Below are 72,089 nucleotides of genomic sequence, written 5' to 3'. Positions count from 1 at the left end.
GTTCATCAAGCACTCACTAAATGCCAGATGCTGTGCTTGGAGCTGGGAATGCAAGGGTGAACAAAAACAAACATGACCCTTCCCCTCCAGTTCTCCCGGAGTGGAACAGAGCACCACAAATCTAATAATCATAAAACAAGTGGAAAACATCAAGTAGAAAGGTGAGGGACATGGTGCTGTAAGAAGGCCAGTTTACCAAAAAAAAAAAAAATCAATTTGCAGAAAACCAATTTGCCAAAAGTCAATTTTCCAAATCACTGATTCACTGAATTTCCTAACAGACAACTCTGAAAGTCAATTTGCCAAAAGCCAGTTTCTAGGAAACCAGTGTGATGAGTAGTCTGCCAGATCATAGTTACACCAAATGATCCATCGCTGAACTGCTGACGACTTTTGAGAAATTCCTTTCATGGTTTTGACGCAACCATGACTGCTCTTTAAACCCAAGTTTGACTGTGTCTGGAATGAATGTCAGTTTCATGTTTCCACACTCTCCTGCTACCCAAGGAGCCAGCATTCCAATGTGAGCATCTCCTTCACTGCAGCTCACCGTCTGGGGTCTGGCTTCTGCCAGTCTCTGACACTGCCAGAAAGGCAGCTTGCCCCAGCCATCCTGGATCAGGAGGATGAACTAATCTGCAGATTGTCTGTGGCCCAATTGTTGCCAGCAGATTGGTTATTTGGGAAACTGACTCTGAACTGTTTCTCAGTGAAAATGCCTGAAGTCTGTGTGCTGGGGGCCCACAACAGACGTCTTCACATACAAGAAGACTTCATTAGTGGAAAAATAATAGCTGAACTCAGGTGTGAAAAACACGTGAGTGTGAACAGTGGTGGCGCATGACTTTAATCGCAGCACTCAGGAGGCAGAGGCAAGTGGATCTCTGAGTTCAAGGCCAGCCTGGAGTGAGTTCCAAGATAGCCAGGGCTACACAGAGAAACCCTGTCTTGAAAATCTAAACAAAACTAAATACAGAGAAACAACCAGAAGAAAGGAACACAGGAGAATGTCCAAACAAAAGCAATAATGTAAGAGACGACCATTTGGTAGGGGAAGCACTGCAGTAAGAGCTGCAGAAGAGACACTGGGTAGAGAAGAATGGGCACTAGGAGCAGGTCCAGCCAGAGGCCATGACAGCTCCTATCTTCTAGGGATTGGAATCCTTGATGTATTTTAAGTAGGAAAATGACACAGTTAGTTTTTTGTTTTGAAAAGATCACCACGATAGATTCTAAGTGTGTGCTTATATAGGCTAATCTCTCACCTATGATTTATTTATTCTGATAGTGGAAGAGAGAGATGTCAGTATTCAGGCAAGATATGGATGAGATGGAGTAGGTTATATTAAATCACCTTCCAGTTCAGAGGAAGCAAAAATCACATTGGTTATGGAGTGCTGCACACGTGGATGAGGAATGGGAGTGGTGGACAGTTCCTGTATTCTGGTTTGCACAATTATATTGAAGTACTGCTGCTAAGAGAACTCTGGAAGAAAACCAGGCTTCAACAGTATTTTAAACAATAAACTGCCACATACGTTCTTATTTTATCTAAATTTTAGAATATCTTCTCTCAAGATATCAAGCCAATGATAATGGCACTGGGATTTGTCTCTACTGCATGTACTGGCTTTTTGGGATCCTATTCTATTTGGATGCACATCTTCCTAAGCTTGGATGTAGCCGGGAGGGCCTTGGACTTCCCATAGAGCAGGGTATCTTGCCCTCTCTCAGACTGGAAAGGGAGGGGAGATGGTGTGTGGGGGAGCAGGAGGGAAGTGGGAGAAGGGGAGGAAGTAGAAATTTTGATTGGTATTATTTATAAAGTAATTTTTAAAAAAGAACCAGAGGACCAGGTAAGATTGTGCCTCCTAGTAATGTCATAAGTCACACCCATAAAGTACCACCAACATGACTTCCTAAGTACAATCTGAATAAGGACAGCAACAATAGAATGACAAAGTTAATGGGTGGAGATCGTGTGGCTTTACCCTATCAAAGAACTATAGGAAACTAAGAAATTCTGAGTGGGAGAAATAGCCTACCACAGGGAAGATCATAGCAGTTGGTTATCCAAAACCAAATGATCAGAAAAATGTACAAACAAGTAACATTATACAGACTGAGCAGGGTATGTTTTACATACATATGCATATGTGAATGTAATGACAATTAATAAAAAAATAAGTCATGCATTTGAAAAAAAGAAAGATTAAATGTGAATTTGGTCAAAGATGGTTGGTACAATGTAGTTCTTCCTCTCTACTTATATTCAATAAACTAATTTTTTTAGGGTTTCTTTTATTTGCCGACAATTTCATACATGGATAAAACGCATCTTGATCGTATCTACCGCAAACTCCCCACCCAGACACTGCCCATCATTCCCTGTCCTTTCTTTTTACCATAGCCCACTAAATACAATTAGTGCTGCTACCTGCCAGAGTGTTGGCTAATCCTGTCGCTGCGCTCTTGTGCTGGTTGTCACAGCTGTCGAGAGTTCGTCAGTGCAACGGCCATGTCCCAACACCTCCCATCTCCCGGCTCTTAGGTTCTTCCCACCCTCTTTCCCATGATGCTCTCTGCTGTGTGGGCGTTGACATAGCTGTCCCGTTTAGCTGCTTGCTCTTAGCACTGCGACTTTGAAGTGCTGTTCGTTATAGAAAGGAGCTTCGCTGACCAGGATTGAGAGCAGCACTAATCTGAGGGTACAAACACGGATGTCTGGAAGGCAGTTTGACAACATGCCCATTTAGCAAAACGACAGTAATAACTTCCCTGGTAGAGAGTCTATGACTTCATGAGTCATAGACTTTTGGCCAGGTTTATAGTTTCAGGCATGAATTCTTTCCTATGGAACAGGCCTCAAATCTGATTTAAAAAAAAAAAAAGTTCCTTGACACATTGGTGATTTAAGTGAGCATTGTTTAATTTCCAGGTGTTTGTGAGCTTTTTGAACTTAGTGCTGCTGTTGAATTCTAATTTTAAGCCATGGTGATCCAATAAGATACATGGGGTTATTCCGATTCTTTTGTATCTGTTGAAGTTTCCTTTGTTACCCAGTATATGGTCAATTTTTTTAGAAGATTCCATGAGGTGCTGAGAAGGTACATTCTTTTATGTTTAGATGGAATGTTTTATAGATGTCTTTTAAGTCCATTTGAGTCAAAACATGTTAGTTCCCTTATTTGTCTATTAAGTTTCTGTCTGGCTGACCTGTCCAGTGTTGAAGTCTTCCACTATTAGTGTGGGGTTTAATGTGTGATTTAAGTTTTAGTAGTGTTTCTTTTGCATATGAGGGGAAGAAATAAAGGAAGAAATTAAAGACTTCCATAAATTCCATGAAAATGACCACATAACATACCCAAATTTAGGGGACACAATAAAAGCAATATTAAGAGGAAAGTTAATACTAAAAAACACTAAATAGCTACATAAAGAAGTTGGGAAAACATCCCACACTAGTGAGCTAACAGAACACCTGAAAACTCTAGAACAAAAAGAAGCAAACTCACCTACGAGGACGAGATGGCAGGAAATAATCAAATTGAGAGCTGAAATTCCATTCAGTTCCATCTTTCCACCTACCTAAGATCTGCCCTATCAACAAGCCAAGGCAGTTTCTTTATTCATTAATGGTAATTACAACACATAGAGGGGACTCCCACATCATCATCTTCAATTTCTTTCCTTCAACATTTAAAGTTCTTGTCATACAAGTCTTCCACTTGTTTGGTGAAACATAATATTTTATGTTATTTGTGGCTATTGTAAAGGGTGATGTTTCTCTGATTTCTTTCTCAGCCCATTTATCATCTGTGTAAATGAGAGCTACTGATTTTTTTTTTTTAGTTAATCTTGTTACATTACTGAAGGTGTTTATGAGTTGTAGAAGTTTCCTGGTAGAATTTTTGGGGGTCACTTATATAAACTATAATATCATCAGCAAATAGTGAGAATTTAACTTCTTCTTTTCTGATTTGTTTCCCCTTGATATCCTTTTGTTGTCTTATTCTAACTAGAACCTCAAGTACTATATCAAATCGATATGGAGAGTGGACAACCTTGTCTTGTTCCTGATTTCAGTGGGAGCACTTTGAGTTTCTCTCCATTTAGTTTGATGCTGGCCATTGGTTTGTTGTATATTGCCTTTATTATGTTTAGGTATGTTCCTTGTATCTCTGCTCTCTCCAAGACCTTTATCATGAAAAGGTGCTGTATTTTATTGAAAGCTTTTTCAGCATCTAATGAGATGATCATGTGGGTTTTTTTCCAATTTGTTTATGTGGTAGATTACAATGTTTTTTTGTATGTTAAACCATCCCAGCATCTCTGGGATGACACCTACTTGGTCATGGTGGATGATTTTTCTGATGTGTTCTTGCATTCAGTTTGCCAGTATTTTATTGAGTATTTTTGCATCAATGTTCATGAGTGAGACTGGTCTGTAATTCACTTTCTTAGTAATGTCTTTATGTGGTTTGGTTATCAGGGTGATTGTAGCCTAGTAAAAAAGAGTTTGGCAATGTTCCTTATGTTTCTATAGTGTGGAACAATTTGAAGAGTGTTGGTATTAGTTCTTCTTTAAAAATCTTATAGAATTATGTACTGAAACCATCTGGTCCTGGACTTCTTTGGTTGGGAGACTTTTGATGACTATTTCTATTTCTTTAGCAGTTATGGGTCTATTTAATTTGCTTATGTGGTCTTAATTTAATTTTGGTAAGTGATATTTATCCAGAAAATTGTCCATTTCCTTTAAGTTTTCCAATTTTATGTAGTACAGGTTTTCGAAGTGTGACCTGATGATTCCCTGGATTTCCTCCATATCTGTTGTTATGTCCCTTTTTGTTTTCAGTTTTGTTAATTTGTATATTCTCTCTCTGTCTTTTGGTTAGCTTGGATAAAGGTTTTTCTATTCTGTTGATTTTCTCAAAGAACCAACTCTTTGTCTTATTGATTCTTTGTATTGTTTTCTTTTCTATTTTGTGGAGAAGATGGAACTGAATGCTGGGAGGAAGAAGGAAGAGTCAGGGAGATGCCATGGATCCACCACCGAAGATAGATGTGCTGGAACTTTGCTGGTAGGCCACAACCTCATGGTGATACACAGATAAATGGGTTAAATTTAGATGTAAAAGTTAGCCAATAAGAAGTTAGAGCTAATGGGCCAAGCAGTGATTTAATTAATACAATTTCTGTGTGGTTATTTTGATTCCAGGCAGCTGTGACAAACAAGCGGACCCTCTTCCAACAAGATGACATCAGAAAATGGAAAGATCTCCCATGCTCTTGAGTAATCTCAGTTAAGTCATTTATCTTTCATTTTCTGCTTCTATTTTCAAGCCATCTAAAGAGGCACCATATAGGGTTTTAGTACCCTGCTTTATGACATTTCCCATCCTTAATATGGAACAGGTTTTTTCTTTTAATATTACTTTACTCCTTAATGAAGTATCTTACTGATAACTTTTCAGTTTGTCCACGGCTGGCATGATTTCTCTGTCTATGTGGTCATGACTCATATTGGGTGCCAAATGTTTTTTGTTTTCTTTTAACTAAACCTCTATCCTTCCATTTTACCAATAAGACTCAGGAGCCAGATGCTGGGGTGAAAACCTGCTAGCTCAGGGAGTAAGAGAAAATACTCAGCTGCCTCTTCTTTTGTTCTCATCCCAGAAAGAGAGTTTTGTCTTACCCCATGTCAAAAAAAAGTTCCTCCAACTGGATGTCCCTCCCTTCTACTTCCTATGTGTCTATACATCCTCCTGACTTCTTTTTACCCACAACTGTTTTTTTTTCTGTCAACTGGCTGTTTGTTCTGCCTTTTGACCTATGGTTGATTTTATTTCCTGCTCCTTCAATAAACAATGAAATCTCAAGGTTCACAGTGTGACCAAATATCCTGCAACAGTTTGACCCAAAATTATATTTGGAAGAGAAATAGGCATGCCATAGCCTTAATTACATAAATGATTACTATACACCACTGATCACTCAATTTATTTTTATCCCATTTTATTCATTAAGGAGATTCATCTAAAAATCTGCAGATTGACCACTGAGTCATATTCCCAAGGATTTCCACAACCCACATGATACTGAGCATAAAATGATTAAGCAAAAATATCCTTGAAGTTATGACAGGAGATATAGCTCAATGGTAAGAACACTTGCTGTATAGCCAGATCACCCGAGTTCAAATTCCCAAAACTAATTCAAAAACCCTGCATGACCACATGTGACTGTAAACCCAGAGGTAGCAATAGGCAAATCCTGAGAACTCACTGACCAGAGAAAATGGTGAGCTTCACATTCAGTGAGAGACGCTGTCTCAAAAATTTAAGATGGAGAGTGGCGGAGGAAGATGCTGATGCCATCCTGTGCTTATATATGGGTACTCACGGTATTATACATCAGTAATGCACACACATGTACTTACACCATACAACCCAACTAAAAATGCACCATGAATCAGAACAGAAGTTCTCAAAAGAGTAGTACAAATGGCTAACAAACCTTTATCACAGTTCAACATCATTGGCCCCTGGGGGAAATGCAAGTTAAAAGCCATTGTGAATTCCATCTACCCCAGCCAGAACATCTACCATTAAGGAAACAAAATGCAGGTTGGGGTACAGGGAAAAAAGGAATGCTAAATAAACTGTTGATGGAGATGTAAATTTGTGTAACCACTACAGAAGTCATGTGGAAGTTCTGAAAAAGTTAAAAATAGTTCCATGTATTTACCTTCAGATTTCATAATGTTATTGTTTTTAAACATCTGAGTTTAAAATTCATTGTTTAAATGTACCACATTTTTTCATCCACTCTTCAGTTGGGGGACATCTAGGTTATTTCAGGTCCCCAGCTATGATGAATAAAGCGGCTGTGAACATAGTTGAGTAAGTGTCCATGCAGCATGGTAGAGAAAATCCTTTGGGTTTGTGCCCAGGAGTGGTGTAACTGGGTCCTGAGATAGATAAAATTACCAATTTTCTGAGAATCAGCCACATCAATTTCCAAAGTGGCTGTACAATTTTGCACTCCCACCAGCGGGGGGGAGGAGGGAGCTGCACCATTCCCACAGGAAGGAGAGGCAAGAAGAAATTCCAGCCCAGAAGATGCATCTCTCCATCAGGTGGGTGGATGGTTGATGAAATAGAACCTGGTTAATCTGTTACCTTTGAAACACAAAAAATCAAATCTTAGACATGACAAATTCTGTTTTAAGTTGCAGTAAAGATCTCAGAGTAGATAGCCTGAGGCAAATGGCACATTATGTATGACAAGTTTTAAATTTTACTAGTTTCAAAGATTTTCATTCAACAAAATGCCTCCAAGAAAGACTCTAAGGTGATCCCTAGGAACGACTCCTATGCCTCCAGAGGTAAGTTAGCATTCCTTTTTTTCCGGGGAATTTAGACAGTGTTTGGTATCGTCTATTTATAAACTATTGTTGGAAACACTGTAAGACCCTTTACAGGCAGACAAATCAGACAGTAATAAGATTGAGTATAAGAATAACGTGTGTCTGTGGAGAGAAAATCAGAAATGAGAGAGACTGATGCCACAAGATATAACTGAGAAAGCATGGAGTTAGAATTAACAAAATTGAGAAAAACAACAGTGAAACCATTTTCCCACTGGAGAAGGGAGAAGTGAAGAGTGTAGCCTTCACTGTAGTAAGAACAAAGGGAACCAGAGGTAGGATACTTGCTTTCTGGGGCATAGAAATATTTAGAAGTGAATGTGAGACTTAGAGCAATAAGGCCACCATTCATGGACATGACTTAAAACCAATGGTGTAACCAGATGGTGTGGCTTGTGATGACTAGTCCTTAACACTATTAGAACATTCTGAAATAAAAAGTGTGTAACTAGCTAAACTGTGGAGCTGAATTCATCATAACTTAACTAAACTCAGTAATGTTTATGTCATCTACGTACAGATTAGCTCAAACACATCTTTCTACAAGGCCTCTTATTCATCTTATCCTATACCATAAACATTAAGGTTACTGTAGTACACATTGTTGATACGAGTCAGAAAAAAATGAATCACTTAAACTAGAATTTTTGATGGCTACAAGTCAAGCTAAAGGTGGTCATTTATTCCTGTGAACTATCACTTTTCAGATAATTTAACTAACTGGCCTACTTGTGCAATATGGTGAAACGTAGAAATTGTTTGGGTTAGATAAACACATCGTGGATTTACACTATTAGAAGAGAACAGACTTTCTTCATCTTCATGACCAAGTGGCCTATAGATTATGCTCAAACTTTAAAATGGTTGCTATTATCTCTTTAGCTCAAACAAACAAAAAACCGAAAAGGTACTCCTACCCTCTTTTCATGAGCTCATTGCAATAGAGAAAGTATAAATTGACTATTGATGTTGTGATAACTAATTACCTTTATTATGATCCTTTAGTGCCATCAAGGGCTCTCACAGAAATATTATCTTCAATAAGCATCATGAATCTCCATATTCTGAACACTTCTAACCTTCTCTCTGTGTGTGTGTGGTGTGTGTGTGTGTGTGTGTGTGTGTGTGTGTGTGTGTGTGTGTGTGATAGCTGAGGGTCTGAGTCCAAGGCTTCTTGCATGCTAGGTGAAGCAGTCTACCACTGAACTGCAGTCCTAAGCCCTCAGAGTTTTCTCACCTCGTCCCAGATTCCAGGTGGGAAGCTTGACATATGCACCCACTTCGTTCTCCTTAACCCTTAATGATCTTCGCATAATTGCAATGTCAATTCAAACTACAACTCTGCTTTCGTAAGGCAGGAAGTAGATGGACAGAATGAAGCAAGGAGAGAGGATATGAGGGAAGAGAGATCTCAGATAAGGACCGGGTCTGCGGTGTTAAAGGATTTGATTCAATAACATTCTATTGATTTTTTTCTCAGCCATACAAAATATTACATCACTCCAACAAAGGACTTGAGCTTCTATTGATTTTAATAACCAGCTTCTCACCAATACAAGGGAAAACTGCACTTCCTATAAACCTAGTAATCACATTTTGCACACGTTTTGCTCCATAAAACATCTCTGAGAATAGAGCAATACTAGAATTCTGCCAATGAATAACATTTTAAGTAATTTACCCCAGGGTTAAAATTATGTGGAGGTAAAGTAAACCAAGCTTTGTCCGTTTTGGAAACAAGGCATATCTTCATGAATCTACCGCTCCAATAGACAAAGCGTACAAAACCAAAAAACGGGAATATGACCTGTTGGTTCCCAACCCTCTTTGCTTGGCACTGCACAGCTGTATCTTCCAACTAAAAAGAATACTTCAAGTGGGCAATAGTGCTGAGCACACAAAAGCACACCATCCTCAAAGCTTTCTCAGGCACTTTCCCATTCTTCCTGTACCTCTCCGACCCAACAGAGATGAGTTTAGGAAAGAAAAGCCTTGCTTTGCTTCACAGTTTCAGGTGACTGCGGTCCATCACTAGGGAAGGGGTGTCGCAGTGTGCAACAGTGGCTCCAAAAACACTGGAGCAAAGGCTCTCTGGGATAAAGAAAGAGCCCAGGCCAAGCGCAGCTTTCATAGACCTGCACCTAGGGACCTATTCCCACCGTCTAGTCCACACCTCCCAATGCAACACGACCAACTGTGAGCAAAGACTCTAAACAAGAGTTTGGGTGGACACTTTAAATTCAAATATGACAAACACCCGTATCCCAAAGGACCAGTATTTTTTTTCTACCTTGGAGTCTGTATCAAACTATCATTTTTTTTTTTTTTTTTTTTGTTTTTTGAGACAGGGTTTCTCTGTAGCTTTGGAGCCTGTCCTGGAACTAGCTCTTGTAGACCAGGCTGGTCTCGAACTCACAGAGATCCGCCTGCCTCTGCCTCCCGAGTGCTGGGATTAAAGGCGTGCGCCACCGCCGCCCGGCCAAACTATCATATTTTGTTTAATCTAAGAAACAAATGTTCCTGATTAAATCCTAAAAAAAAAGTCCTTAGCACATTTCACCAAATATTTAATATCCCAGTGGTGAGCAAGGTCTATTAGCAATTTATTTCTGTAGAAATTCTTATTGCCAGTCCACTTGGGGCATGGCTTCATACTATATATGCCAATGTAAAGCATGCTCTGGACTCTCTTCTGGCTGCAGGATTCAATTGTTATTCCCTGTTAGAGCAGAGGACTGTAATCTGTGAGTCTACCCCTAAATAAATAACCCTCTATTATACTCAATTCTGAGCTAGTGTGGGATTTCTTTTAAGCATCCGTCTTCATCTGGTGCCCACATGGATCCAGACTCCACACCTACCTGGTGGACTGGCTTAAAGGCCTAACCAGTCCACAGCCCATAAAGTCTCCCACCCCTGCCGTAAGTGGTTTTTTGTAAAACCCCCACCACAGTGGAGCTAACTTCATGCAACAACTTGGAAATTTTCCAAGCTCACACACATCCCCTCTCCCACTGCCGCATTCCCTGCCACATGGCGACTTGTGCAGCTTCCAGTTTGTGCTCCCTGCCCGTGAGTTCTGGGTTTCTTGCTCCATGTACGGAATTGATTTAATTGCTTTTAATTTGTCAAGCGAAGCATCTTTCTCAGTATTTAACCAGCACCAAGGCGAAAAAAACTAAAGCAGCTCACGACTGTTCCTGGCACCAGGTTGTGCCGTTAGTCACGACTCTGTAACCATGACATCTACTGGACAATAAAGAATATTACACTTACAACAATTTATCAGACCTCATAACAGGTAATTAATAAATCAATATATAATTATACACAACATTACCTTGGAAAATTTTAGTAACATTTTTGTTAATACTATGGATTGTACTCTAAAAGACTTATATGGCTTTTGTGATACATCCATTTGTTGGATATTGGAGCTCAATCTTTTTCTTCGTATTATATCCTTAAGAAAATGGTTTGATAACAGAGCCAAGAATGAGGCACTTTTAGAAATGATACAGTCTTTACAGATTAATAATGAACAGCCAGGTGACAGGATTATACCATTGAAAATCAAAAGTTACCTGAAAAAAATTAATGCTGTTGAAAAGAATAACATTAATCTGATAGACAAAATTGAATCCATGTCAAAGGGTGTTGAGAAATTATCTGAAATAATTAGTACTGTTGAATTTGACAATTGAAATTTGTTTAAAAGTTATAATAGGTGAACAGAGTATCTTTCCAGGAAAGCAATCTGCATGCTATCCAAATAATGTCCAAGGATGAGATGTTATCTTTAAATGAAAAACTTCAGACCTTGGAATCACATGTGCAGAATGAGGACCAGAGTCTGGGTACCTCAATGAAATCACTAGAGATATATACAGGCCAGGATATTCGGGCCTTACAAAAGACAGTAGTAAAAAGATTTGAAATGATTGAGGAAATTATTGGAGCTGATGAGCAGGGAAAGAAGGTACAAGGATAGGATTCAAAATTGCCAGTAGCTGTCAGAGATGACTTAACCAGGATTTTAGCTTCCTACCCTGTAATCTACTCTGACAAAGCATCAATTTCTAAAAGCTCAAAAGAATCCAAAGAAGGTAGATGGATACCTACAGGAATAAATGATCTAAAAGAAACTAAGCAAGCAACAGTGACTTACAGCTTGCTTTCCACATGTGTTAGGAAGATGGCAAAGACATGAACTTCTAGCATTAAAGATACACCACATGACTGGCTTCAATTAGTTTCAGCAGTCCTGAATAATAGGCCTCAACTGATGTTTAGATGTTATTTCAGAGAAGAGGCTAAAATTTTAGAACAGGGAAAAGCAAAAGGGCTTGAGACTTCACAAGATCAAATTCTTGGTGAGGGCACTTATACTGACCCCACAGGCTCAAGCTCTTTACAATGAACAAATTTTGTCCCTATGCCACAAAGCAGCCTTAAATGCTTGGGACGGAATTCAAGAACTGGGAAAACTATTTGAATTATATACCAGGGTTAAACTAGGGCCAGCGAGAACCCTTTAGTGACTTTTGACAAAGATTAACTAAGGCTGTATAAATAGGAATGACAAACCCAGAATAAGATTCCAATACTTATTGAATCTATGGCTTTTGAAAATGCCAACTTAGAATGCAAAGAGATACTTGGGCCTTTAAAGGCTAGATCAGCACCAATGGATGAATGGATCCTGCATACACTGAACATTGAGACATTTAACTATGATACTGAATCTTAGGTAGGAGAAGCAATTTCCAAAGTAATGAGAAGACACCAAAATGCCAAATGTTTTAATTGTGGTTGAATAGGTCATCTGAGAAGGTATTGTAGACAAGGAATTCCTAAGAAAATATCTCCTCTGGGAATGGCAAAAATAGGAGGACTCAGCATTCAGGTATATGAAGAAGATGTGGCAAAGCCTGACATTGAACCAATGAATGCAGATCAACAACAGACAGACAAGGCAACCTGACACCATTAGGAAACTCCTTGGGGGGCTATCCACAGGCCCCTAAGTCAAAAGTGGTCTAGTCATTCCCAGTGACTCTTGAGGCCATGTCTCACCAGGAAAATTTAAAAAATCCAGAGCCTTCTGAAAAAAAAACCATACTGTTCTAGATGATGGAATAAACAAGAAGAATGAATCAAAAATTCCAATAAGAAATAGGAAATGTATATCCTGGCAGACTTATATAAATAATCAAAGACAAAAACTAAGAATGCATATAAATGGCATTGTAATTGTGGGTTTAATAGACATGGGTACGGACGTGAGTATCATTACTCCAGTATCTTGGCATCCAAAGCGGCTTCTTCAAGGGGCAAACACTCAATTACTAGGAATTGGAATCCTTTCTAAAGTGAAAAAAGATGGGTTAAATGCATAGGGCCAGAAGGACAGAGAGGAAGTCCAAGGCCATATGTAACTAATATTGCAGTGTATTTATGAGGTTGTGACCTGCTACAGCAATGGAATACCAAGATTAACATTCCTACAGTCCCAGAAACTCATAATTTTGGGAAGGATATTATAAGGTACTATACATAAAGGTCACCGGTCATTCAGGCTGTACAAGAACAAAAAGCAACTAGCAAACCTTTAGAGGTACCAACAGCCCTATCTTTAAAATGGTTAACTGAGAAACCAATATGGGTTAAACAGTGGCCATTAACAGAAGATAAACTGCAGGTTTTAGAACAGCTGCTACTGGAGCAACTAGATGCTCATCATATTGAAGAATCTTGGAATTCTCTGGTATTTGTTGTTAGAAAGAAATCTGGTAAATGGAGAATGGTGACAGATCTAAGAGCTGCCAATAAGGTAATTCAACCTATGGGCCCGCTACAATCTGAAATCCCTCTGCCTTCTCTATTACCAAAAGGATGGCCTCTTATAGTTATTGATTTAAAAGATTGTTTCTTCACTATACATTTACAAGAAAAGGATAGAGAAAAATCTGCCTTCACACTGTAAAGAGAATTATCACTTGTGAGAACATGCCATCTGAGGGTAAGAATCTCTGAATACTAAATAAAATAATAATCATGACTCACTTAAAAATCAAAGCTGACTTTGGAGTTGGACACTGGTTTTATCCTCTAAATTCAAGCATGTTGTTAAAATAAAAATTTGGAGTTTCTGTCTCATGTCAGGAGCCATGGTATAGGACAGAAAGAAGAAAGAATTTAGAAAATATTTTACTTTTCTTCATACCTATTTTTGTCTCTATCATACCTTTCATAAAATATATGTCTGTATAAATAATGTTTAAGTTTTCCACAATGAACAATGAATTTTCCTGCATTAATTTTTGAAGTTTCCAGGAAGAAGATGAGGCCCCACAACAACAACTCCACCTTGTGGTTATGACATCCTGATGTTGATAGTGCTATTATAAGACATGTTTTTGTACTAGCTGCTCAAGATGGTCCCAACTTGGTTAGCTGAAATAGAGCACATTTTTACAATGTTCTGGCCAGAACTCCAAAACCCTACCGAATGTTCAAAGACTATTTGCAATTATACCAGATAGTAATCTTAGAACTTAACCATCATTTTACTTTCACAGGATTCCATAGAAAGAACACCGCCCCCATGACAGCTGGAAGTAATTCGAGAAGATGACATCCCCTCTCCCAACAAAGTTTGTCCTCAGGGTTAGAGACATGATTTAGGGGTTGATTATAATTGGTATAGGGTTTGGGGTTGAGGAAAAAATTATATAAACTCAGGGATCTCTTTGAAAAAGGGGGGGGGATAAATTAGGATAATAGATTAGTGTGAGTTAAATCACAGTAATATTAATAGTGAACAATGGAGTGAATACTTCTGAGCTATTATTTACATTGGTATAGTTTCTTGTATATTGATGCAAACTTAAATTATATTGAATATGTTTCTATTTTCTTCTACAATACTTTTATACCTAGGCAAAGTTATTTTGTCATATTGTATGTGTACATGCTTCTACCTTTGCTTAAGACATTCTGTATATATTTATCATAATAAAATATATATTTCTACCTCTGATCAAGATAACTATGCATTGTTTACATTTGAGATCATTGTCCTCATTTGTTGCACAGTTGTTTAAAGATTGTTTAATATTTTAATATGAAGTCTTAGTCTTTAAGCTATATAGGTATTGAGATTCATAGGTCAATAGTCATCCATGTTTGTCATACTTATAGTTAGACTAATCAGGTTCTTTAGATACATAGAGATTGTATTCTGCATAGATAGGTAATCTTCAACCACTTCAAAGAGTTGTAGAATATGGCATTTAAATAACTTAGGATTCTGTTGACATGAGACACGATTGCTCCTGGCAGAACCAATCTATTCCCAAAAGAATATTGAGCACCAAAGACACTTGATTTGGAGCTTGTTTTCTTTTTGGCAAAACTGGTCTTTGATCAAGGAACTTCTCAGGCATAAACCACTGACAAAATGCACAGTGTCCGGACAGGACAAGCAGGATACAAGAAAAAAGACTGTCAAATCTTGCCAAGACAGGGTAAGATGGTTCTGAAAAATTTCCTGCCTCTGAAAATGGTCTGTCAGTTACTCTTGACCTTAGCCAAAATTGGGTGCTCCAACAATGCAAATGAGACTTTGGGTATTGCCCAGGCAGCCACTTTTCTCTGTCATTTGTTGCACATTTTGGAAGTTGCTTGATTGCACTTCCTGCTTACTCAAGTAATATTTCCCTTCTCGGGTCTTCATTGGAGTTGAAGACTAGATAGCTGTAGTTACTTTCCTCTCATGACTTGGTCAAGTTATTTATTATACAAGACTTAAACTCATTAGGATAGGATAATTACTGAAAAATTTATCACATTTCTTGCTTGATATTATTTATGCTGCTATAATTCTAATTTTTATATCTGATAATTGTTCTTATTGTATATATTTTTCTATTAGGCTTAGAACTTTCTTATTTAAACAAAAGTGGGAGGTGCTGTAGGAATTCCTACACCCAGTAGCCTTTAAGTTACCCGCCCACTTGGGAGTGGCCTCTTATACTATATATGCTGATGTAAAGCACACATTTCATCTCTCTTCTGGCTGTGGGATTTGGTTGCTGTTCCCTGTTTGAGTAGAGGACTGTAATCTGTGAGTCTACCCCTAAATAAATAACCCTCTATTACACTCAATTCTGAGCTAATGTGGTTTCTTTTAAGCATCCATCTTCAATTTATGGAAGATGCAGTACAGATAACCCTCCTTACAGGTCATGATGGGTAGCAAGGTGTTGCCCAGCAGAGACATTCATAGAGTCAAGCTACATACTCCATCAACAGGGTGCTCTGATAGAAGAAACAATCCTAAACCCAGGGCCAGAGAAGCTCTATATCAGCATGGATCCCATCTCACTCTTCCAGAATTGCCCAGCATTCTAAGGAAAGCTGATCGCCAGATCTGCTAAGACAATGAGATCCGCCAGACACTGACGATATAACAAAAATATAACATCAAAGCAAAGCCAGGCAGTGGTGGCATGTATCTTTAATCCTAGCACTCAGGAAGCAGAAGCAGAAGGATCTCTCTGAGTTCAAAGCCAGCCTTGTCTACAGAGCAAGTTTCAGGGCAGGCTTCAAATCTACACAAAGAAACCTTGTTTTGAAGAAAAGATAAGAGGAGAAGAGAAAATATAAGCAAAAATTTTTGAGAAAATTCAGAATTTATCTAATGTGGAAGCCCAAATTAATAATTATCATGGCCATTGTATGTCATCACATAAAAGAACTGTCTTTACAATAAATGATATACAAGAGCTAGTTCCAGGACAGGCTCCAAAGCCACAGAGAAACCCTGTCTCGAAAAACCAAAAAAAAAAAAAAAATACAATAAATGATAATAATATATTCAACAACTTTAATAAACATTCTGAAAAAATTTAAACATGGGAAATTTAGGTGCATTTTTGTATCTCACAATTTAATTATTTCACTCAGCTTCTTCACATACTCACCCTACTTGTGTATATACTTTACACATATTAAAGTATAATTTAAGGCCAGTCTAACAATTTGATTACCACGTACCCCACACCATGAACTCTATAATGCATACAGTAACTACTGTAGATTTCCTACAATTTCATCTCTCCTGACATGAAAAGAATTCATCAGGAAAAATTACTGTTTTATAAAAGTGTTTTTTCCTGAAATTATATGGGACTTGATGGAGTAATTTCACCATTACTTGTTCTTTGGTTTCTAACCTTTTTTCCATTCACAAGATTATGAAGTATAACCTGTTTAGTAAGAGTATCCTGCCTTAAAAGACAAAAGTGTAACTAAGACAAGAAATGTGATTGTGGTGTTATTGAAGAAGATAACACAAAAGTTTATTTTTAAGTTGTAATTTGTAACTATAAATTGCAATTTGTAATTGAGAAGAAAAGTATCAGAGTATAAAGATAAAAAATAAATTTATTAGCATAAAAATAAGTTTTTCACTAGAAATTGTAGTTTATTACATTTGGAGGTGATTAAGAAGTTTGATTTTTTTGTTTACTGTTTGTGATCCTGTATACAAACCCCAATAGCCATCAGCTGCTTGAACTTTAGTGTCTAAATGCAATTTTAAAAATCAAACTAAAGTCGGGAAGCAGAGACAGGCAGATCTGTGAGATCGAGGCCAGCCTGGTCTACATGAGCTAGTTCCAGGACAGGCTCCAAAGCTACAGAGAAACCGTGTCTTGAAAAAAACAAAAAAAAAAAACTAAATATTTACATATCATGGCATATATATGTTACAATAAAGAAAATTTATAAGTAAACCTTGGCAAATATCTCTTTGAAAATTGATGTGTGAGCATTTACCAAAAAGGACTTTCTCTTACAACAAAGGTCAATTTTTTGAATAAACTCTGAGTGTCAAGTGCTAGGACAGTGGTTTTCAGCCTGTGTCACTGCCCTTTGAGTGTGAACAACCCTTTCATGACAGTAGCAAAATTACAATTACGAAGTAGCAACAATATAACTTTATGGATGGGGGTCCCCACAGCAGTAGGAAGGTTGAGAACCACAGAATATTTAATATCCCAAAGGTTAGCAAAGATATACTACACTGGGCACTAGGTAATGAACAAGAGAGATGACCCTTGCCTATAAAGAGCTTTACCCTAACACATAAGAAAGACAAATAAGACTCATAGAAATATAATTGTGGTAAACGTAGAAATACAAGATACTATGAGGATATTTTATAAAATAATTGGCTATTGCATTAGTTTGGCAAAGTGTCCTCAGGAGATAGGTGAGATGATCAGTTTTAGCTGCCAACTTGAATGGCTTAAGAAACCCCTAGGAATGCTGGGCATGTTGCATATTTTTAATCCTAGCACTTGGGAGGCAGAAGCAGACAGACTTCTGTGAGCTTGAGGACACCCTGGTCTACACAGTGAATTCCAAGACAGCCAGAGCTATGTAGAGAGACACTCAAAAAACAATTTCAGGAAAGAAACTCCTAAAAATTAGTAAAGTACAACTCGAGCATATCTGTGAGGCATTTCTTTATTGGGGGGGGGGGTTCCCTAAAGATCAGAAAAGCAAAGCAGCCTGTAGAACTCTAAAATAACTCTAAAGCCATTTCTGACAACTCTGAGACCTCTCAGCAGTAGTGCTCCCCCTCCCCTGGGAACCAGGAATCTAACAATTACCCACACGCGTACTGAAATGTTGGAAACTTTCCATTTCCCTGAGTCTTTGTGAATGTTCTCCAGAAATTGGGGCAAGATAACCTTTAAGATGTTGACTAAGTTCCAGACGTACACCAGGTGGGAGGCCTTCCAGAGACTTGATTTGACTCAGCCCCTGGGAAAGGGGTCAAAGTGACCCTCAGATGTTTCCTCTTACCTGCCAACTGCTCTCCAGCCAATTATTGGTAATAGCCCTTTTGAATAAGCCAATCATAAAAAGCCCCCTTGCTTCTGTGGCTTTTTCCTTTAAAAGTAGCCTATACCAGCTGTTTGGGGTCTTTCTGGCCTGTCTAATGCTGGAAGACCCTGTCATGACAGAATTAATAAAATCCTCATGCTTTTACATTCTTCTCCTATTTATTCTTTCTGCCTCCATATCCTTTCTCCTGACTAGCTATTGGCTGTTCAGGTCTTTATTAAACAAATCAGGTATTTTAAACAGGCAAAGGAACAGAGTTTCACAGAGTTAAACAAATGAAACATAAAAGAATGCCACGCATCTTTGCGTCATTAATCAAACATTCCACAGCATAAAAGAATGTAACATACAATTAACCAATATTCTATAGTAGCCTTCCTTGTCTATCCTATACCTTGAAGTGTCTCATTTGTGTTTACTTCTGTTTGCTTCAGGACTTACAGACACTGACCAATTTTGAATTGATTTTTGTGCAGAGTGAGAGATAATAATCTGTTTCACTTTCCACATGTGGAAATCCAGTTTACCATGCACCACTTAATAAAGAGGCTGCCTGGTCCCTTCCCAGCTTGCACCCAGAACCCTCCCCCGCTTCATCCTCCCGTCTTTGGGGCCACAAAATCCCACAGCCCAGCCTGTTTGGGCGCCTGGACCGGGAATTGAGTGCACCCAGGTCAGTGGGAGGTCCCCTGCTCCAATAGCCTGCCTGCAGCAAGGTAGGCCCTTTCTCAGTGAGCTGCTTGGCCTGCAAGGAGACCTGACTGTCTGCCAGAGGATCCATCATTCATTGGGGTGAGTTAGTGCCTGAACCGCCGCAGCTGCCCGGAGAGGGACCACCGACATTCCCCAACCCCCCACAAAATTCCTGCTCTTCCTGCAGGGGTTATTCTCCCCGGATACTGCCTCTCTCTTCCTGTCCCTTCCCAGCTTGCACCCAGAACCCTCCCACCCGCTTCATCCTCCCGTCTTTGAGGACACAAAATCCCACAGATCAGCCTGTTTGGGCGCCGGGGACCTGGAATTGAGTGCACCCAGGACGGTGGGAGGTCCCCTGTTTCAATAGCCTGCCTGCAGCAAGGTAGGCCCTTTGTCAGTGATCCGCTTAGCCAGCAAGGAGACCTGACTGCCTACCAGAAGATCCATCATTCATTGGGGTGAGTGAATTGAATTCATTGGGGTGAATTAAACTTTCAAAAGAAGACCCAAAGGGGATTATTAAGAGGAAGAAATGGGCAAGCGCCAATGCAAGAATTCCTCCAACAATCTGAAAAACAACATGAAAGCACCAGAACCCAGCGAACTTATAACAGAAAGGACTTGAACACACTAATCAAGAAGAAGTAGAAAAAATTGACTTAATGAAAGTAATAGAGTCCTCTTAAACAGGAGGTGAAAAACTCCTTAGGAAATGGACGAGAAGAGAAAACAAAAAGTTTGAAGAATTGAGAAAATCCGTAAATGATATCCTAGGAAACCAAGAAAAAACAATCAAACAGATAATGGAAACAGTGCAAGACTTGAAAACTGAAATGGAGACAAGAAGAAAAACAACAAACCCGAAGGGGCCCAGCTGGATATGGAAAATCTATGTAAATGAACAAGACTACAGAAACAAGCATAACCACAAATACAAGAGATAGAAGAAAGAATCCTAAGATTCTGAAGATACCATAGAGAAAATAAATGCACTGATCAAAGAAACAGCATATCCACAAATTCTCATCACAAAACATTCAGGAAATCTGTGACACAATAAAAACAAGCAAACCTAAGAATAATAGGCATAGAAGAAGGAGAAGAAATACAGCTCAATGGTCCAGAAAATATATTTAATAAAATTCTAGAAGACAAATAACTTCCCAAACCTAAGAAAGATATTCCTATTAAGGTTCAAGAAGCTTACAGAACACCAAATAGACTGGATCAAAAAAAAAAAATCCCCTTGCCATATTATAATCAAAACACAAAACATACAGAATAAAGAAAGAATATTAAAGAGCTGAAAAGGAAAAAGATCAAGTAACATATAAAGGTAAACCTATCAGACTAACACCTCTGACTTCTCTATGGGAACCATGAAAAGCCAGTAAGGTCCTGGATAGATGTGTTGTCAGAACTAAGAGACCATGGATGCAAGCCCAGATTACTATACCCACCAAGCTTTCATTCACCATAAAATGGAGAAAACAAAATATTCCAGTGATAAAAGCAAATTTAAACAATACATAGCCCAAATCCAGCCTCACAGAAAGTATAAGAAGGAAATTCACAAAACAAAGAATCCAGCATTGCCCAAAAGTAACTCAGACATCTAGCGACCCTTCACCAGCACATCCCAAAGAAAGGAAACACACAATCTCTACTACCAAATAAAAATATGACAACCGGAGTTAACATCCACTGGTCATTAATATCACTTAATATCAACTGGACTCAATTCACCTATAAAAAGGCACAGGCTAAGAGATTGGGATACGAAAACAGGATCCAACATTCTGCTGTTTACAAGAAACACACCTCAACCACAAAGACAGACATCTACTCAGAGTAAAGGGTTGGGAAAAGGTTATCAATGCAAATGGACCTAAGAAACAAGCTGGTGTGGCCATACTAATTTCTAACAAAGTTGACTTCAAACTAAAATCAATCAGAAGAGATGGAAAGGGACACTTTATACTCATTACAGGAAAAATCTATCAGAATGAAGTCTCAATCCTGAATATCTATGCCCCTAATACAAAAGCACCCACTTATATAAAAGAAACATTACTAGAACTCAAGGCAGCCACCAAACCAAACCAAACACACTGATAGTGGGGTAGAACTATCAACACTCCTCTTTCACCAATGGACAGGGTCAATTTGACAGAAACCTAACAGAGAATTAAGAGACTTAATAGAGGTAATGAACCAATGGACTTAACAGACATCTATAGAACATTCCCACCCAACAGAAGAATATACCTTCTTCTCTGCGGCTCATGGAACCGTGTGGAAAACTGACCACATACTCAGTAACAAAGCAACTTCCACAGTTACAAAAACATATTAGTAACCACCTGCATCTTATCTGATCACCATGGATTAAATTAGAATTCAACAACAATGCTACCACCAAAGAAAGCCTACATACTCCATGGAAACTGAACATCAACTACTGAAACCACAGTTGGGTCAAGGAAGAAATAAAGAAAATTAAAGTCTTTCTTGAATTTAATGAAAATAAAGACAACATACTCAAACTTATGGGACACTATAAAACAGTGCTAAGAGGAAAATTCATAGCACTAAGTGCCCACGTTAAAAAAAAAATGGAGAAAGCACACATTGAGACTTAACAGCACACCTGAAAGCTTAGAAAAGAAAGAAGCAGACTCACCTAGGAGGAGTAGAAAGACTGGAAATTATCAAACTGAGGGCGAAATCAACAAGATACAAACACAGAAAACAATCCAAAGAATCATGAAACAAAAAGCTGGTTCTTGGAGAAAAAATCAACAAGATTGACAAACCCTTAGCCAAACTAATCAAACAGCAGAGAGGAGAACACACACAATTAATAAGATCAGAAATGAAAAGGGGACATAACCACAGACACAGAGGAAATTCAGAGAATCATTATATCTTACTACAAAAGCCTGTATGCCACAAAATTGGAAAATGTAAAAGAAATGGACACTTTTTTAGATAAGTATCATATACCAAAGGTTAAACCAGGACCAGGTGAAAATCTCTAAATCAGTCCTGTTAGTCGCGAAGAATTAGAAACTGTTATCAGAAACCTCCCTACCAAAAAGAGCCCAGGACCATGATGGGTTTCAACATGCAGAATTCTACCAAGGAATTTCCAAGAAGACCTAATACCTATACTCCTTAAGGTATGTAATATAGAAACAGAACAGTCATTGCCAAATTCCTTTATGAAGCTACAATTACCCTGATACCTAAACCACACAAGGACTTAAACAAGAAAGAGAATTACAGGACAATCTCACTCATGAACATCGATGCAAAAATTCTCAATAAAATACTGGCAAACAGAATCCAAGAAACACATTAGAAAAATTATCTACTATGATCAAGTAGGCTTCATCCCAGAGATGCAGGGCTTGTTCAACATACGAAAATCTATCAATGTAATCAATCATATAAATAAACTGAAGGATAAAAACCATTATGATCATCTCATTAGATGCAGCAAAAAGCATTTGACAAAATTCAACACTCCTTTATGATAAAGGTCTTGGAGAGATTAGGGATACAAGGGGTCATATCTAAATATAAATAAAGGCTATTTACAGCAAGTCGACAGCTACAACATCAAATTAAATGGAGAGAAACTCAAGGCCATCCCACTAGTTCAGGAACATGACAAGGCTGTCCACTCTCTCCTTATCTCTTAATATAGTGCTTGAAGTTCTAGAAATAGCAATAAGACAAAACAAAGGGGATCAAGGGGATTTGAATTGGAAAGGAAGAAGTTAAACTTTCAGTTATTTGCAGATGATATGATAGTGTACATCAGCGACCCGAAAAACTCCCCACCAAGAAACTCCTACAGCTGATAAACATCCTTTAGTATTCGTGGCGGATACAAGATCAACTCCAAAAAAATCAGTCTCCCTCCCTATATACAAAGGATAGGAAGCAGAGAAAGAATCAAAGAAGCGTCACCTTCACGATAGCCACAAATAGCATAAAATATCTTGGGGTAACTCTAACCAAAGGAAGTGAAAGACCCTATTGACAAGAACTTTAAGTCTTGAGAAAGAAGAATTGAAGAGGACTACCAGAAAATAGAAGGATCTCCTTGCTCTTGTATTGGGAGGATCAACAGTAGCTAAAAATGGCAAGTACTACCAAAGGCAATCTATAGATTTAATGCAATCCCCTTAAAGATCCCATCAAATTCTTTACAGATCTTGAGAGGACAATAATCAACTTTATATGGAAGAACAAGAAACCCAGGATAGACAAAACAATCTTCTACAATAAAGGAACTTCTGGAGCATTACCATCCCTGACTTCAAACTCTATTACAGAGCTACAGTATTGAAAACAGCTTGGTATTGGGCATAAAAATAGAGTAAGTCGACCAATGGAATCAAATAGAAGACCCTGGATCTTAACCCACAACCTATGAACACCTGATTTTTGATAAAGGAGCTAAAAGCACACAATGGGAAGAAAGAAAGCATCTTCAACAAATGGTGCTTGGCATAACTGGATGTCAACCTGTAGAAGAATGAAAGTAGATCCGTTGTCTATCACCATGCACAAACCTCAGGTCCAAATGGATTAAAGACCTCAATATCTATCTGAACACACTGAACCTGTTAGAGGAGAAGTGGGAAGTACTCTACAACATTTGGGCACAGGAGACCAGCTTCCTACATATAGAGCCCCAGCCATGCACAGACATTAAGGGCAACATTGAATAAATGGGACCTTCCTGAAGCTTGAGCAGCTTCTAGTAAAGCAAAGGACACTATCACTAAGACAAAAAGGCAGCCTACTGACTGGGGAAAAGATCTTCACCAACCCCTGCAACAGACAAAGGTCCTGATCTCCAAAATATATAAGGAACTCAAGAGACTAGACTTTAAACCTGCTAATTAACCCAATTAAAAAATGGGGCACTGAACTGAACAGAGAATTCTCAACAGAAAGAAGTTCGAAATGGCCAAAAGACACTTAAGGGGCATGCCTCAACATCCTAGCAATCAGGGAAATGCAAATCAAAACCAACAGTTGAGATACCATCTATACCTGTCAGCATTGGCTAAAATAAAAACACTAATGATAGCCTTGCTGGAGAGGATGTGGAGTAAGGGGTACACTCATCCATTGCTTGGTGGGAATGCAAACTTGTGCAACCGCTTTGGAAATGCAGTGTGGAAGTTTCTCAGGAATTTGGGATCAACCTACCCCCAGGACCCAGCAATCCCACTGTTGGGAATTTACCCAAAAGATGCCAATCATATTACAAAAGCATTTGTTCAACTATGTTTATAGCAGCATTGTTTGTAATAGCCAGAGCCTGGAAACAACCTAGATGCCCTTCAGTGGAAGAATGGATGAAGGAAAGTGTGGAATATATACATATTAGAGTACTACTCGGCAGGTAAAAAACAATGACATCTTGAATTTTGCATGCAATGGATGGAATAGAAAACACCATCCTGAGTGAGGTAACCCAGGCCCAAAAAGATGAACATGGGATGTACTCACTCATAATTGGTTCTAGCCATAAATAAAGGACATCGAGCCTATAATTCGTAAAAAATCCTAGAGAAGCTATATAAGAAGGTGAATCTAAAGAAAACATATAGTTATCCTCCTGGATACTGGAAGTAGACAAGATTGCCGGACAAAAATGGGAACTGGGGAGTGGAGGGGGATGGGGGGGAGGGGGGAGATGGGAGAGAAAAGTGTGAAAGTGGAGGATGGGAAGAGCTTGGGAGGAATAGGATGGTTGGGATATAGGAAGGGGTAGATATTGGGAACAGAGGAATTATATATCTTACTTAAGGGAGCCATTCTAGGGTTAGGCAAAGACTTGACTCTAGAGGGGTTCCCAGGTACCAGGAAGATCCCCTCAGCTAGTTCCTCTGGGCAGCTGAGGAGAGGGTGCCAGAAATGTCCAGATCCTATTGCATACTCATGAATATCTGCATATCACCATAGAACCTTCACCTGGCATTGGATGGAGAAAATGACAGAGCCCCACATAGGAAGCACCGGACTGAGCTCCCAAGGTCCCTGATGAGGAGCAAAAAGGAGGGAGATCATGAGCAAGGAAAGTCAGGACCATGAGGAGTGCGTTTACTCACTTGAGATGTGGGACAGATCTAACGGGAGACCACCAAGTCCAGTTGAATGGACTGATGGAACAGGGGACCAAACCGGACTCTCTGAATGTGGCTAACGGTGGAGGAGGACTGAGAAACCCAGGACAAACGGCGATGAGATAGAACTCTACAGCATGGACGGGCTCACTGTGAGCCTTGTCAGTTTGGTTTGCGACCTTCCTGGACTTAGGGGGAGCTGGGAGGGACTTGGACTTAACATAGTGAAGGGAACCCTGATGCTCTTTGGCTTGGAGAGGGGCGGAGTGGGGGTATGGGTGGAAGGGAGGGGAGGGAAAGGGGGAAGGAGGAGGGGAGGAGATGGAAATTTTTAATAAAAAATGAGAAAAAAAATACAAGAGGCTGCCTGAAAACAGCCTCTTTACCAGAAACAAGGGGCTGTATGGGCTCATTATGGGCTGTCTACTCCCATTAGTTTATATATTTATTTAGTGCTAGCCCTTTAAAATCTCTATTGGACTCTGTTACATTCGTTAAGATACTGTAATGCTTCAACCTTGCTCTTTCTGCTTAAAAATGCTTTGGCTATATTGAGTCTTTCAAGCTTCAATATCAATTTTAAGGTTTTTTTCTTGTTCTGTGAAAAAAAACAGCATTAACATATTGTCAGAGAATGCATTAAATCTGTAGAACTTTTTTGGTAAAATAACCATTTCACGTTGTTCTGCTACTCTATGAGCATGAGGGTATAGGCTCTCTCAATCTTCTATTGCCCAGATTCTTAAACTGTGGGTTGTAACCCCATATGGAGTCACGTAACTAAACATGATGTGGGGAAGTAACGGCAAAAAAAAAAAAAATGGCATGAACAAAAGGTTTCTGAACATATGACCAAAAATAAAATCGAAGTCAAATGCTTTGTAAAGATGTTTCTAGCATGTTTGCCCATACTACATCACAGCATCTTACTGTGGCCTTATTTCTAAATACAGAATATGCTTCTAAGTTCGCCTGTGAATGCCATCACAATACACAGTGCCAAAGGACACAGCCTGAAACAACTGCAAGACTATACTATGTCATCAAGTTTTTACTGTGTATACTAAATTCTTGCTCTTATACAAAATATGGTTTAATTAGGGAAAATGAAATTTTTTTTAAGTTTTTCTCCTATCATTCATGAGGACATAAGAAATAAATTATATCTTTGGATTACTTCCTGTTAGAATGTTGTATTTTTTATTTTTATATGTGTGTGTGTGCATGTGTGGTGCCATTTCTCAAGAGGGTAAGACAAGACAATGAGTTTAAGGAAGTCTGAGATATACAATGTGACCCATTCTCAAAGAAAGGAGAGAGAGAGAGAGAGAGAGAGAGAGGAAAAGGAAGCAGCTTACTCCATTCACACCTGATTTTAATGCCCTCAAAAAGCCAAATCAAGTCTCCAGTCCTTTGGACTTTTCAATTCTGTTTTCCTCTCCAAAGAATCATCATTTAGCTTAAGCTGCACTCCTGCATTCCTCTGCTGCAATGCTGTTTCGGTGACACTCTCTCCCAACATCATTCCACACAGATTCTAGCTCCTGGGCATGGACATGCCTTTAGAAGTAATTTTTGTCATAGTTTTCAGTTGACTTCAGTATCCACCCAGATATGTCATATTCTGCCACCATGTACTTAATCTAAAGATTTTGACCCCTGCCCGTCCTCAGTTCTCCTTCACCCCACCTCCAGCCACTTATTCTCATGGTCAAAACTCAACCCCTGCCATTCCCAAAGACATAGTAACTTGAAATACACCATTTTCTGACCACCTTGCATCTCTCCAGCTTACTCCCTCTCATGGCAGCTACAGAAGTCAGTCTTCTGGCCCAACCGGATCTTACGATTTATTGATTCCATCACTTTCTCACTATTTCTCACTCCCTCATAGTCTCGCTAATGCCCTTTATAAATCAAATCATTTATAACCATCCCCTTATAGTTCTAGACTTTTTACTACCTTCATCCTGTGCAGGAAGTCATGGAGTTGGCCTGGTCTAGATGCTCTGAGAAGTTTGTGTCAGATTTTCAAGACCTTGGCTTCTCCGGCACTGTGTGCTTTTCAGTTCCTGAGAAACTGAGGCACTCCCTCGGGCAGTGGAGCATTCAGGCCACCTGTTTCTCTGCATTCATTAGAATAAAGCATATAAAAATTTGACAGGACAGTTGGTCTTAGACATTAATCTTATGTATCTTGTATAGCTTGCAAATGTCATTGTATCCTGGCAATTATCAGTGTATTTTCTCATAAGCGCATAAAAAGTTTGATGGCTTGCAATAAACTTGCTGCAGCCTCAGGCTTGCTGTGACTTTTCCAACCTATGTCAAGATTCATTTCTCACCAGCCATATCAGGTAACCTTGGCCCAGTAAATTAAGTGTCAGCACTTATAATCCTGCTTCCTCAAACTTGGCTACATCACAGATGGCTCTGTCCCACTTTCTACTTATTTCTTCTCTACTTGGATTTGTAAAGGCAAACATGGCTATATGCAAAGAAAACAGACAGGCAGGTCTCATTCACATTCACGATCTCTAACGTGGAATAGGGCCCTAAGACTGTCTAGGAATCGTATGGTCCACATCTAATTCCAGCTTTCATTTCTTTTAAGAACATTTATTTATGGGAAGCAGGCCCCTCAGTACAGCTGGCGGGAGGTCAAAAGCCAACTTTTAGGATTCAGTTCTCTTTCCACCACGTAGGTTCCAAGGACACTGGGTGTTGAGACAAAGTCTCATGTAGCTCAGGATGAACTCAAATTCACTATGCAGCAGAGGATGATTCAAAACTCTTGATCCTTCTTGAACCTCCCAAGTGCTGGGCTTACATGTATCTAACATCACATGTGGCTCACAACCCAAATTTAAAGCCTATTTGCTTCTCAGTCTGGATCTTCCCTAAATTTTAGGATGTCGTCAATTTCTAAATCTTTCAAAGTGAGTTTCTTTCTCTACTATTCCATACAACATAAACAAAATCAAACAAAAAGCCACTTTTTACAATTATCCACAAAGAACATAAAAACCTATAGCATTAGTTATATTAATAAATGGCTTAACCTATTTGTATTTATTTTCTAACCATAATACACTGCAGTAAGATCCTCAGTCAAGTCTGCTTGTGAGTGAGGATCACCTAGGGTGCTAAGAATTTCATACTTCTGAGATCTACCCCAGTTTCAAATTTAATTAACCTCTATTTCAGGTGATAGACTGACTGAAAATTGGCTGATTTTCAGATAAGTGCAAGAATAATCCACAGAAGGGGAAACTGATTTCTGTTATGGACTACATTTTGTTCCCCACAGCTAACTACCAAATCCGTATGTTGAATTTCTCCCCTCTGTGCAATCACATTTGGAAATAAAACTTTCAAAAGATAATTAAATGTGGCACTTAATCTAAAGACTAGTGTTCTTTTGTGTTTGTTCTTTTGTTTTTACTTTATTAAGCCTTTTGAATCAATTCTATTTAGCATACAAAATGGGTTTCATCACGACATTTTCACACACACACACACACACACAGAGAGAGAGAGAGAAATAGAGAGAGAGAGAGAGAGAGAGAGAGAGAGAGAGAGAGAGAGAGAGAGAGAGAGAACATTTAACTCCCATCATCCTCCCTTGGCCCTACTCCTTGCCCCTTCCCATCATCCCCTTCCACGGACAGCTGCACTTCGACTTTCATACACACACACATGCATGCACTCTTTGGGCCACTTCCTCTCCCCTCATAGCCCTCCTTCTACTCATATAGAAGAAAAGTAGGGTGAGAAAGAGTGGAAATTCTTTCCACTTGCACACAAAGAGAAATGTTCATATGAAGACACACAAGGTGACAACCAGAAAGGGGTCTTCTGGCAACCTGATTTTACATTTGGAGCACCGGAGTTGTGAAAGAATACATTTCAGTAGTTTAAGCCTCCCAGTGTGTGGTACGTTGTCATGGCATCCCAGTGTCTGTCTACATTATTCTTCACAATCAGCAATTCCATATCACACAGAAGTAGGGCCCAGACATGCTGGAAATTTTATTACACAGAACTCTTAACTCTTTTAGCTTAATGGTGGGTAGAAACGAGAACTTTTATGCCTAGCCACCATGATTTATTCATATGTTATTCTTCAGCTATATATAACTAGATAAGGGCAAAAAATTCAGTTAGTCCATTATCTGTGCATAGTCATGTTCACACTTGCTCTTGAAATTTGATTTAGAAAGCTCCAGCATCACCATCTCAATTATTACAGGCTGTGGTTGTATGTTAGGATGAATAACACAGGGTTCAGCAGAATCACCTAATTATAAGCTCTGACCACTTACAAAGTGAGGCTGGATACGAGAGTGGGAAGTCATTTTCTCCTTTTATTTTGAAGGCGACTACAAAGAATTACAAATATTGAGATCCTTTGAACCCTTCTTTTCATTTCCCCGGTGTTACACATTTTACCTAAATATAGCACAATATTAAAATCAGGAAATTGACATGGGTATGATGTATGTACGTATAGTTACATGCCATTTCATCAAGATGCAGAACCAGTCCGTCAGAGTCTACTGTGTGCTCTCTAGTCATGCCCACCTTCCTCTACCATCCTGAACCCTAATAAACACCCGCCTTTCATCTCTAAAAATATTCTTTTTGACAGCACTATATAAAAGGACCTACTGGGCGACTTTGGAGATTGCCTTTTTAGTTTGGAATAATGCCCTTGAGATCAGTCGAGTGGGTGCACCTATCAATAGTCTGCTGCTTTTTCTTGTTAATAGTCTATGTTTTGAATAAAACAGTTTATTTATCCAATTTAACCATTCCATAGATTACTATTACACATAAAGCTACCGTAAGCATCTGTGTATAATTATTTTTATTTGAACACAAGTTCTCATTTCACTGAAATAAATATCTTGGAGTTCAGTGACATGGTCATGTGATAACTGCACGCTTAATTTTGATAAATTTTTGAGGTTATGCATATATGTCTGTGTGCAAGTGGAGGTGGGTATATGTATGTGCACGTCAGGATTGGAAGTGGGTATATATATGTGCAATCGGGGGTGGAGGTAGGTATATGTATGTGCATGTCGGAGGTGGAGGTGGGTATATGTATGTGCACGTCACAGGTGGAGGTGGGCATATGTATGTGCATGTTGGAGGTGGAGGTGAGTATATGTATGTGCATGTTGGAGGTGGAGGTGGGTATATGTATGTGCATGTTGGGGGTGGAGGTGGGTATATGTATGTGCGTGTCAGGGTGGAGGTGGGTATATGTATGTGCATGTTGGGGATGGAGGTGGGTATATGTATGTGCATGTCGGGGGTGGAGGTGAGTATATGTATGTGCATGTCAGAGGTGGAGGTGGGTATATGTATGTGCATGTTGGAGGTAGAGGTGGGTATGTGCACTTCACTATGGATGCACACTGAGGCCACAGCCATTGGATCTGGATGGAATTACAGGCTTCTGTGAGACAACCAATGTGGGGACTTCGATCCAAATGCTGGCAGTATGCACTCTTAACTGCTTAGCCATCGCTCCAGCCACCATATTTAACTTTAAGAAGCTGCCAAAGAAGACAGATGTGGGAAGTATGCCTATAATTCTAGGACTTGAGAGCCTGAGGCAGAAAGATTACAAGTTGAGGCAAACCAGGGTTTATACAACGAGACCCTGTTTTAAAAACAAGAAAGGAAACTGCCAAATAAGTTTTCAGAGGGGCTAAACCATTTTGTACTAACACCAATAATATAACCCTATTCTTCTGTATCCTACCCAGAACTGTCACCAATTCTAAAGTTCACAGCTCTGACAAGTGTGCTGTGGTACCTCAGTTTAATTTGCGTTGCTTTTGTGGCTAATGATACTGAATATCTTTTCCTATATTTATTTGCCATCTCTATGTTCTTTTCTATTAAACGTTTCATATATTTTGATCACTCTTAGTTGGACTGCTTATTTATATACATATATATATATACATACATACATATATATATACATATATATACATATATATATATATATATATATATATCCTTTTTAGTGTTTCATATAGCCTGGACTGAGCTATATTTAAAAAGATAACACCAAACTCCGGGTACTCCTGCATCTACCTCCTGCGTGTTGTTGGTTTTTTTTTAATATTTATTTATTTATTTATTTATTTATTTATTATGTATACAATATTCTGTCTGTGTGTATGCCTGCACGCCAGAAGCGGGCACCAGACCCCATTAGAGATAGTTGTGAGCCACCATGTGGTTGCTGGGAATCGAACTCAGGACCTTTGGAAGAGCAGGCAATGCTCTTAACCTCTGAGCCATCTCTCCAGCCCCCTGCGTGTTGGTTTTATAGGCATGTCCCACCATACCCCGGTTACCAAGTGCTGAGGCCCAGCGTTAGTACACACTAGGCAAGCAAGCAATCTGCTAACTGATCTCCAGCCATAAAACTTTAAGGGGTAAGTTCAGTGGCAAAATATTTTCACATCGTCATACAACTGCTGTTCTTTTCCAGAACTGTGTCTAAATTTGTCCAAACAGAAATGAACATGCTCTAAACAAATACCCTGCTCTCCTCCCTTCTCTTCTAGAAACCTCTATCTTTCTGTCTCTATTAACTTGACTATTCTAGTTACCGCACACACATGGACTCACTCTGTATTATTGCTTTGTGAATAGCTTCTTCGGTGAGGCTAGTGTTCATTCGTGTACCAAAATTTCATTCTTTTAAGGCTAACTAGTGTCCCTCTGCATGCATGTATCACATTTTACTTAACCACTCATATGTTCACGAATAGTTCTCACCTGTTGGCTATTTTAAATAATGATGCCAGGAGCGTTGACATATTGTTAGTCATTGCTTTTAATCTTCAAGGTATATGCCTAGAAGTAGAACTCTGCTTAAGTTCTTCATGAAATGGTGCACAGTGGCAAAGGCAGGCAGGCCCAGCACTTGAGAGTTGGGAGGCAGAGAATCAAGGAAGTCAAGATAATCCTCAACTAAACCCTTCTGAGGGCAGCCTGGGCAAAAACAACAACCAATGTACAATGAATTTGTTTGCTGTATTTGTTTTCAAATGTTGCAGGAAAAACAAGCAAACTTTTCTCTGCGGCTTTATCTTCTACTTAAAAAAAAAGGAGTTTGAAAGCCATTCCTGGGTCTAGATCCAACCTCTTTTTCCCCATCTCTTCCTATAAACCGAATCTCCAGTCCTCCTATCACCCCTCAACTGCTATCTTTAGTATTATGAAAATGGATGTGTTAAATATATTGCTGTGATCATGTCTATAACTTAAAAGAAACACTAGAGTAAAATAGAAACAAGTTACCTCTTCTTCTTCTTACTAGACACTATAAAGGTTTATAAAATAACCAACCATATCTGATTTCACAGCTATATTATACAAGGGTGAAGGAAGCTATAATTAGGCAACATTTTCCAAACTAAAAGCCTATGACTAAAGTTTTTGGTTGTTTCCGTACAAGGGGGTCAAATCCAGGACCTTGTCAGGTACTCTTACCACTTGGTCACACACCCACACCTAGAATTTAAAATCTTTGGGGCTTAACTTGAAAGGAACATGTATGATGACCTCACCTGTCCTTCCTTGCTGTAAAAGATCTTTAATGTAAACTTTATGGCACCGTCAAGTCCACTTTCAAAAGTGCCCTTTTATACAGGCACATATACACACTTCCATTCAACTTTACCCTCCAGGCTACTTGGGGCGCAGCTTATTCACTGTGCACAGGATACAAAAGCTCAGACTGTATTTGTATCACAACCTTGTTTCGAATCATCGCTCAATGGATGAGCTACCAGTACTGTTTTTACTTTAGTAATCGTTTCATGGGGAAAATCCAGTCATTTAGGGACTGAAGCATGTCTTGACCCAACACGGTCTTCTCAAAAATTTCTGAAAACGTGTGCTTAGTCTTAAACTTTTCTCCCTTCCTCACCCAATGCTCTTCTCGAGTTTCCAAAACTTTCTTAGACAGAAGATTTTTAAATAAACAGGACTTCCTCAAATTTTCGTAAGCATCATGACTCAGGCAGATTGGGTAAAAGGTTCCTCCATCTTGTCTTTGGAGCCATCTTTGGCTTAAACTGAAACTACCTCCACCATGAAAAATCCTCTCTACCCGATTCTGTTCTAGAAACTCGGGGAAATGCCCCAGCTAACTGCAAGTTTTGGCTTCTGTTAAACTGTTTCCTTACTTTACTCCTCCTGTCAACTGCAAACAAGGACGTCGCTTTTCTGTGTTCTTTGCCTTTAAAAGCGCATCCGGGCCGCTCCGGGGGGAAGCGCTTCTCTCCGGGCAGTCGCCAGTGGCCTAACACAGACTTCCCCTCTGGGGGTGCTCAGCGGTCTGGGTCCCCGAGGACAGCAACACTGACAGAGCCGAAGTAGGGCGACAAGAAGCTGGAGAAGCGACGGTTGCCCTAGGCTCCCGGAGCGGCTCCTCCGAGCCCCCGCCTATGACCCCGCCCTCCTCCAGTGACGCGGAAGCGGCCGCGTGACTCTCTCGGCACCGCTGCGCCTGCGCGACAGGGAAGGGGGCGCGGCCTGTGGTAGGGGGAGGAGCTAGATGGGGGCGAGAGGCGGGGAAGGGGCGGGGCTAGAAGGAAGAGGGTCTAACGTAGGTGCAAGAAAAGACCGGAAAAAAGTGGGTGGAGCGAGGGCGGACCTAGCTGGGGTACCTTGCAGCTTCACTTCCTGTTTGCCGGTATTTCTGCTTCCGGGTCAATGGTGTCTGCTGCCTCCGGCTCTTCTCCCTGGCTGCTCGCTGTGCTCTCGGTGACAGCGCCACCTGACTCAGCCCGGAACGGCTTCCTTCCGCCCACCGGCGGGAGCCTGGACGCCGAGGCGCCCCTCACCGTCCGGCTCAACCCGGGGTCCCTGGGTCCCGCCTGCTGAGAGCGCCCGCGGGCCCGGCGAGGCTGCAGTGTGCGGGCCTCCAGCGCCCCAGGCGAAGCGCGGGGACTGGCAGCCCTCAGGCTCCCCGGAATCGCTCACTCCCGTCCCGGCTCGGATGGGCCCTCGCACTCGATAAATGTGGCTGCTGAGGCGGCGCTGGCGGTGGCCGGACCTGCTGCTGCTCGGCTCCGAGTTTCCTCTCGCCGCGGCGCTTTGCTGCCCCCCGGGGCTGCCGCCGCCGCCGCCAGCTCCTTATCCCCTGGGCCTGGTCTTGCAGCGTGGCGACGATGGACAAGATCCTGGAGGGCCTGGTGAGTTCCTCACATCCTCTGCCCCTCAAGCGGATGATTGTGCGGAAGGTGGTGGAGTCCGCGGAGCACTGGCTCGACGGGGCGCAGTGCGAGGCCATGTTTGACCTGACGACCCGTCTCATCCTGGAGGGCCCGGACCCTTTCCAGCGACAAGTGGGCCACCAGGTGCTGGAGGCCTACGCGCGGTACCACCGGCCGGAGTTCGAGTCCTTCTTCAACAAGACCTTCGTGTTGGGCCTCCTTCAGCAGGGCTACCACTCACTGGACAGGAAGGACGTAGCCATCCTGGACTACATTCACAACGGCCTGAAGCTGATCATGAGCTGCCCGTCGGTGCTGGACCTCTTCAGCCTGCTGCAGGTGGAGGTGCTGCGCCTGGTCTGTGAGAGGCCGGGGCCGCAGCTCTGTGCCCGCCTCAGCGAGCTTCTGACGGATTTCGTGCAGTGCGTCCCCAAAGGGAAACTGGCCATTACCTTCTGTCAACAGCTGGTTCGAACGATAGGGCACTTCCAGTGTGTGTCCACCCAGGAGAAGGAGCTGCGGGAGTATGTCTCCCAGGTCACAAAAGTGAGTAACTTACTCCAAAATATCTGGAAGGCCGAGCCCTCCACGCTGCTACCTTCTCTGCAAGAAGTTTTTGCAAGCATCTCTTCCACAGGTAAGGGTCATTATTGCAGGAAAATATGCCTTGGAGATTCGGCACGTGTCTCAAATATACCTCACTTTCTGCCCGGAAACACTCTCTTTTGGGGGACTAGAGGGTCAGCAAGCATACCTTCCTATCTGTGGAAATCCTCCAGGAAGAGGCATTCTTGATGGAGAGCAAATCCAAACACCTTATCCAAAACTTACTCCACTCCACTGCCTTGTTCAGAATCGTACGTTGTAGCCCAAAGGTTGAGGAGCCTAAGTCCGAAGACCTTTGTCACTGAGCAAGTCACTTAATTACGCAGCCTCTGCTCCAGTTTCAGAATGCTTCCAGGCTGACAGCCATTATGGAAAGCTTCTAGTCATTACTGACTAATGGTCTCGTATGATGCTTACCACATTATTATTACTGTGTGTAACTATTATCTTGTTGAAGTTGTTTTTCAGTGTTCTCATTTTTTTAAAAAATCACGGGTCGTGCACAGTCTATTATGGGATTGTCCCAGCTTACTGCGTAGTGTTTCTAAAGTGTTGTCATTTCCACTCCATAACATGTATGTAACAGGAGATCCAGTGGCATGGAAATAAGTGTGAAGTATGACGTGGGCCGTTTGGCAGCCTAGGTGGATGCTTGTCTTGTCTTTATCACCAGCTGCATCCTCAGAAACTGGACTGTTCAAAGGATCGCACTTAACCTAAGAATTCTATGTGTCTGTCCTTGGAGGGGCTTTAAAATCTGTCAGTCAAACTGAACTTGTAAAGCTGCACTCTTTATCTTAACCAGAAATGAGGGGCGAGTTTTAAAAGCTCATACAATGTAATACATTTATTATATACCAGGTCCATTAGCTTCCCCCCCCCCCCTGTAATTTTACTGGTAGTTTGTCACAGGTGTTAGATTTCCGTTTCAAGTCTTTAAGCTGTAGTAGTGAAGCTGATCTTCGTAATCCTGACATTTTATGTAAGCAAAGTCGGCCTCTTCACCTTAATTTCTACTCAAGATTAGTAAGTCTCCCTTCGAGTAGTATTATAAATACTATAATATTTCTTAATTATTTTAGAACCTCTGACCTAGACATTAGAATGATATATGACTGGTTATATTTTTTTTCTAATTGCTACATGTCAAAACAGTATCTAAACCAAAAAAAGTACTGTTAACAATGGTTGTTGACTAACGTTAGCAGTGGGGTGTGTGTAATTCATGGTGGTCCTCTCGAATGCGTGATTATGCTGTGCACGCCTAACTCTTCTCTGATTAATTTCAATTCAGAGTCTCCCCATGAGGTACTAGTATGACAACTTCTTAGAGCGCCTTTACTACAAGTGCGTGGTCCTTTTTCCCTTGAACTAGTTCACTTTGAGCCTCTTTGCCATATTTACCTCTCTTTCTAACTAAAACTAGATGCATCCTTTGAGCCCCTCGGGCCCTTGGCCAGCCTCGTGCAGCATATTCCTCTGCAGTTGATCACGGTCCTCATCCGGAGCCTGACCGCCGACCCCAATGTAAAAGACGCCAGTATGACCCAGGCTCTCTGCAGGTTTGTTGTGTGTGCCAGATGTTAACACCTGAGAAGACACGGTATTCTGCCTTTTTATATGAATAGTGGAAAACTTGGGGAAGTTCCTAAAACTGAAATCATGAAATATATTAGTAGTTTCTCCAAATTAACTAGAATGACTTATATTTTTATAGCTCATCTGAAATTGTTTGGTCGGGTTTTTCTGGAATCTTTATTCCTTTTCATTTCCTGTAGACTTTTGTGTAGGGTGGTGGTTGTTACTGTTATTTGGTTCTGGGTTTGTTCCTTTTAAGTAGGTAGGGATTTTATTTTCTCTTTCAACTGCCCTTAGCCTCTTTGGATTTATTTTATTTTATGCGTGTGTTCTGCCTTCGTGTATGTATGTGTACCATATGCTTGGTTGTCCAAGGAGGTCAGCTCCTGCAACTGGGGTTATGGATGGTTGTGAACCCAGTAGGTGTGTGCTAGGAATTGAACCTGGATCCTCTGCAAGAGCAACAAGTGTTCTTAACCACTGAACCATCTCTCCAGCCCCTACCTTTGCTTCTTTGGAATTTGTTTTCTCTCCCTTATTTATAATTGGATGAACTTGGCCAGATCCAGAATTTCTGATTTGATAGCTGTTTTCTTTTAACATTTTAAAGTAATAGCACATTGCTGTTGGGCATCTACTGTTTGCTCGTGGGAGCTGTTCCCAGTCTGATTGTCAGGTGTTTCTGATAACACATTTTCTTCTTATCCTAAATGATGTGCAGTCTTGTCTCCCATGTCTAGATATAAAACTGATTTGCCCTTTGCAGCACTTTATACTTGTATTCAGTCATTCATTCAAAGTGACTTACTAAGCACTTAGCAGGTGTCAGACAGCGCCCAAAATACCCTGAGCAAATTGGTAAAATAAATACTTTGATGAGCTTCCTTATAGTCAGACAGACCAACAGTAATGTAGTAATACTTCATGATCCAGCATGCATCCTGATTTTAAAATGTAAAAACGTGTAGTAAAGCCCAAGTTAGACAGGCCTGGCTTTTTTGCCCTACTGCTAAATAATTAGTTGATTTTGTTTTGGGTTTAAATTTTATCTTTGGACATTTAGTAAATAATTTAGTATGTTAAATGATAATAAGTATTTATCGGGAAAGGTAGATAATAAGAGATAGGCTGTAAGTAAGTGCTTTGCGGTTTTCAGTACAATGCTAAGGAAGGGGTTCATTGAGGTGCACTAAAGTAAAAAGGGAAGCAAGGCCTTGGGTATTAGAGGGACATACCAGCACAGACAGTATCTGACTTAGGTTGGCTCAGTTTCTGATTTCTCAACTGTCTGATAGTGCCAAAACAAGCATTCAGTAGAAGCCATGCTTTGAATTTGAATTCCTTTTCCTGGCCTAGAGTATAAAGTATATACTTTTTGGAAATGCTAATAGACAAAGTGAGCCACAGCTCCGAGTCAGCCACTCAAGCAGGGTAAGCACCCAGTACTCTACATTGGACTGTGTTGCCAAGTCAGGATGTTTGGTATGTTGTTTTTAAGGCTTTACTCCTTACAGTATTTCCCATTTGCAAAAGTCTCCAGCACCTGTCATAAGTCAGGAAGTCCCTGCCTTGTCCTCAAACCTACTCATTCTTCTCTGTGAAGTACTGCCCATCTGTAGAGCTTTTTCCAGCTCTGTGTGCCTGTGTCAGTGACAGTGTTGTTCTCTAATTGGGCTTTAGCCTTCTGTTTCTTAGCTGCTTAATTTTGTTTCTCGAGCTTTCCTATCTTAGCCTGTTCAAACAGGAGGTGAGGATTACAGTGGCTTCTGTGTCTCTGTTGTTACAGTTACATGAACTGAGGTTTTTATGTTGAGCACACAGAAAGTGCCATGCTCTCTACAACACGACTAGCTTCTTCTTCTTTTGTGCTGTTTAACTTGTGGAACTAATTAACCTGTAACTTGTGCTTCTAATTTCTCAGATCACAAATCTAGAAGCAAGTGTAACTCCATTCTTTTCTTACTCTCTTTGATTAATATCACTAAGTCCTTTGACCTCTGTCTACCATTTGTGGAAATCAAACCCGTTTTATTACAGTAGTCTTAGTCTCCTAGTTGGTCAAATGTAAATATATTTCAAGGACATGAATAACAAACATTCAAGTGTACAACAGGCCAGGAGTCAGTGAAACAGTGGGGACTGGGGTGCATAGGCAACTTCTGAGAGAGAAAAATAGGCTTCATCTCCAGGTGTCTGTCGATAACAGAGAAACTTGAATCTGGTCTTGCCTCATCAGAATTTTCAAAAGAAGCCTGAGGTCAAACTGTCTGTGTAAAATTTCCTATTAATAAAGCATTGGGCCAAGTGAGACTGAAAGTTGGATGCAGTCCTCAAGCTACCTTGAAAAAGTGAAAGTTGGTTTATATTCCATAATTTATAATTAACTCTGTTCTGTTTGCTTTTCATCATATTGCCTGTTTAATGTTACAGTTTTAACGCTGCATGTATTTCTCTGAGCTATAGGAATAAATGCCCTTACTATAAACAATAGAATCCGAAGTACTAGATGGAAACCACACAATCACTGGAGGAGAGAGGCCGAAATACAAAGGACTGCCACAGTTAAAATTAAAGTACAACCCCAAAATTGCACTTTATATTCTAGAGCATAGCGCAGACATCGTTAACACTGCTTGGTGATTGTTGACAGGTTTCCTGACTTTTCCTTCTAGTTCAGGGACAGAAAGCAGATCTGACCACAGCATTCTCAGTGCCTTTTGTCCCTTACTAGCTGTAGAGTATACTCTCAAATACTTGGCCTCTGAGTGACTTCTGTCTTAATCTGTTTAGACTATTATTTTTTTTAAAAATACCTCAGACTGGGTAATTTTTAAACAACAGAAATATATTTCTTGCAGTCCTGATGGGTGGAAATTCTGAGATCAAGACCATGGATCCTTTCACTTGTTCTTGCATGGTGGGAGGTTCACATTTAGTATCTTCATCAGAGCTCATCCAGTTAGAAGGGCCTTCATCATGATTTCAGCAGGAGCCTGAGAAAGAGGCAGTGGAGATGATTATAAGATGAGAAACTAGAAGAGGACTCCAGGAAAAGGCCGATTAAATAAGTGATTAACTGTCAAGTAGATATTACTCCTTCCGCTTCCAGTCAGTCCTCTCCTTAGACTGAGATGAGGGTTCTGGTCTCCTGTCCACATGTTCTGCACTGGCAGTGCCGCCATCCACAGAGCCAAAGACAGGTGCGCACCCTACCTTATTTTCATGTGCATATTTCCACTTACACAAAAATAACTCATCGTTTTTAACTTACTGGCATTATTTAACAATATCTCAGATATTTTATTTGGGGGGTGAGGGGAACAGGTTTGAGACCCTGGTCTAGCCAAAGCTTACCTCACTCTATGGTCCAGGCTATCCTCAAACTTATGGCAATCTTTCTGCCTCAGGGCCCTTAAGTGCTGAGATTACAGATGAGCCATCATGCCCCTGCTCATAGCTTTCCATTTTAGATTGCTGTGGATAGCTTTGTGCAGAACTTCCTCAGTACTAAAGTTCTTCTACAGTATTCTACATTGTCAGTACTACAGTGTATTTACATTTATTATTTATTGTATCTATGTTGATTTTATTTTTTACCTTGTGGGTGGCCATTTATGCTTTTGCAATTTTGCCATGTCATAAACAATGCTGGAGATATGTTATACATTTGGGAGTGAGGGCTGCAATTCTACAGATAAAGTCCAAGGTCTTGCACATACTAGGCAAGCACTCTACTACTACGCTTGTTCCCAGCATGAGTAGACTCATAGGTCTTACTTTTTATTTTGCTTTTTTTTTTTAAGATGAGTCTTGTTATGTATCGTTTTCTGATCTCTAACTTACAGAGCTCTGCTTGCCTCTACCTCCCAAGTGCTAGAATTAAAGGTGTGTGCCACCACACCTAACTTGGTTTTACTTTTTCTGCATCCCATCCCTCCCTGAACTGATAGTGATGACTAAGATCAGCTTGAAGTTTCTGATCCTCCTCAAGTGCTGGGATTTATAGATACATGCCACCATATCTGATTTATGAAGTGCTGGTGATCAAACCTGAGGCTTTGTGCATGGTCAGCCAACAAGCGCACTATCAGACCAACCATGTACTCTCCCCCAGCCTAAATATACTTGACAGAAATGCACATATGCCTCTTTCTTATTCTTTGTATAATGACTACAGATTTTTGTAAAAAGCAACCCTGCAATAGATGATAAAGAGTAACTGTTAGCAACTACTTCAATGACTTGTGGCAGTTATTGTTGTAAGAAGCCAGAAAAAGAAAAGAAAGAAAATGTATGTGAGGAATGTAACAGGCAGTTAGTATGCATTGTATTTGGGATCCACGCGTCATACTTTTTAGAACATTTACATCTGAAAAACAAAACAACATTGTTGTGCGCTACTATAAACCCTGCACTTGGGAGCCTGAGACAAAAGGATTTCCACAAGTTTCAGACCAGCCAAGACAACAGTGTGAGACCCTGACTTGAAAGCCAAAGGAGAAAGACTGGTGATATTCCGGTCTTAAGATAGTTGTATAAAACCCATGCCAGTGCTTTCAACATGGTAGTGTTCTTTTGATCGCAGTCTACATCCTCGGTATTTATGTTTGACATTTTGTACAATCAAGGTGTTTATTGCTGGACTAACAGGATGACTCAGTGGGATAAACATACTTGCTGTGCAAGTCTGACAACCTCAGTTCATTCCTCAGAACCCATGCTTTGGCCTCCTTGTATCTGTCAAGGCATGCATAGACATACAATGATACCACACTCACCAGCAATAATAAATAAACTTTTTAAAAGATGCTAATTGGCTCCCCTGGGTTAATATTTGGTGGAGGGTTACATTCATGATGAATGTTTCCAGTGTTATTCATTCATTTGATCTTCAGAACAGCCCTGTAAATAAGCATATTTATAACCTAGAGATAAGAAATTAAGCAAGAGAAAATAAGGTGTTTAGATTATGCCAACTAATAAATTGTGAATTGAGATTTTTAAAACCAATTACTCTGACTCTAGAAACCTGTAAGTTTTTTCTTACTCTTTTATTAGTATCTAATCCATCTAAATAGATTACTTCATCACTTATATCAATTACATAGCCTGGCTGCTTTCCAAAGAGTTGAACTAGTCTTTAGTGTGCTGTATATCTAGCTTAGAAAAAAAATCCATATTTACTTCGTCTTTTTCCCGTTGAACTGACTTGATATAAGGAAATACACAATAATAGAAAATCAGGTCATTAGAATATTTACACAGTGTTTTTTATGACTGGCAGTTCTCCTTGTTGTCATTGTGTGTAGAATTTTGAAAGAGGTAGAGACACTTGCACCAGGATTCAGAATGTAGGCTCTTTAATGGTATGTTTCACATTACACTACTTAGCAAGAAGTAAAATCTTAGTTGATATTCATGCATCTTAGTTCAGATGTCTGATTTTAAACTCCTTATAACAGTTACTATTGAACGAGTGAGATATATATATATATATATATATATATATATATATATATATATATATATAGCACGTCCATTTGAAATTTGACAGTTTATGGTCATTTATCATAAAGTCTTTCATGGGAATACATTGAATAAAGAAACAGTCAGCTTACAAGACTGGAAAGTGTTTGAAGACAGGCCACGGTTTGAGTTACAAAGTGAATGGGTATCTGTTGTAACTCTTGCTATTCCTGAATGATGTTGAAAATATTTTAAATACTGATAATTATGTCTTCCTTCACTTTTTAGAATGATTGACTGGCTATCTTGGCCGTTGGCTCAGCATGTGGATACATGGGTAATTGCTCTCCTGAAAGGACTGGCAGCTGTTCAGAAGTTTACTATTTTAATAGACGTTACTTTGCTGAAAATAGAACTGGTAAGTCTAAGTGAATCAGCCCATCAGAATGCATAGACTTCTGAGTGTGCTCCTAGTTTGGGTTTTGTTTTAAATAGGTTTTAGGGGGCAAAAGCCATTGCCATATACTAATTCAAATTAGTTTGCTCTGTTCAAACTTTTAATGTGAAAACAATCTACCTACTAGCTCTTTTTGTTTGTTTTTCGGGGTTGTTGTTTGTTGTTGTTAATGGTTTATGAGGGTGTTTTTATCTTCTGCTTTTCTGAGACTGTCTCACTACAGAGGTCAGGCCGGCCATCCAACTCAAAATCCTCCTGCCGTAGCCACACACATAGAAAAGTTATAGGAATTTAGCACCGTGCTCGGCTCCCATGAGCTCTTAAATCCAAATCATCAAACTTCTAGCACTGTGCTCTACCTAACTGCCTTCTAAGATTCTACTTCATGTTTTGCTAAACCCAAGACACAATTGATCACCACATTTTTTTGTTTGGGGGTTTTGGTTTTTCCACAGTGCTGGGGATCAAAGTTAGGCAACTTCCATCCGATCCACATCCTGAGCCAAATCACTCCTCATTAAAACATTATTTAATTCCCAGGACACTGTGCTCTCTTGTCTTTTGCTGGGGTATCAGTCTCCTTCTAAGTTTCTTTGGCCCACTTTCTCTCTTAATTCTTGCTTAAGTGTTCTGCGCCATGCAGGTAATCATGGGTGCTCTGTGGCTTTAATAAAGTATCCAACTTTATGACTGACAGATTTATATTTTATTTCATTGTTTGCCCTTGAATTCCATATCCATTTTGTCTTAGCTACTGTTCTGTTGCTATGAAAAGACATGACCAAGGAAAACTCATATAAATGAAAGCACTTAAGTGAGACTTGCTTATAGTTTCAGAGGGTTAGTTCATGGTCATCATGGTGGGAACAAACAAGCATGGCTCTGGAGCAGTAGCTGAGAACTTAATATCCTGAACTGCAGGCAGAGAGAGGGGTGGGGGAGGGAGAAAGGGAGGAACACTGAGCTTGGCGTGGGCTTTGAAACCTCAGAGCCCACCCCCAGTGTCATTCTTCCTCCAGCAAGGCCACACTTGTTAATCCTTCTAATCCTTCTCAAGCAGTTTCACTCCCTGGTGACTAAGCCTTTGGGGCCATTCTCATTCAAACCACCACACATTTATTCAGTTATCTAAACTCAGGCCTTTCTCTTCATTTTCTTCTTTTCTCTTTTTGGGAGAGGGGGTATTTTGAAGTTAGGTTGGTTTTTTTTTTCCCATAAAGGTTTTTATTGCATCAAGAGAAAGCTAAACTATATTCCAAAGACATAGGTGTTAACTAACTGAAGAAGTGAGCAGCCTGTCTATCTATTCTCAGAAATATTGAACTCACCTTACCCACGGTCTTCTGATTCTTCCTCCCAACTGGCCCTCTGCCTCTCCATAGACAGCTGTCTATCTCAGATAGCCCCTTAGCCTCTCCATAGACAGCTGTCTATCTCAGATAGCCCCTTAGCCTCTCCATAGACAGCTGTCTATCTCAGATAGCCCCTTAGCCTTGTCTTCGATGCACCTACCTCTCTCTGTGGACTCCAATCCTACTGCCAATTACATCACTGTTATACCTTGGTCCAAAGTTGCCATCATCTCTTGTAGCACTGATTTCAGTAACTTCCTTGCTCCTGCTTTTGGTTCCTTATAAATGGTACACAAGAGCTTCCCTTGCTGATCTTTCTTATCCCATTTCTCACTTCCAGTGACATTGTCCTTTGTGCTCTGGCACACCAGTCTGGAGACCTAAGGCCTTTGCAGTACTGTCTGCTGTGTCAGTTTCCACTCAGAAGTTGCCTGTTTCCTGGGGCATTTTTAACACCCTCTGTAAAATGACAAACTCCTTTGCTATCCAATGCTTCCTGGTCATTGTGTTCTACTTTGTATTTTTAGCATGTATCGATGCTTATTGCTTTTTGTTATCTAGTAAATGTCCTCTAACCATAAGTCATATATGACCTACAGTACCTGGAACAGTGCCAAACAATCATAGCTGTTCAGTAACTATTGATGGAGTAAGCTGAATGAATAGTGACTCCATAATAAATATGCTTATTTACATATTTGGACATATTTTCACTTAATGGGGGAGTTTTGAGAATTGTTTAGATCATTGCATTCTCTTTGACTTCAGTCCTATTACACTTCCTTTCTCTCCTGCAAAGTCTACTAATGTGTTAGGATAGGACTTTCAAGGAAGAAGGAGACTCACATACATGACTGTCAGCATGGGAAGGCTAGTGCTTTTCCTGTGAACTCTGAGAATACTCTCTCATTCTGCAGGTTTTTAATCGACTTTGGTTTCCTCTTGTGAGACCTGGTGCTCTTGCGGTTCTCTCTCATATGCTGCTTAGTTTTCAACATTCTCCAGAGGCATTCCATTTGGTAAGTATGATACAAGCTCTCTTGTATCTTGTCAAAGTAGAACTCACATTATAATGGAAAAACTGTAGGTTAGCTTTATAGTATTTCATGTAACTATAAATTCTTAACAAATTGAGTTTGTAATATTCTGGCAAAGAGTATATCTTCACAAAGTTTTGTGCTTCAGCAAAACTGCCCCACTCAGAGTCATAACCTGCAACTGGAAGTTGCTGCTGCACAGGGAGCTATCGATGCAGGGGCCTTTATACACCAACAGTGCAGAATCAGTGTGGCATCAATGCCACTGGAAAGCACAAAGAATTGAGTCCTCAGTCCACTAATGCCGTCTTTAACAGTTGGTCACAATTGTGCCTGCCACCCGAAAGCAGCCGCTGGCTGCTTTGGTCTGATCGCAAGCTGTTGAGGAGTGACAAAGTGTTTTGGGGATTGTCCGCTTCGGGAGACGTTCACGTGGTTATCTGCATTCTCCAAGGTCTACTCGTCTTTTACAAGAGTAGAAACTCAGCAGCAGCATGCACCTCCTTAGGGACCCTAATGCACCCTGACAAGTCAGAGAAGACATGCAGAAATGCAGGCTTCATTCCTCCTGGCTGTGCTCAGCTAAGGACCGCTAGCAGCCAGCTCACACAGGCTGCCCAGGGCCTCTTCTTTTGGGGGAAACCCACAAGCTTTGTTTTAAGAAAACCGTGACAATAAGTCATTTCATTTGATATTTTAGATGAACGCTTTCTGTAATTTTGTTCTCATGTAGTGAAATTGATGGTGAAACATAAGATTCTTTGTTTATGAGGTGAATCTCAATTTGAGCTAATTTACTAGGCATATAAAACAAAATGCTTCAGCAGAGAAAAACATTTGTTGCTGTCTTCTGGCATCCTCATGTGCAGGCCCTCTGAGAAAAGGGTTCTTTTTGAAGTTCTGGGATATGAACTATTGCACATTGCCTTCTACATTGATGCATTCCTTAATCTCTAGTTAATCACTTAGGCCCTGCTATAAACCTATTTATTTTTTCAATTGTTGTTCGAGACCACAGTTTCTCTGTTTAACAGCCTTGGCTGTCCTAGTTCAAACTCACAGAGATCCACCTGCCTCTGCCTCCCTAGTGCTGGGCATTACAGGTTGTACGCCACACCACCACTTGGCCCTATTCTTTTCCTTGCAATTTGTTTTTTAAAAAAAAAACAAAAAAAGTACTTCCTTACCTTTTGTATTTTTTTCTCTCCCATTTCTGAAAAAAGTGAATTAAAATAACAAATTTTTGACTTTGAAATTTTAGCTTTTGAATTAAAGTAGTTTAAATCATCCTATCTAGATATTCAAATATCTAGATTTGAAATTGAAAATTTTTGATCTGACTTAGTAAAGCCTGAAAATCGAAACTTAATACTGTGTAAATACTCTACAAAGTTCAAACTACAAACAGCTGGCGATCTAGTAATGAAGTGTGTGGTAGTTAAATTAGCAGTGAAGGATTTTGTGCGTGGGTGCGTGTGAGCGGTAGCCTGGATGAGCACCATCATTTGTCATTACATTCTGTGTGTCAGAACCCAGAAGCGTAAACCAGGAAGTTGTGATGTGTGTTGTTAGAGGCTAAGTGGCTTTCCATATCCTTGTTATAAAAAGAACAAATTCACTTTAAATCCATCTGTGATGCATAGTTAAAATGGAGAAACAAAAAAATGTAGTTAGTAATTAAACATGTCATATGTATTCCTCAAGTAGCAATTATGTTTAATGAGTCTTATAGTAATTTTTAAAGGCATTTAATTTCACATGTTCAAAAAAATTCTAACTTTAGGGGAGCTAGAGAGATGGCTAAGTGGTTAAGAACACTTGTTGAACAACCAGGTTAGTTCCCAGCACCCACATAATGACTCACAAACATCTAGACTCCTATTCCAGGGAATCTGACCTCCGGGGTATGTACACATATGTACATACCATGCAGGCAAAATATTCATATACATAAAATGAAATAGAAGGCAGCAGTCTGTGTTGGTGTGAAGGACTGTGTCTTATTTCCACACTGGTGACGATGTGACCATTTAGGAGGTCATAGGACACAAAACTGTAACCTGGTTTTAAAGACCAAATCTGCACTAGAAGAGCTTTGGAAGAATTGAAACTATGAAATTCATTTTTTAAATTCTTTGCTTTTATCTTTCTCCCTTCACCTGTAAAGAAACACTTTAAAGTAATTTTGGATTTCAGACTAATTTAGCAAGAAAGTAACAGATTTTACAGACTTATCGCTGAGATGTGTTTAGAAATGCAGAGATGAGGGCTAGGGATATTCTTAGTGATAGAGCACTCCTTTAAGGTGCAGGAGTCCCTAGGAAATGTTCAACATCCTTAGTCACCAGAGAAATGCAAATCAAAACAACTCTGAGATTCCATCTTACACCTGTAAGAATGACCAAGATCAAAAACACTGATGACAACTTATGCTGGAAAGGTTGTGAGGAAAAGGGAACACTACTGCATTTCTGGTGGGAATGCAAGCTGGTACAACCCCTTTGGATGTCAGTATGGCAATTTCTTAGAAAATTAGGAAACAACCTTCCTCCAGACCCGGTAATACCACTTTGGGTATATATCCAAAGGATACTCCAATCGTGCCAAAGGACATGTGCTCAACTATGTTCATATGCAGCTTTTGTTTGTCTAGCCAGAACCTGGAAACAACTTAAATGGCCCTCCATTGAAGAATGGATAAGAAAAATGTGGTACATTTACACAATGGAGTACTACACAGCAGAAAAAAATAATGACAGCTTGAATTTTGCAGGGAAATGGATGGAAGTAGAAAACATTTTGAGTGAGGTAACCCAGAAAGACAATTATCACATGTACTCACTCATAGGTGGTTTTTAAACATAAAGCAAAGAAAGCCAGCCTACAAACCACAATCCCAGAGAACTTAGACAACAATGAGGGCACTAAGGGAGACATATATGGATCTAATCTACATGGGAAGTAGGAAAAGACAAGATCTCCTGAGTAAATTGTGAGCATGGGGACCTTAGGGGAGGGAAGAGGCAGGGAGGGGAGCAAAGAAAAATGTAGAGCTCAATAAATATCAATCAAAAACAAAAAAAGTTGCAGGAGTCCCTAGGTTTTATCCTGGGGGTGTCGGGGAGGAAGGAGGCAGGGGATGTAAACATGATAGAAAAAAGAACAAACTCATTAGAAGCTAGTAGCAGGCATGTTCAAGCTGTATGCAGCCACATGTACCCAAGGAAAGTTGTAATCAGAGCTCAGCACAAAATCATAAGCCTAAGGTGTGGAAGGGCTAGAAAGATGGCTCAGCAGTTAAGAACTTGGCTACTCTTCCAGTGGACCCAGGTTTAATTCCCAGCACCCACATAGGACTTAAAACTGTCTATAACTCCAGTACCAGGGCATCTGACGCCCTCTGGGCACCAGGCCAGGGATGCATTTGGTACATGGGCGTACATGCAGGGAAAACACCCAAATACATAAAATAAAACTTTTTTAGGAAGAAAGAGAGTGTGGAATGAGAATAATTAGAATGTTTATATATGTGTTTGAATTGTCTTAAGAACAATTTCACTTAATAAAAACTTAAATTTTAAAATCATAAATTTAAAGCTAGTTTGACTTTATTGATAACTAATAGAATTGAGTTTAAAGAAGGTGGCATAAAAGCTACCCTATGATTTAATGCGCTTAACAAAATAAATCCAGACAGTGCAGGACAATATTATTGTTGACTGAAGAATCTGACTGCTGACTGGGCCAGTACCAGCTGTTCTTAGTACCGTTTGAGATAACCCTGATAGAACTCCAACTGCAGTTTATCAGGAGTTGGGGCTGCAAAGATGTTCTGCATACGGAACCTGAGACATCTTTAGTTTCAGAAGTATACATACATATTTATCAGATTGTGATTAATAATTAGCTTAAAAAGTATTCTATCCTGATAATAGCCATTTCTGTAAAATAAAATGTTTCTTTTTGATCATAATGTCTTAAATCTTTATATTAGTTGGCTTTTAGACTGATTTTAAATGGAAGATTATTATTGTACTGGTTATCAATATGAAATATTTTCAAGATTTTTTATGAGTAATGAGCATATAAATTTTTCAATTTTTATTTTCAGTTTCTTAAAAATAGTAGATATTTTTGATTGGCTTTATTTTTGGAGCAGCTGTTTGTAAATAAGGATTGTGTTTAAGGTATCATTCATGTGCTTATCAAACAATATAATCCTTATATCTGACCACAATTTTAGTTACATATGTAAGTTATTTCAAAGACTTTCTTGGAGTCACATTGTTATGCAAAGTATACAGTTTTTTCAATTGGAAATTTTAAACTCAAACTTACACTAGATGGAGCTCTTTCACTGATTCCAGGTTGGGATTTTTATTGTTATGTTAAATAATCTGGTTGGGTTGTGGCTGTAACTCAATAGTAAAGCATTTGCCTGGCATACACAAAGGTGAGGCTTGAGCCTTACTACCCCAAAACAGTTTTTAAAAAATTATCTAGTCAATAGAATAACCATAACATTTTTCAACTGACGGCATTTTTTTAAATGCAACAATGACTGAAACTTCTATATTACACCTAGTTGGTATTTTAGGTGGATTGTATACATACCACAACACACGTTACAGAGGTCAAAAGACAATTTATGGAGGTTGGTTCTCTTTTTCTACCATGTGGGTTCTGGGGACTGAACTCTGGTCCTCAGGCTTATTAGTAAATACCTTTACCTATGAAGGCAACTCACAGGCCTTGTTTTTTTTAATTATTTTATTTTATGATATGTGTGGTGTGTGTCTGTTATATGCTCTGTGGTATAATGTATGTGTGGAAGTCAGAGGACAATTTGACAGTGGAGTTCTCATCTCCTTCCACCGTGGAGGTTCCATAGGTTGTTGGGCTTGGTGAGATACACTTGACTGCTGAGCTAGCGGGACAGAAGAGTATTAAATGAGATCACAGGAGCTGGAAAAATGGTTCGGCAGTTAGCAGTGCTCGCCAGAGAACCCAAGTAGCTGGCAACCACCTGTAACTCCAGCTCCCGGGGAATTCTTCCCATCCTCTGTTCTATAGGCACCTACACACATGTGAGAGACATTGATTCCAGACACATATACATATAAATAAAAAATACATTTTTAACGTGATTACAATCACGTGACTTCATTAAGAAAAACGACAAAACATACAGAAAGTGTATGCTAATCATATAACAGTTGCATTCTGTCTGTAGGCTGGGGATGTTGCTGTCAACTCTGTGTGAACAGAATGCTTCTCTTTTCTCTTAAGATTGTTCCTCATGTAGTTAACTTGGTTTCACTCCTTCAGAAGTGATGGCCCTGCCTTCTAGCACAGCCTTCTTAGTGCAGGTAACGGAGTTGGTGCACTGTATGATGTGATCACTACTCCGGATTTCCGGATCTCTACGAACCTATTCTGGAGGCAGTTATAAGGTATGATGGCTGTGCTACCAGTCCTGGTGAGCCGCACACACTGTAACGGACCCCCAGTCTGGCAAAATGTATTATTTACATAATGAGTTGCTTTTAAGGTGGTGGTTTTCACTTGCTCAGCCTTGATACAGGGCAGAGACGCTTGGTCTGGCCTTAACTGGTATACCAGACATGGTTGACTCCCCAAGGAGTGGATGGGGGTGGGATGGGGAAAGGTGGAGGGTGGGAGGAGAGGAACCTAGAACTAGAGCTAGTACGTTAAAATGGGGGACACATGAATTAGAAAAAAAAGGATGATTTTCATTCTCTGTTCTTTTTTGATACCACCATTCTAAATCAGTAGGCACATTTCTTAGCTCTGTGGTGCCATCAAGTAAAAATATGTTACTTGAAATTTATAAGAGCTGTTAAAGAAATTGGCTAGTGACAGTATGTTACACTGAATGCATACAGACATCAATTTTGCATCTCAGTATCAGATTGTTGAACAATTAAATCGATCTTGGAATCAAGGAAATACTTGACTGACTCCCTCCCTATTTTGGTTTTCTTTTGTGTTGTAGACTTAGTGAATGTCTATATTTTTTAGAATTGTTACTTAAATTATTTGTTTATCTTGTTTCTCATGTTCAATAAATGGCAGGTTCAAATAGTATTGCCTTCTGTCTGTATTGAAGGAATGGTTTGACTGGAAAATCAGTTTCGTCAAAGAATTGGAAAACTTAATACAGCCAGGCTTAATCAGAAGTTACTAATACCAATTCTAATTGCAATATTAATGTTGGAAATACAATATACAGGCCACATTGCCTTACTACCCATATGTGTAAGGGAAATTAAGAACATTTTTTTATATCCAGCTAATTCAGACTAAGGACTGAGGTCTAAAACACAATGCTATTAGGCCTCTGTGGTGCTTGGTATGACCCTGCCCTTTCAGAAGTAGATTACATACGAAAGTTTTGCCACGGACATGCTAGGTCATTCTGTCTGCCCTCATTGCTGCCATTCTATTGACTGACACTCTTCAGTTTTTCCAGTACATCTCCAAAGGATGCTCTCAGGCCAAGGAAAGTATTTCTACCAGCTGCCAACAGCCAAAAGACAGGGTGGGGAGGGGCGTCTTAAATACTATGTCGAAGAGTGTTAGGTTTCTGTAGTGTGAGCATTAGATGGTAATCTCAGTCTAGATAAGCTAATCATTTAAGCATAAGTGACTTTTTCTAGGGTTCCTGATTGCCCATTGCTCTACTTGGGTGTGAAGTCATTTACACTTCAATTTCTATTTCATTATTTTCGCTCTATACATTATTTACTTTATTACTAAGAAAGAAGACTATGTCATAGTGTTTTCCTTTCCTTTCTTTTTTTAAATTTTTTTGTTTAGTTTTTATTTTTCAAAATAGGGTTTCTCTGTATAGACCTGGCTGTCCTGCAACTTACTCTGTAGACCAGTCTGGCCTTGAACTCAGAGATCTGCCTGCCTCTGTCTCCCAAATGCTGGGATTAAAGGTGTGTGCGGTACTACTTGGCTGTAATGGTGATTTCTAGATGGCAAAACATGAGATTGAGTTTACTTTTCACAGTTTGAGGGTCCTTATGCTAACCTGACTTGTCATTCCTACTCTAGGCCCTCATCTCTAGGTTAGTCCTGAGTACTACTGAGTGAGCAGTGAACCAGACTTTGGATACATGTAACTGACATGTGATTCGAATTTCTTGTTCCTTCAACTTTAAAGTATTTTAAGACAAGCATGTTATCTCATGTCTGTGATCTCAACACTTGGCAAGAGGACTATTGTGAGTTCAAGCCAAGCTTGGGCTACAGATTCAGATTTTGTCTCAAAAAAAATAGATAAATAAATAAACCTCCTTAAGATTTTAGGAGACATTTGTTTCCCATGTCTATTACTTTCTGCTTGTGATGAGCTTAGTGTCAAGAAGCCACGTGAAGGAGGACGGATTCTTTTGACTTTCAGTCTGAGGGCCTACTTTCATCACTGTAGGATCATGGTAGCAAGAGCAGCTCTCAGCTTTAATTCGAGAGTCATCTACCCCCGAGAAGAGCAGGAAGCAGAGAAAGGTGAATAATCAGCACTCAGGCTAGCTTTTTCTTTTTCCTTTTGTGTTATTTAGTCCTGGGCCCCAGCCTATGGGACAGCATAGCCCACATTCAGGGTGAGTCTGTCCCCTCAGTTAAGCCAGTCTAGAGACACCATCACGCACATACCCAGAAGTGTACCTGATTAACTCCTCCTTGTTTTTAATTCAGTCAAGCTGACCATCAAAATTAGCTGGCACCCCAAAGTATAATTTAATGTTTATAGGGCTGACCGAATGCTGTCAGTAATATATAAAATGAGTGAGAGCAAAAAAAGCTTAAATGTAAGTGGGGAAAATCCTTATTGTGGTATTGGCATGTGAATTTGAAAAATAGCTTTTACTTTACTTTTAAACTTAACTTTTTCTTTTTCATTATGACCTAGGATTTTCCTAAACCCAGTGAAGAGAAGATTAAGTTGATTCTCAATCAAAGTGCCTGGACTTCTCAATCCAATGCTTTGGCATCTTGCTTGTCTAGACTTTCTGGAAAATCTGAAACTGGGGAAAACTGGTCTTATTAACCTGGGAAACACATTGTTACAATGAACAGTGTTTTACAAGCATTGTTATGGCTACAGAGTAAGTTTACTTTGAGTGTTCTGACTTAATTAGAAATGAATACATGCTGAGAAGGCAAGAATCACCCCTCCCATGGAAGCCTCATGAATGTTGACATTGCCTGTAAAAAGACTTTCTCTGTCCTGATAGCCAGCTCCCAAATAGTGCCACAGAGACCTCTTATTAATTATGAAAGCTCGCCTATAAGCTTAGGTTGTTTGTAAACAGATGGTTTTTCTGTCCCACCCAATCCCTCAGCCACTTTTAAAATAATCACTCAGAGGCTTAATATTAATTACCATACCATTTGGTCTATTGCTCAGGCCAGTTTTTGCCAAGAAGAAAGAAACAAACTCCAAATGGAGTTCAGTACCCATCCTCCTCTCAGAAGTAGATCAGTGCTTCCAGGAAGCATATGTGTCTCACACCAAAAAAAATTCTAAGTTATTAAAATATTTAAATGCATATTCTATAGGTCTTTGAAGTGTTTGAAGATACCTTTCTATCTAAAATCTATCTATCTATCTATCTAGAAAACCTAACTAACATGACCTTAAGTTTGACTATTATAGATGGCTATTATAAATCTGTATTTCTTATACATTACATTTTTAATTGTGCTATATAAACACAATACCTTAAACGAGTAGAGATATACATACAATATTTTAAAATTAACCTTAAATTTTTATCAATAAACTAAAATCCTACAAATGTAAATTTTTTTCAAGATTAATAGTTGTTTATTAGATTAAAGAAGTTTAATAATATACCCTTTTTCCACATTTCCCCTTTTTTCTTTTAGAAAGAATTTGACTATGATCAATAACAATTATAATCAACCCTCTTTAAATGAAAACAAACATTTATCAGCAATATTTTGAGAATTTGGGAGTAGTTTTCTAAACTACCTCCTGCTGACTGGTGGGTGCTGGTGATCTTGAGGGACCCTGAGAAAATTTAGAATTATGGATAAATCTTGGCTATAGTAGTCTCTGAGGCAACATAGTCTCAGCCAGTTGCCTTAAAAGCTGTTCTGGATGTTGGATCACCTGGGCCATCACTCCTCTCAGAGAATTCTCAGGGACTCTTCCTTGATCAAACCATATGAACCTGGAAGTAATCCATTTCATCTTCTGTGGAAGCAAAAACAATACCCCTTTTTCAAAGCTACATATCCCTATACCCAAATTTTGAAGTCAAGAGACCGTTAAAATATATATGTTGGTTTAATTTAGCAGCCCCCAAAATCAAATGTTTCTCAGCAATTAGCTCGTTAACACTTAAAAAAAAATCAAAGAAAACACAATAATACACATAATCAGACTCTGTATTTTCCTTTTTCACATGGCTTATTGCAATTTTTATTACTCTGTTCCCTTTTTAAGGGCCTCATTTTATTATCTTTAAATATCTTTTAACTTATGACTATGTCTATCCTTTCTCCTCTCTCTCCCAAGCCTAAGTACATTTATCAAATACACTGACCCGTTTATAGAGGCTTTCTGCCTAAATTTGGCCTTACTGTGTATATGTGTTATTTTTAATCACATGATACAGATCATAAAAATACAACGTTGGCTGTCTATACTGCTTAGCTTAGTGAGTGATGCTGGCACATGGTGGTTGGGACCTTCCCCTCTGTTCCCTGAGTGTCTAATCTTGGCAGGGGCACCAGCAAGACTCACTGCCCCAACTCTGGGCAGCAGTACTAAGTAGCGTGCAGCTGTGTTCTTACACCACAACCGTGCTCTCAAGCTGTCAGTGGCTGGGAGAAGCCTCTTCACTGTGCGGCCCATGAGAGACTATGGGAGTCCGCCATGTTGCAGCTGAGGCCAGGGGATGCAGTTCTGTACCTAAGCCCAGAATGAGAGACATGAACTATGAAGTTGCTCTTGGCTCCATTTTTATATGTCTAGAACCCTTTTTTAAACTTTGTTAGGTCTTACATAGAAATTCCAGCTCTATGTTGAAGCAACATATGTAAACAGGCTTTTTTTTTCCCTCACCCAGTCCCACAGCCACTTTTAAAATAAACTCTAAGAGGCTCAATATTAATTATAAACTGTTTGACCTATTGATCAGGCTTATTACTAACTAGCTTTTATAACAACCCATTTCTATTAATCTATATGTTGCCACATGACTTCATGGTGTTACCTGTTCTCTAGTACTTCTTGTTGTTCCAGAGGCTCTCTGGCATCTGCCCTGACTCTGCCCTTCTCCGTGTATCTCTGCTTGGATTGCCCACCTGGCTTTATCCTGCCTTGCTATAGACCAAAGCAGCTTTTCTTTTTTTAACCAATGGTAATAAAACATATTCACATTATACAGAGGGGTTATCCCACAACACTTGTTCCTAACTAGCTCTTAAAACTTAAATGAATCCATTTATATTAATCTACGTTTTATCACCTCTCTTCCATCTTGCACCTCCTGTTTCCTCTCTGTGTCTCCTGGCTCTGTCTCCTTGCCATGATGTTGGTTACTGACCAGATGTGTAGAAGAGGCATGCTCCTTTACATTCCTGAATTTACTTTCGAATCAGTTTTCTTTTGTAAGCAGGAAATCTGAAGTCAGTTTGTTGTTAGCTGAGTGGCATCCTTGTGCTGGAGGAGTAGCTCAGATGCAGCTAGAGTACCTGCCTTGGGTGCATGAATCCCAGTGTTGATCCTTAGCACCTCATAAAGTCAAGCTTGGTGTTGCACATCTGTAATCCCAGCATGTGGGAAGTGGAGGCAGGAGGAGCATAGATTCTTGGTGATCCTCGTATATGTGGTGTGTTCAAGGCTAACCTGGACTACATGAGGCTCTATCTCAAAAAAAAAAAAAAATACTGCCCTTCCAGGTACAACATTATAGTCAACTTTTCCTTTAAAAAAAAAAAATGTGTTTTTCTCTTAGTGTCAATAGAGTTGAGCTGACTCCAAGATGGGAGATGTTAACATACCTGGAGGCATCAGGCTCTTAGGGGGCTTAGCTTTAGGATTCTGTATTTGTCCCTGATTATAAGAACCCAGTAGGGTTTCATTAGGTTTTGTTGTTGATTGGTTTGTATTTGGCAACTTTTGTTGTTTTTAATAAAGGTGTACTCTTAGACACAGGTGGCATTAGATCTAACACTAAAGAGTCCACATCTCACCACCAGAGGTCACCTTGCCAGCCATCTCATATGATGCAAAGTAGGGACCAAAAGTAACTGTAACTAGAAAGCATTGTGGTGGTGACCAATAATGATATCTCAGAACAGGAAGGACTCTTAAGGAATGCATGAATTCTTATTCATGGTTTTAAAAAGATACCCTCAATAAAAACCAAGTGCATACATTCTCAAAAATGTCAGCTATGTGCATTGCTCCAGATTATTTTTCTATAATTATCTAATACAAAAACAGTTACATATGATTTGTCTGTGTCCGCACATGTCGAGAGAATCTTGTTGAAATTTTAGCACTTAAGAACTTTTCCATGTGAGAACAGCACAGATCTGTTACTCTGAGTGAGTAGGACATAGTTTTTATTTTTACTTTTTTTAAATTTATTTGTTAGTGTGGGATGGGAACATGCATGCATGTCGTGACATACATGTAGAAACCAGAAGGAGTCCACTCTCTCCTTCCACCTTTACATGGGTTCCAGGACTAGAACTCAGATCTCCAGACTTGTGTGGCAGAAGTACCTTGCCACTGAACCATCTAGCTAGCCTGACATCCCCTTACCTATACTTTTGCTGACCATCAGATAGCTTTGTTCATAGCGGACATTTCTCTAACCATGTGCAGATAAGGTTTTCTTTGACTAAGACATGCCAAATTACTCTCCCTTAAACACTGTAGGGGTTGGATGAGGGTTGTTCACCCTGCAGACACATGTGGAGTCCAGATGTCTCCTTAATTGCTTCTTTACCTCATGGCACTTATGAAACCTGGGGCTCCCTGCTGCAGCTGAACTGACTGGCCAGCAGGCTCCCAGAATCCGCTTGTCTTTAGCCCAGTGTTGGATTATGGGAGAGAAGCATCTTGCCCGTCTTTCACATGAGAGCTGCAGATGCGAGCTTAGGTTCTCACCTTTTCCCATTGGTCATCACCCCAGCCAAATTTGACCTTAAGGACATGTATATGATTGTACCTGTGACCTTAAACCTCTGACAGCACTTGACTTAATTAGTCTTAAATTCTTCACAATTTGGCAAATGTTATTCTTGTTTTCTTATTTTCAGAATAGGGTCTTGCCCAGCCTGACCTCAAACTCATGATCCCCCCGCATCAGCCTCTGAGGATTACAGACTACATGTGCACAGCCTACTCACAGTTAGTTAGTTCTTGTGTTTTTATGTGAACATTGCTGACCATTGTGGAATTTTCTCCTTTACTCAGAGTAAAATGAAATGAATGAGCTATTATTTTCTTTGTGTGTCTTTCTGTTGATGTTTTGTTTACTTCATGTCAATTTGTATAAATTCTGTGTGATAATCCTGTGATATTTTCTTTCTTCCAGTCATGCAATTCAAATTTATAGTATTTTATTATATATTTTTGTTTTAATGTTTGTATTGTCTAGAGTTTAGGCCCACAAAAAAAAAAAAAATCCCTTTTTACTTTGAAGTGATTTTTTTTTTCTGATGTTTAACCAATTATTTCTATACTGTTTTGGAATAATTTGTCCCTTTGTGTGTGTGTGTTTCTTCTTTTACACTCTTGTTTTATTTGTTTGAGTAAACTCACCCTCTCCTTCCCTCCCTTCTTCCACTGTTAGCCTGGAACTCACTCGCTAGCCGGACTGGCTTAAACTCCTATTTCCCCTTTGCCTACTGAGTGATGGTTTACAGGTATATGCCACCAAACCTGGCTTGCATCATACTTCTTTTATGTTTAAGATTTACTTTTATTTTAAAAAAAAAGAAGAAAAAGAGGAAGAGGAGGAAGAAGAGGTGGAAGAAGAAGAAGAAAAACCAGGCCGTGCGCACCTTTAATCACTCAGGAGGCAGAAGCAGGGGGATCTCTCTGAGTTCAGGAGGTCCAGCCTGGTCTACAAAGAAAATTGTAGGACAGCTTGGGCTACACAGAGAAACCCTGTCTCAAAATAGCATATAGTCCATCCATTTATTGTCCTCCTCACGACATTGCATGTGTGTCAGTAAACACTAGCTAAAGGCCGCCCTGTAAGTCAGGTAACGAAGATGATAATTCCCAAACCAGTTTCCTTTTAGATTTTCTTGTAAAAAGTGCATGTGTATATGTATAACATTGTTTGTTTGTTTGTTTGTTTTCAGTTTCAGAAGACAAGTGTTATCTTTAAATCTAAATGGGTGTAATTCATTAATGAAAAAATTACAACATCTTTTTGCCTTTTTGGCTCATACACAAGTGAGTATATGTAATATGTGCATATTAACTCCATGATAATGTTCTTTAAACTACACACTATAATGGGTCTTTTGAACTGCTGGAATTACTGTCTTGTCTTACCCAGGGTAAGACATCTACCAGTTCTCAGGGTCTGTCTCATCTGCTTCCCATCCCTGCAGATATATTGTAGAAAGTCTAATTTCCTGTCACTAAACAGTCTTCTTCATGAGGAAAGAATTTTAAAGCTAGGCTTAGTGGCGAACACCTGTCATCCCCACACTCAGAAGGCTGAGGCAGGCCTGCAGTGAGCTCGGGACCTGTCTGGGCTGTGCATATAGCAAGACCCTGTCTCAAAAAGAGGGAGGAAGGGGAAAGAAAAGATGTAAATGTGGTTGAGATTTCTTTTGGTGTGGCTTGATTTTTGTTTTGTTTTTTAGTTTACAGAGACTTAAATATATTGACATAATAATGAACAATTAAAATAATTTTGTAGTCTAGGCTTTTTTCTGTTTTTGGTTTTTCAAGACAGGGTTTCTTTGTGTAGTTTGAGGTTGGTCTTGAACTCTTGTTCATCTGCCTGCCTCTGCCTCTAAAGGTATGCACCAGTCACCATGCCCAGCTTTTCTCTATTTTCTTTTATGTACCTTTCATTGTAATTACAGATATTTATAAATATTATTCATACCGTAAGTCCTTGCATTAACGCTCTGTGGTGACCTTTTATGTCCACAAATTAATTCAGGGAAATCAGCTTGAGGCAGTGACTGCAGGTAGTTAGAGCTGGGGTGGAGCAGGAATAATACTTGATAGGACTGAGTTCATGGCACTGCTGTGTGTCCCACGTGCAAGCTGAGAACTATCTCAGGGATAATTTGCTTTGAGACAGGATCACATGTGGCACAAAGCTAGCCTCAAACTATGTAACCAAGGCTGGCTTTGAATTCCTGATCCTCCTGCCTCTGCCTCTTAAGTGCCAGGAATACAGATCAAATATTTTTAAATGGGAAAAATAAAAACAGGATCAAGAAGTAACAATCATGACTTTAGAATTGGTAATACACTCATATGTTGTTTATCTGGGAGAAATATGTTAACAAATTGACATCAGGACCCAGGGAAATGAAGACTGCCTCTTAGTCAGGTGTGGTGGCACACCCCTGTAATCTCAGTATTCTCAGGGATTCCCTGTAATCCCTGTAGTCTCAGGAGGTGGGGCAAGAGGATCAGACGGGTGACAAAAGCAGTCATAAATCATAACCCAAACAAAAACGTCTCTTCCCCTTCCTATTGTTTTCTAGAAATTTAGTCATTTAATCATTAGTCTGTATCTTCTTCATACAGAAACAAGTATGCATATTTATGCAGATATACATACTTAATTTACTTATTAAACCAGAGCTATTAGGAAAGAAAACCTTAGGTTTCCCTGCTCTCAAGAATAAAAGAGAAGCTTCATGGTGGAGGTGGTGTCACACACCTTTAATCCCAGCACTCAGGAGGATCTGTAATCTGTCTGTTGATAAAAATATGTCTCCAGTTGACTGAGAAAAATGAGTTTAACTTGAAGTTGGCACCCAGCTAGGATGCTGACCTTCCTCCCTTTGAAATGTTGTGAAACAAACCTAACACATAACATTTTCTTGGACTGAGAAGGCACTGCTGCTTTATGCCACAGTATTTAAGATATTGAGAGAATTCCAGGTATTCAGATCATAGTCAGGTCTTTTCATATGTCTATGCAGTTCCTTTTTATGAAAACATCTGGGATTTGAACCTGATGGCCCCAGAGTCCATTTCAACTGTCTTCGTACTTCTGAGTGGGAGGGGATTATCAAGGTTCTAACAACTATTCCAAATGCTCCCATTTCACACGTGTATGACTAACACCAGACAGAAAATTTCAGCAAAGTAGATTCAGGTGGTTCCTAATGCTGTGTCACCACACACACACACACACACACACACACACACACAAACACACAAACTCACACACACACACACACTCAGCTTTTTAAAAGAAATTAGGGACTCAAACACACATGTGTCATGGAGGGATAAATGCCAGAGATAGAATGTTGAGTTTGAGACATCTGAGACCTGATGTAATCACCCTGCTGTCCACTTGGCTGAGCTAGTCCCTCAGCTTTTCTGGATGTCAGTTCTCTGCAGAATTTATTTGTGATTAAAGTTTGCTTAACATGAAAGTTTCACTGCTTCTGAGTTTGCACCCATGCCTGGCGCATCTCAGTGGAAATGAGTGCTGTAGAGCTGTAAGCCGTCTTTATTAAGGGTCATGTTGCAGGTTCAGTTACTGGTGTGCTGGAAGACTCACTGTCTTGCATTTTCCTTTCTTCTGTCAAGAGGGAAGCGTATGCACCTCGGATATTTTTTGAAGCTTCCCGACCTCCGTGGTTTACTCCCAGGTCTCAGCAAGACTGCTCTGAGTACCTCAGGTTTCTGCTGGACAGGTACAGAGTATTTTAAACTTCCTTTAAACTGTGTCTTCTCTTAGTACTTTAGTGCCACTTAATGCCAATTTTAAATTTAAAGCACTTTTTCAGAATAGATCTTTAAAATAACCTTGTGTTACTGTGTGTTTTTAAGGTTTTTCTTTGTTTTTAATTTGGTTTTTGTTTTGGACGCTTTCACTTTAAAGTACCTGTTCAAACATAGTGAAGATTCATAAGAGACCCTAAAAAAAATCTGTTGAGTTCTTCCATATTTTTCACTACATATCTATGGAAGCTCAGCTTTTCTTCACATACTTCATCTTTTAAAAGCAGGTATCAGTAAGAAAGGTTGCAGTACAGATACCAATAACCAGCTGTCTTTTATGAAGCCAGATGCTTAGAATACTTACAAAGTGTGGAGTGCCATTCATTTAAAAATGCTGCATATTGATATGTAATGGATTCATGTTTAAATATTGTTTTATATATTCTGTTTTTATATACTAAATATATATACATATGTATGTACACATATATATACATTTAACCAACATATATGCACACATATATACACATTTAACCAACGTGTGTGTGTGTGTGTGTATGTTGGTTACTTTTCTAACACTTGATAAAATACCATGGCCAAAATCAACTTTAAGGGAAAAGGTAATTTTGGCTCACAATTGCAGAGAACATACAGTCTGTCAGGTAAGAGAAAGTATGGCAACAGGAATTTAAGGTCAGCCTGGCAGTTGGGAAGCAGAGTGACCACAGGAGGTGGGGCCAGGCTAGAAAGACTTCAAAGTTTCCCTCAGCAATGTACTCCAACAAGGAAGGCTACACCTCCTAAATGTTCCATGACCTTCCAGAACAGCTCCAACTTGGGGCGCTGGTTCCATAGGGTTTGTTTTGGTTTTGGTTTTTTTAATGACTATAAAGGGATCCTGAGACCAAAACCTTTTAAGAGCCAAATTATAAGGGTTTGGTAATTTATAGTGTCTTTTTACCAATTAATAATAAAACATATTATATCAGTGCATTTCTCTGTCTTTGTTCCTTTCTGTAGTATGACTGGTAAAGTTAGCCGGGCTCAGCCTGCACAGCCTGCCTTCTTTCCTACAGTCAGTGGTTTCTTAGTGCTAGGCTGCCAAGACATCAGGCACATGGAGAGGTGTGTGAGACAGCGCAGCAGCGATTGTAGCTGGCTATAAGACAGCAGTGCAAGGGCAGCAAAGTGAACGTAGTCTACCAGGTAGTCCTCTAAGGCTTTCCTGGACTCTACCATTCATACTCTTGATGAAAAGAGGAGAAAACAACTTTAAATTGAGCTTTTTACTGGATTAAATTAACATATTTCTATAAGCCATCAAGATCTCAAAATATAAATAGCATTAAACTTGGTGATGTGGTGATTTACCCTCCTGCAGGCTCCATGAAGAAGAAAAGATCTTACGCGTGCAGTCCTCACATGAGCCTTCGGAAGGTCCGGGCTGTGCTGATACTTCTTTACAGGAAGTGGCCAGTAAGGCAGCTGCAGCCACGGGGTCTCCTGGCACCAGTGCCAGTGAGGAGAAGACTTTAGTAGAGAGGATGTTTGGAGGGAAGCTGCGGACCCATGTCTGCTGCCTGAACTGCAGGAGCACCTCACAGAAGCTGGAGGCCTTCACGGACCTCTCGCTGGCCTTCCGCCCCGCCCCTTCTGTGGAAGACTTGTCTTTTCAAAATCCAGCTTCCTTACCCAGTGCACAAGATGATGGCCTAATGCAAACCAGTGTGGCTGACCCAGAGGAAGAGCCAGTAGTTTATAACCCAGCAACAGCTGCTTTTATCTGCAACTCGATTGTGAATGAGAGAATATTAGGCAGTCCTCCTGTTGAATTTCATTGTGCAGAAAACAATTCTGTCCCTAGTGAGTCTGCAAAGATTCTCATCGGTAAGGATGTGCCTCGGAATCCAGGAGGAGAAGCCACACCTTCGGTAACTGACTTACTAAACTATTTTCTGGCTCCAGAGATTCTGACTGGTGACAACCAATACTATTGTGAAAACTGTGCCTCTCTGCAGAATGCTGAGAAAACTATGCAGATCACGGAGGAGCCTGAGTACCTTATTCTTACCCTGCTGAGGTTCTCGTATGACCAGAAGTACCATGTAAGAAGGAAAATCCTAGACAATGTGTCACTGCCACTGGCTTTGGAGCTGCCAGTTAGAAGAACTGCTTCCTTCTCTTCCTTGGCAGAAAGTTGGTCTGTAGATGTTGACTTCACTGATATTAATGAGAATCTAGCTAAAAAATTAAAGCCTTCTGTGACTGAAGAAGCTTTCTGCCCCACACCAGTGCCCTACCTATTAAGTTCTGTTGTTGTGCACTCTGGGGTGTCCTCTGAAAGTGGACATTACTATTCTTATGCCAGAAACATCACAGGTACGGAGTCTTCATACCAGATGTGCCCCGAGTCTGAACATTTGGCATTAGCCCCCTCCCAGAGTTGTTTACTAGGGGGAGAAAGCCCCAGTGCAGTCATTGAACAGGACTTGGAAAATAAGGAAATGTCACAAGAGTGGTTTTTATTTAATGACAGCAGGGTGACGTTTACTTCGTTTCAGTCAGTCCAGAAAATCACAAGTAGGTTTCCAAAAGACACAGCTTACGTGCTTTTGTACAAAAAACAGAACAGTGCTAATGGCTTACGCAGTGACAATCCAGCCAGTGGTGTCTGGGTCAATGGAGACCCACCACTACAGAAAGAGCTAATGGATGCCATAACAAAGGACAACAAACTGTATTTACAGGTGAGTTGCAAAAATATAAGTGTCATTTCTGGACAGTATAAATAATAGGAAGTTAGCCTGATGCTCTAATTTTAAACTGAACACATTTTCCAGGGATACTGAAGCTTAAGTCTGGATTTATATATTTCAACTTATTGTAAATCTAGTGTGAAAGGTGCCAGTTATATACAATATAGAAGACTGTTTGACTTCAAAACACTGTCTCGGTTGTTTATAGCTGCAAAAGATGTCCTTTTAACTGGAGAAGATTATAAAAGCATGCCATACAGAAACAGTTTGATGGAATGTAAATGTCCTGCTTCCCCTGTCCCCGAGTTCCACCGCAGGGACAAAAAAAACACCTGCTAACTTTTCTGTTTTTATTTACTGTGAGGAGTGGTGCACACATGGAAGTCAGGGACAGCTCTGTAGAGCCAGTTATCTCCCTCTCCCTCTCTCATGGGCTCTGCTGAGCTCAGACCTTAGGCCTGCAAAGCAGGCACTCCGAATCACCTCACCATCCCACAGCTCAATTTGATGCCAGTTCCTGCAGGCTCTTTCCTGTAGTGTTTTAAGGAACATTTATTGACATTCAGATGGATCAGATGAACTAAAATGGGCATGTGAAGGGTATCTGTTCTTCAAGGGTCTGCCACAGAGCCAAGGGCTGATAGAGAACATGTACTGGAAAGTAGAAGCTATGGACTAACATTTCATGAGAGATAAATTCATCTATGAATATTTTATAAGAAACTATTTCCTTTATTTGTGAAATTTTCAAACTTATGTCAGCAAAAAGAACTAGCAGAAGCTAGGAGTGGTGGTGGTTTTCATATGCCTGCAATCCAGCACTAAGGAACTGCAGGCAGGAAGGTTGCAAGTTGGGGACAGGCATATGCCACATAAGGAAACCCAGTCCCCAAAACAAAAAAAGGATCAGCAGTAATTCACAGATGAAATTACAGGAATAATAAGTGGCTAGTTCAAATAATTCTATGAGCTTAAAGGTAACTTTTTTAAAGTTTTCTGTTTTAAGTTCACAGAACCCATAAAATATTAGAAAGGAATAAATGAGCCATTAACAGTTTTTTATGGAAAATTTTTTCAGAGGCTTTCAAATTTACTGAACTATAAAATATCCAAAGGATGATACATGATAAATTTTAGAGGGGTATGGCAATGTTTTATGGTGTTGCAAGCATTAATTGACTTTACAAAATAATTAGAATTTTAGAACTAGACTGATTACCAGTAATACCCTTTCTCGTGGTTTCATATCCAGGTGAAAAAGCAGGATGTATCCATCTCCCTGGCCTTGTGTCACTTGACATTTTGAATCACTACAGTGTTTAGAGGTCGAAGAGGGAGAAGAAAGAGCAGAGGGCTCAGTTGCAATAGAAAAATCTATATCACAAACTGTACACTAGTGCAAGACCCACTACACCCTTCCTTTGTAAACAGATTATCAGTGTTACGAGGTTTATCCATCATTGAACTGGCAAGCGTGCTTTATGGTCACAGCTGCTCCTACTTGGAATGCAGTCCAGATCCTTGTGTTCTGGCTTACCCATTCCCTCTGGCCACATGGCATTTGAGCGTGAGTGGCCCTTCTTTTCCCTGTTCTTTTAGGGTTTAGTTTTACACACTGCCCAATTACTCTGCCATTATCTACTCACAATTGCTCTTTTTAAAACTGAATAATGACCTTTTTACAATTTTTTACTTTTTTTTTGCATGAGCGTATATATACACACAACATGTGTGTTGTTCACATGTGGAAATGAGAACAGTTTATGGGAGTCGTCATCATTGCCATGTGGGTTCCAGAACTACTCCAGGCCAGCTCACGTTCCCAGTAACTCCTGTTCTAAAATAAGAGTGTTAGTATTTATTCAGCACCTAATATGCACTTGGCATATAGATATCTCTGATTTCCTGGTAAGCACTCTATTAAACTAGTAGGAAAGAGTCCTAAGTCCCACTGTAAGAAGACAGCTCCATTTTACTTATCAGCCTGACTCTTTACGTAGTCTAAGGGAGCCGTAGGGAAAATCCAGGCCTTTAGTAGTGTTGTGCTCAGACATTTCCAAAATGGGTCAGAGCTGTTCAAGACTGCCATTGGATTAGGAGTTCCCAGGAGTTCCCCTTCCTTAGCTGTGAGGTGAGATAAACAGTAGCAGTGACTTCCGGGGTCTGTCACTCTACAAGGAGCTACATGAGGAGTCTGCCCTCTGCCTGTTTCCTCCACAGTGCTTGTGGGCTTCATCTGTGTGCCTAAATGATAACTACTTTAAAAAAGATGTCAGCTTTTATTTTATCATATTTTATTTTTGATTTTTCGAGACAGGGCTTCTCTGTGTAGCCTTTGCTGTCCTGGAACCCTCTGTAGACCAGGCTGGCCTAGAACTCAGAGGTCACCTGCCTGTGCTTCCCTAGTGCTAGAATCAAAGCGTGTGACACTATGCCTGGTTTGATGCCAGTATTTTCAAATGAAGGGTACTTAATAAAAACTAAGATGGTTTTAGGAGATTTGTATATGTGCTATATTCATCCATCGTATATAGCTTTTTAATTTCATAAACATTACTTTTAATTTTAGGAACAAGAGTTGAATGCTCGAGCCCGGGCCCTACAAGCTGCATCTGCTTCATGTTCATTTCGGCCCAATGGATTTGATGACAATGATCCACCAGGGAGCTGTGGGCCAACTGGTGGAGGGGGTGGAGGAGGATTTAATACAGTTGGCAGACTCGTATTTTGACCCTGAGAGAATTGAAAATGCATCTGGTCACAAAACATCCAGTACCATGGCTGTTAAAATGTCAGGCTGTAACGGATAGTATATCTATCTTTTATTTTTCTTTTCATTAGACCCAAATACTTTAAGGAAACACACTCAGTGTTTTTATTTTCTTGAAATACAAAATGCATCATGGAAAAAAAATCTACCTCTTAAACTTCCATTTGCATTTATGGTTAGACATGCTTGACCAAAAATGTTGAGAGGAAAAAAGCATACCTGGTCCCTAATTAAGCTGCATTAAATTTGGTAGAAGGATTTAAATGGTGTAATTTCGGTTTTACTGAGCAAAAATAATCCATTTAGCATTCTTTATAAAAGAATTGATGCTAGAGGATCAATATATATATATATGTGTGTGTGTGTTGTTTTAAGAAAAATGAAAGTCTTTGTTTCTGGTAGAATTTCCCCATTATTAAATTCAAGTCTTTGGAAACGTAAAGATGACCAGTCTCTGGAGGCGATAACAGTTTAAACTTGAGCTGCCAGACGTGGGGCCTCTGCGCACGCTGTCCTCAGCGCCACTCCTGGTCTCCAGAGCTAGGGTCTTTTAAAGGACATTTGCACACACATGGTGAGTGAATTTACAGAAGGTGCATGACCCTGTAAGGGCAGTGTTTTTAACCTGACTTTGTAGTGTTTCCAATTGTCCAAGGACTTTAAAACCCTGTGTTAGGGAGTGCATTTCTTGTGTGTTTCACAGGCGTTGAGTCCTGTATGTGCCTTGCAGTACTGTAATTCAAACATAGGTATCTTTGGCTGCAGAAAGTTTTCTAAAACAAAATGTTAGGAAGTAAATTTTGTGCTAACATTAAAATTATAATTTTTAAATATTAGATTTTTTCAGAAGTAAAATCTGATGGTTCTAAAGCAGTAAGTGTAATGATAAATTTCTAACTCGTAGAAAAATTCAGAGGAAATGAAGCTAGTAAAAGATCTTCAATTGATTTGTTACTGAATCCTCAAAACATTAAACATTGATAATATGTTTAGAGTTGTATATTTGGGATTTTTTTCTTTATTTGAGACTCATGCCTTATAGTCTCTGCTTCAGAGAGTACCCAAATGCCTCACCTGCCATCCCTACCGCCTCACCCCGCCATCCCTACTGTTCTTTTTTGGTTCTGGGATGTTTCTTGTATAGGGGCGGGAAGGTTCTTTTTATTTTCTTTGGGCCTGGAAACTGGAAACATGTCAGTCCTCCTGGGTCTTGATTATACAGTACTCAAGTGTTGTCCCAAATACCCTTCTTCCTGGCTCTTTTAACACATCCATGGCCATGTATTGTTCTGAAGATTGATCACGTGTTTATTTTGAAAACACTTTAAGGAAATAATGGCCTTTGGTGACTTGAGGTTTATCTTTTTCCCAGCTTTTGTGGCAGTGAGTAAGAACAAGTCCTCATCTTTATCCTGCTGCCCCCTCCCTCCCTGTTTCCAGTCCCCAGGGAGACTCTAAACACAGCCTGTTAGAGCTGGCTTCCTCCAGTCCTGACAGTGCTTTCCCGAGTTACCTGTGTTCAGTTAGCCACAGGCTGAATGCTGACTGTAGCCAGGTTGTGTCAGTCTCAGCAGTGCGGAAGCTGGGCTAAAATTGGGTGGAGGTGCTTCTGGAAATTCCACAAAGGCAGTAAGCTCCCAGGTCTTCCTGTGACTGTCAAATAGTTCACGGATTTTATGTGTCAAAGCATGATTGCAAATGAGAAAGTGTAAATTCTAGTAATAGTACTAGAATTATGCAAATTTTAGTTGGATAACCAATACCAAAGTTGAGGACTTTCTCTTAAGATGAGAAATGTTGCTCACTAACAGCTTGCTGGATTCATGTCTTTGGAAAGCGAGAAGCCCGTTCGGCTGAACTTAGGTGGCACCCTGAACTGACCTGCCCCTCACACATCTGTTAGTGCTGCCTCATTTATACACTGTCACTGGGCCTCTCTGTCTCCTGTACCTCCATGTCCTTCCCATGCTCTTTGTGAATGTTGAGAGCAGAGGACCATTGGTATTTCTCTTCACTTCAGAGCAAGACAGATCAAATGAAACTGCCCATCGCTGCTAAAGAGAGTAATGTATTAGGCTTCACTATGCACCAAATATAAGTTGAACATGCAAGTCTGTGCCTCTGAAAGATATCTGTTGATATACTGCAGAAGTTGGGATATTTTCCCACAAAGAAATAGGCAAGAAAGGAAATATATATAGGGCACGATCTTGCAGGCCCTTTTAATATGTCTATAGTAGATGGATGTACAACTCCAGACATTTACATAGCCAGCTGGAGGGATAATCTGGCTCATTCTCCAGGTATCATCCATTTGAATAACCAGAGACTCTATGCCTTTAGATGCTGTTAGAATCCTTTGATGGAGAGACAAGAATCCCTCTTTGTGTCTTAGAGGTCCAGGGATCCTTCTGACAGTTTTAAGCAACCCGTTAAATCACATCAGGGACGGAAAAAAAAATTTAGTCTTAAATCTATGATAATGGGAGTCGGTGTATGAAGGTGCTTGCCACCAATCCTGAGTACCTGACTTCAATTATTCAATCTTCATGTTCCACCTGATGGAAAGATCCAACGTCCACACACATGCCGTGGCACAAGCACCCACCCACATACATATACACACTAGAAATAAAAATGTATGATTTCCTTTGCTCGTTTAAGTATTTTTATGGTGGTGTTATCTACAAAAATACTTCTTTTCACACACTATCCCTTTAATTCTGTCCTTCAATAAATGGAAATTGGAAGCGTATTCTGTGCCCAGCACACTGTAAGAAAAAAAATTGGTACAGTTTGTCCAGTTACTGGAAATCAACACTTTGCCATTTGTTATGTTCAAAGTGTGTACGTTATGTAGTATACTTTATATATAATCTACATATACTTTTTAGTATATGTACTTTTTAGGGGGGAGTGTTTCAAAGAAAGTAATACCATACATTTATGTACCAGCCTTTATCAAGAGTACTGTATATATACGGGCTGTGGGTATAGTTCAACTAGCAGAGTGCCTGCCTGGTGTTTGAAAATCCCTGTTTTATTTCAAGCACCCACCCATAAACCAGTCTTAGTAGCCCACATCTTTAATCTCAATGGAAGCAAGAAGATCAGAAAGAAGTTCAAGGTTGACCTCAACTACATAGTGAGTTCAAGGCCAGCCTGGGACAAAGGAGATCCTGTCTTTAAAAAAAGTGCTTTATATATTTCACTGTTTATAGCATTTTGTTTCTATTGAGTTTGGATTTGTGAAACTATTCTTGAGGCAGGAAAGGTTAAGTTATCTGTGTTTTATTTTAGAATACCCAAGAAGTGTTGACTGTTACTAAAACTTTAGTGACATCACCGGAAGAGTCCTGGAACAGAGGCCTCAAGTGCAGTACCCAGGAAGTCAGAAATAGGAGACGTCCTAGATGAACTAGGACGCTCATTGTGCACAGACCGAGCAGACCTGCCCAGCTGCTGCTTCTCTGTTGGGCTGATTTCCTTTGCTAAGTTAATGTTTGTACAGAGTCCTTTTTTAAGAAATGAATGAACCTCAAAATAACTAGGGTTTTTGGTTTTTTTTTAGGTTTTGGTTTTTGGGGTTTTTTGTTTTGGTTTGGTTTGATTTGGTTTTGGTTGTTTTGGATTCAAAGTAAACAGTGCTTCTAAAAGATCCCTTGTTTACTGCAGCTTCCCTAGGCAGCGATAATCTATAAGAGTAACTTTCAAAGACATGAGAATTAACAGTTCCATAAACTCAACAGTCCAAGTTTCAAGGCATTCAGCAGTCATTATATAAAACCTTTAGCCCGGTGTTACATAACCAGTGTGGATTTAACATTAAAAATAGAACCTAAGAGTCAGCCAAGTGTGCTGCCAGCTCTTGTCAGTGTCTGTTAGAGCCTGCAGTTGTTTTTCTCTTAATAGATTTTGCCTTGTGTACTACACACCAGCACACACATAAACCCCATACACTTGCCCCCCACGTTGATTTGTGGGGGATGAAACGCTTGCATTCACCTGCTAGATTACTGGGCCAATGGGGGTGGTTTGGCTGGTGTTTTGCTTGTTTTCCACATTGTGCTCTTATTACAATCACTTGGAATCTGGGTATAGACTCACATACCTGCAATCCGGGCTCTTAGGAGGCAGAAGCAGAAGGATCTCTGAGTTCAAGGCCAGCCTGGTCTATGTAGTGAGTTCCAGGACAGCCAGGGCTCTGTAGAGAGATCCTGTCTCAAAAAACAAGTCAGCCGGATGGTCACAGTGCTGCACACCTTTAATCCTAACACTCAGGAAGCAAAGGAGGAGCACGGTCTGAGTTCAAGGTCAGCCTGGTCTACAGAGCTAGTACCAAGACGGCCAGGGATACACAGAAAAAATATAAGCAGACAAAGCAAAAAAAAAAAAAAATCACTTGGGAGGCTTTTTAGAAATGATCCATATCTAAGCCTCATCCCAGACCAAGTAAATTATGTGAGCACAGGACATCTTCATATGAGGATGTGGATATAATGTGAAGGCTAGGTTGAGCTTAGGGCCAGAAGAGAAGTCTTCCTGGGGCTTTCCTCCAGGAAAATTATAAGGTTAAGTGTTCATCTGTGTACTGTATAGTGGCAGATTTTTTTTTTAATTCACACTAGTACCATATTAGACTCGTGCCCATAAACAACATCAGAATGAGGATTTTACTCACATCTTCAAAACTATAATCCCCAACAATTTTTCAAGAATAAACATCTAGAAAATTAAATTCGTAATGATCAAAATTACCATTCAAGTTATCAGGAAAATGTCTTTTTCACTCACACTCAGGTAAAAATCTACTAGATCTAAAAATTAATGGAAAAGAGGGAAAATGCAAACTAGAAGCTTAAAAGAAATGTAAAGAAAAAACTGTGGAGAGAAATGGAAGATCCAAGAGTAAACAGTAGGAAGCTCCGAAGTTCCCTAAGCCACCACCATCTTGTTACTTAAAAGCAATAATAGAGGACTAGAGAGATGGATCAGAGGTTAAGAACACTGGCTGCTCTTCCACAGGTCCTGAGTTCAGTTCCCAGCAACCACATGGTGGCTCACAACCATCTGTAATGAGATCTCATGTCCTCTTCTGGCCTGCAGACAGAACACTATATGCATAATAAATAAATAAATCTTTTTTTTAAAAAAAAAACAAATAGTAATAGAGAAAATCCTCCAGCAGCCAGAGAAGAACATACATAGAACCAAGTTCAGCAAACTGTTCAGGCCAGCTCGCCTCATGAAGTCCCTGCTGACTTACGTAGTATCTTTGTCTCCATGCTACTATGGCAGGCCGAGTGCTGTGCACACTGTCAGAAGCGTAGTTATCCAAGCTGAAAAATCTCTGACTCAGTAAAGACTAGGAACTGTCACCACACAAGCTAGAAGGCCGTAGAATGACATCTGCAAAACATGGGGGGGCGGGGCTCCCAGGGAAAGTATCCAGGAAAATTATCATAGCAGACATGAATTTTTTTTATTTTTTATTTTTTTTAGCTAAGCAGAATTTTACCAACCTTTTCCTAAATGTTATTCCCAAACTTTGTCAGCTTAATTTGCAACAAAGAATGAGTTGTGTAATTAGCAAAAGCTGAAAAGAGCTTCAGTGTTCAGGGGGACCAGGCTTAAAGATATTAGAGACCTAGA

The 72,089-nt window shown here is 39.9% G+C and overlaps 1 protein-coding gene across 1 annotated transcript; it reads left to right on the top strand.

Moving 5' to 3' along the window:
• Positions 1–33,930: 33,930 nt before the first annotated feature.
• On the top strand, positions 33,931–67,437 carry Usp38 (ubiquitin specific peptidase 38). The gene is given in 15 exon segments (XM_038312195.2): positions 33,931–35,094; positions 36,490–36,625; positions 42,396–42,525; positions 44,834–44,935; positions 50,243–50,269; positions 50,271–50,291; positions 50,293–50,349; positions 50,351–50,402; positions 52,891–53,009; positions 53,011–53,043; positions 53,045–53,088; positions 58,340–58,433; positions 60,777–60,883; positions 62,293–63,658; positions 66,237–67,437. Coding segments are annotated over 15 exon segments (3,132 nt in total). The 5' UTR covers positions 33,931–34,412; the 3' UTR covers positions 66,399–67,437.
• The last annotated feature ends 4,652 nt before the right edge of the window (positions 67,438–72,089 follow it).

This window comes from Arvicola amphibius, chromosome 15, assembly GCF_903992535.2.
Source record: "Arvicola amphibius chromosome 15, mArvAmp1.2, whole genome shotgun sequence".
Lineage (NCBI taxonomy): Eukaryota > Metazoa > Chordata > Mammalia > Rodentia > Cricetidae > Arvicola > Arvicola amphibius.
This window is presented reverse-complemented; position numbering and strand designations above follow the sequence as displayed.